At 31.4% G+C, this 71,720-nt stretch overlaps 7 protein-coding genes, 1 long non-coding RNA gene and 1 pseudogene across 10 annotated transcripts in view; 4 read left to right on the top strand and 5 right to left on the bottom strand.

Annotated features, from left to right (window-relative positions):
- LOC102669630 (uncharacterized) overlaps nt 1-4,275 on the bottom strand; it is a 4,964-nt gene extending 689 nt beyond the window's left edge. Inside the window, exons 1-2 of the long non-coding RNA XR_415581.4 lie at nt 3,968-4,275; nt 1-1,465 (exon numbers count right to left, since the gene is read on the bottom strand). The exon at nt 1-1,465 is cut by the window's left edge and continues 689 nt beyond it. This is a non-coding gene — a long non-coding RNA (uncharacterized lncRNA). The remainder of the gene's footprint in view (nt 1,466-3,967) is intronic.
- A 255-nt stretch (nt 4,276-4,530) lies between these two features.
- On the top strand, nt 4,531-7,765 carry LOC100792778 (signal recognition particle 54 kDa protein 2). The gene is made up of 8 exons (XM_003531674.4): nt 4,531-5,040; nt 5,114-5,267; nt 5,791-5,941; nt 6,023-6,171; nt 6,299-6,399; nt 6,535-6,692; nt 6,845-6,959; nt 7,078-7,765. The coding sequence occupies exons 1-8, from the start codon at nt 4,710-4,712 to the stop codon at nt 7,404-7,406; spliced, it is 1,488 nt and encodes a 495-aa protein (XP_003531722.1). The 5' UTR covers nt 4,531-4,709; the 3' UTR covers nt 7,407-7,765.
- Nucleotides 7,766-12,500: 4,735 nt separating this feature from the next.
- On the top strand, nt 12,501-14,860 carry LOC100792250 (mediator of RNA polymerase II transcription subunit 7-like). The gene is given in 5 exon segments (NM_001254327.2): nt 12,501-12,694; nt 12,781-12,850; nt 13,240-13,406; nt 13,522-13,595; nt 14,482-14,860. Coding segments are annotated over 5 exon segments (507 nt in total). The 5' UTR covers nt 12,501-12,559; the 3' UTR covers nt 14,543-14,860.
- A 1,095-nt stretch (nt 14,861-15,955) lies between these two features.
- LOC100800536 (chaperone protein DnaJ-like) lies at nt 15,956-21,783 on the bottom strand (annotated as a pseudogene).
- A 3,094-nt stretch (nt 21,784-24,877) lies between these two features.
- Nucleotides 24,878-28,256, bottom strand: LOC100791728 (uncharacterized). The gene is made up of 5 exons (XM_003531672.5): nt 27,805-28,256; nt 26,722-26,857; nt 26,243-26,466; nt 25,770-25,943; nt 24,878-25,209 (listed from the first exon to the last, which is right to left on the bottom strand). Exons 1-5 carry the CDS (start codon nt 27,964-27,966, stop codon nt 25,123-25,125), a joined length of 783 nt encoding a protein of 260 aa, XP_003531720.1. The 5' UTR covers nt 27,967-28,256; the 3' UTR covers nt 24,878-25,122.
- Nucleotides 28,257-42,418: 14,162 nt separating this feature from the next.
- LOC100791193 (PTI1-like tyrosine-protein kinase-like) lies at nt 42,419-46,441 on the bottom strand. Of its 2 annotated transcripts, none has more exons than XM_006584496.4 (4): nt 46,039-46,441; nt 45,539-45,686; nt 43,445-43,707; nt 42,419-43,366 (listed from the first exon to the last, which is right to left on the bottom strand). In XM_006584496.4, exons 1-4 carry the CDS (start codon nt 46,074-46,076, stop codon nt 42,724-42,726), a joined length of 1,092 nt encoding a protein of 363 aa, XP_006584559.1. In that variant the 5' UTR covers nt 46,077-46,441; the 3' UTR covers nt 42,419-42,723. The 2 variants fall into 2 exon arrangements, with proteins under 2 accessions (XP_006584559.1, NP_001242499.2); NM_001255570.2 differs by having other exon boundaries at nt 42,424-43,366; nt 45,539-45,683; nt 46,039-46,381.
- Nucleotides 46,442-56,980: 10,539 nt separating this feature from the next.
- On the top strand, nt 56,981-59,443 carry LOC100790665 (phosphatidylcholine:diacylglycerol cholinephosphotransferase 1). The gene is made up of 3 exons (XM_003531670.5): nt 56,981-57,639; nt 57,855-57,992; nt 58,674-59,443. Exons 1-3 carry the CDS (start codon nt 57,277-57,279, stop codon nt 58,974-58,976), a joined length of 804 nt encoding a protein of 267 aa, XP_003531718.1. The 5' UTR covers nt 56,981-57,276; the 3' UTR covers nt 58,977-59,443.
- A 366-nt stretch (nt 59,444-59,809) lies between these two features.
- On the bottom strand, nt 59,810-63,046 carry LOC100790141 (uncharacterized). 2 transcript variants are annotated; one of them, NM_001253964.2, is given in 8 exon segments: nt 59,810-60,172; nt 60,281-60,391; nt 60,845-60,957; nt 61,042-61,155; nt 61,541-61,619; nt 61,703-61,787; nt 62,026-62,149; nt 62,877-63,046. In NM_001253964.2, coding segments are annotated over 8 exon segments (834 nt in total). In that variant the 5' UTR covers nt 62,959-63,046; the 3' UTR covers nt 59,810-60,046.
- A 2,722-nt stretch (nt 63,047-65,768) lies between these two features.
- Nucleotides 65,769-67,880, top strand: FAD5.2 (delta-7 desaturase). The gene is made up of 5 exons (NM_001250539.2): nt 65,769-66,574; nt 66,669-66,809; nt 66,908-67,048; nt 67,207-67,313; nt 67,403-67,880. Exons 1-5 carry the CDS (start codon nt 66,005-66,007, stop codon nt 67,614-67,616), a joined length of 1,173 nt encoding a protein of 390 aa, NP_001237468.2. The 5' UTR covers nt 65,769-66,004; the 3' UTR covers nt 67,617-67,880.
- The last annotated feature ends 3,840 nt before the right edge of the window (nt 67,881-71,720 follow it).

Here is a 71,720-nt window from a genome sequence, read left to right as displayed (position 1 = left end):
TCATTTTATGCCTTGGATCCATAGCTACTAGCAATTGTCAAGATGAGACAGCTTCCTCTTCAATATTGGTCAAAGTTGTTGTGCAAAGGCAAAAACAAACTGCTAAGGAAAGGATCCTGGCTGAAGGCCGCATATGTCAACTCCACCTGAACTTTTGACACTTCAGCAAGAAATAAGTTTGAAGTTGGGCATGGTTGCACAGTCAAAATTTTAGCTGCATCATACAAATACTTCAAATATGTGCAGAGTGTCAACCCGCTTACAATCACCCATTGTTAGAGTCATTCTGTAATCAGGATAAATGGTATCAAGGCAAGTGAAGACTTCCTTTAATTCACAGGCAGCTACAAGTATATGATATGTTGTGTTCCATTTATACTGGTCATCAATTGAAAGGTCCACCATACTTGGTACTTGTAGATGTTGTTTCAGCTCTATAAACTTCCTTTTATGGGATTCGGAAGATTTAACATGCATTACAGTTTTGCGAACTTTGCTAATAGTTTCTCTTGTTGCCAATAGTGCATCTGCTGCAAAATGACTAAGAGCACGAGCATAACCATTCTGGTTTAACAACTGACTATTGAGGATGGCAGGGTTCTTAACAAAGAGAAGGCCTCTCAGATTTCCCATCACAGCCTCACTGAAAAAGATTTATCAAGCGCAAGGGTAAACAGCCAACCCTCCAAATGCCAATCAGATAGGCAGGTCACTAAAGTTTGATTTAAAGAGTTGTCAGAATGGGAAATGGTACTGTAACAACATTGAGAATAGGATGATGTAATTTCTGATCACTATCAATGAAGTGTCCTTGAACAAAAACATAGCCCATTGCCTGGTTGGAAGTCCACAAATCCAAAGGCTCACTTGGCCATGAATCCCATTAATAACATTCAACAGATTTCACTTTTTTCTGAGGTGCATAGCAACACAATCCGCTTCAACAGAATTTAGACAAAATGGATTGAACTGGGGTTGAAGCATCCACACAAAATCAATGAAACCCTGTTGTTTCACAATATGAAGTGGATAATCATGTAAGATTATCATTTTAGCGACATCATGGTTGCAATGCTCCTGATAAAATGAGATACCATTACCAGCAAACCCAGGTGTTGCTCTTGGCCCTTTCTTGAGTGGATTGGCAGTATCTAGAGAACCACCAGTTTTAGGATATGATCTTTGTTGGTTTTTCTCCCGAAGCACACGACAGATTCCCAAAGAAATGTGTCTTTTCAGATGGCTTGTGCCAGTTAATTTTGAGTCAGTTATATAAGAAAATGATTTTTTGCACTGTTTACAGTAGGCCCTGGTACATCCAGCTCCAACCGTTTCCACTGTGAAGTAGTCCCACACCATAGACTTCTTTCTCATCCACTTATTGGGTTGTGTTTCAGAATCAGATATCTCATCATTATTATCAGGGTTAGCACAAGCAACAAACTCCATGATAGCACGAGTAACCCTAGAAAACATAAAGAATGGAACATCAGAAGGGCAACAATATGTGGCTGACTCCATACATGAACAACGCAGGCTAAGAGTTATATTCTATTATTTTATACAAAACATAAATAACAATTGAGCAAGAGATAGAATTTAATATGCCACAAAACTTCAGCTGCTAAGGACAAACTCTGATAAACGATATATAAGTAAAAAGGAAATTATACTGCAAAACAAAGAACCCAGATCTCTAGGTTTGTTGGACAGTCTTGAGTTTCAGAGGAAGGTTCAACCGCATCATATAAAATGAAAATCAGCATGTGAAAGATCCACTCATACTGTCAAAGATAACACAGTTCATTACAGGAAAGATATCAAAACTTCCACCTCATTCATAGTAGTATTTCCTCCAGAGGCAAATCATCACATTTTGTTTGTTTCCTGTTTCTAGATTAAAATGAAAAACAAAGTTTTAAGCACAATGTTTCTAACCCTAAGCTATTTAACATACACACAAACTAATAATAACTAAAGGATTAGCGCACAACAATTTTGTACAAATACTTATCAATCTCGGACTCAAAGAGCGGCACATAGTGGGTAACTATGAAAATGCTATAGCAGGATAGCGGGAAATGGGATGGCTGTTATTTTAAATATTATAATAACTGAATTTTTATACTGCACGTACAAATACTTGAAAACAAAAACAAAATTAAAAAAGTTCATGATAAATAGTAAAGTCGCAGTTTACACACACTATCACCATCAATCTAGGAGTAATAAGAACATAGCAATGAAGTCAACAAATGAAAGATGATGATGAAATTAATAGAAAAAGAACACAACAAATTAGATAAAAATTAGCAGAATGTGAACTAGTAAGTGTAAAGGTAGAAAAAATAATGGAACAAAAAACAAAAAAAACAGCCCTGTACAGTGAGAAAGAACAAGGATCAAATTAAAGGTAACTTTTTTTGTGGAATGGTCAAGGACGAAGGATTTCAAATCCTACTATGCTTCTGAAGCACAAAATCCATTAAAACCCAGGAGAGAAATCACAACTTTACCGATAAAAAAACATAAATATGTTGTTTCAAGGGTAAAAATAGGTTTCTGAAGCCTATATCATGGCAGCGCTACTATAGCACATAAATGGCCACTATTTTTGACACCATTGCAACTGCAATGACCAATATTGAAAACCAATTCACAATTTGAATCTCATAGCACACCCGACTACTGTCTACTCCGCTACAGAATGCTATTGACTACTACAAAAAGTGTGCAAACAAAATCCTTTTTTCCATGGATCCTGTCAAAAAGCCAGTTAGCACACTATTACAACAATATTAAAAAAAAAATCCATTCACTATAGTTATAGTTATTAGAATCTTATGATTCATGACTCGAATCATATCATTATATGTGATTTAGCTAACCAGCATTTTGCATCATATAATGAATCTCAAATGTTGAATCTTATGATACATGGATGAATCAGTACTATTTTGTATCACCCAAATCAATGCCTGTTTCTTCTTTTTTTCCTACTTTTTTCAACAATTCTTGTTAAAAAAAAATTGAAAACTTATATAAGCAATAGAATGTATCCTAATTGATTATTCCACTACTTTATTCATCACCCACTCATTTAATGCATGCACTCTACTTGGTTATTCCATTGCCCTGTTCTAATTATTTTTCCAAAATAGAGGCTTGACACGCTCAATTATGACTTGCACTTTTGTTTGGTGAGACTTATGTTTAACCTATTTAGTCTATTTCTAGTTTAAAATTTACGTTGAGTATTATTTGTCATTTATATGATATATTTTAATTTATTTCTGTCTCCAAATCTTAAAATTCAGTCTTTGATTTACAATTCACAACTTAAAAGATATCATGGCGGTTTACAATTTGAATTTCAATTGGATAACTTTTTCGTCCATGCTTTAATTATCTATTTTAGCTTTAGAAGTAACTTCCACTTGCAAGATATACCCACGTAAAACCAGTGTTATCAATTGCAAGTTGCAGAAAATGGCAGAAAGCCAATAATCTGCTATATCATATAGTGGATAGCATTGTAGGCAAATAAAAGTCACACAGCAATTGAAGTATATTATATGTATAAAAAATTAAGTTGTATGCAAATATAAAACCTCTGAAGGGGGTGGATTGGCATTTGCATATAGAACTCTCCCTAAACATAGAGAAGACAATATCAAATTTAAGCAAACAATAAAACAAAACCACGATTTTTCTATTTATTTAGAGAAAACAGCAAATATCACGAAGTAAGCGCAAGGCAGCATTTCACTTTAATACAATTGTCAAGTCACTCATTTAACATCACAATGACAATGCATGGCGAAGACACAGACGATTAAAAACAGAGATATGAGTTGAAATAATAAACAGGGTTGTTTCTTATTGTTTGTCGTTCATTCGTTTAGAGATCAGACATAAACAACAACGCACAACAGTGAGTGAAACCAAAAACAGACAGAGAGAGAACCTTGAGAAAAAGGGTGACTCGTGAGAGGACGTGCCACTGCCACTGCCACTGCAACGGCGGCGAAAGAGAGAATCTGCGTTGTGAAGTGAAGTGAATGGAATGAGAATGGAGTGCTGAGATATATAGAGAGATAAACATATATATATATATATATAGAGAGAGAGAGAGAGAGAGAGAAGTCGGCAGCAAAAGCAAAGATGTTGGAAGCCGCAATGTGTCCGCGCGGCCGAAGGAACAATCAAATTCAAGGGTTCAAACTTGCAACTTCTAAACTGCTTCGCAATTTGTACTTCTTTCTAACCCTTCTTGGTACTTATAGGGTTCGCGGTATATGTATATATATCCAATAAAATAAATACTCCAAGGGTAATCCAATTTTGAAATAAATTTAAACAAACATGCAAAAAACTTTAATAAGTGATTTTTTTATTTTAAAAAAAAGTGTTTTTTCTTAACAAGAAAACTGAAACAAACGCACCCAAAATTCAGGAACTAAAATCATTAATTAAAAATATAAAATAAAAAAAAAGTACCAAAACTACATTAGCCTAATTTTACCTATAACATTAGATTAAATTTTTATTTTTATAATTATACTAATATCAAAACTCAAGGGTGGGCGTGTAAACGTGAAACGACGTGTATAGAGACCGGCGGCGAAGGTAAGGTGGTGCAAACAAGCAAAACCTAATTCTCGAAAATCAGATCGGCGATCGGAGGAAGAACCTGAAGCTGAGCGAAGATGGTTCTCGCGGAGTTAGGTGGTAGCATTTCGCGTGCTCTTCAGCAGATGAGCAATGCGACGATCATCGACGAGAAAGTCCTCAACGATTGCCTCAACGACATCACTCGCGCGCTTCTCCAATCCGATGTTCAATTCAAGCTCGTTCGCGACATGCAGACCAACATCAAGAGCATCGTCAACCTCGACGACCTTGCCGCAGGTCACAACAAGCGCAGGATCATCCAGCAGGCCGTCTTCAACGAGCTCTGCAAGATCCTCGATCCCGGAAAACCCTCTTTTACCCTCAAAAAGGGCAAACCCAGCGTCGTCATGTTCGTTGGCTTGCAAGGTTCGTATTATAATGTTATGCGTTTTTGCGCAAATGGAATGATGATTGAATGTCTGTGTTTTGTGTGTTTCAGGATCTGGTAAAACGACGACGTGTACAAAATACGCGTTTTATCATCAGAAGAAAGGTTGGAAGCCTGCTCTGGTGTGTGCGGATACGTTCAGAGCTGGTGCTTTTGATCAGTTGAAGCAAAATGCTACTAAAGCGAAGATCCCTTTCTATGGAAGGTACACGCTGGTTTCTTTTCTTGTTGGAGAATTTCAGAGCTGGTTGGATTTAACTGTAGACTTATTGTTCTGTTGTTGGACATGCTGCACATATGATATACCTGTTGAATGCTGATAGTAAAGTTAAGGTTGTATTTCTGTATAGATCATGCCTTGAATGTTTGTATTTTTTTATTATGTTTTGAAACTATTAGATGAATAGTATTCCAAGAGAACTGGTGATTATTTTTCGAGGCACAATTTGAAGATTTGCTTCTAGAAAAATGTTAATAGTTGCTAGATGTTGGAATTGCTTTGCAGTCTACAATTTTATGTTGGGTTAGAATTTGATAACTTATTATTTTGTAAAGAATTTGGCCTTCTGGTGAGTAAGGACTTCGAAATCTTGTTTTGGGATATTGTTTGGCTTCAAGTATGTATTAAGTGAGGAACAGAGTGCTTGCTTCTATGTCAATTGCACTTCATTGCCTATGATCTTTGTGCTCTAGTAATTTTTTGGTTGCCATGGCCAATTCTTCTGAAGCTATATGGAATCAGATCCTGTGAAAATTGCTGTGGAAGGGGTTGAACGATTCAAGCAAGAAAACTGTGATCTTATAATTGTTGACACTAGTGGGCGGCACAAACAGGAAGCTGCTCTTTTTGAAGAAATGCGCCAAGTTTCAGAAGCAACGGTATTTTCTGTGGATACTGTTTGTGTTAATTTCGGTTTCCAATAGTCAATTATCTCTAATATCTTCTGTTGCATTGTTCAGAAACCAGATCTTGTCATATTTGTTATGGATAGCAGTATCGGTCAGGCTGCTTTTGATCAGGCTCAAGCATTTAAACAGAGTGTTGCAGTTGGAGCTGTCATTGTCACTAAAATGGATGGCCACGCAAAGGGTGGTGGTGCTCTTAGTGCGTAAGTATGACCAGGATAATTGTATTGTATTTATAGGATTTCATATCAACTCGTGTAAATATGACGTATGTTGTGGTTTGAATCCTAATCTTATGATTTGTGAATCTAATTAATTTTGTATGTTCAGTGTAGCAGCAACAAAGAGTCCTGTCATATTCATTGGAACTGGAGAACACATGGACGAATTTGAAGTTTTTGACGTTAAACCATTTGTCAGTCGTCTATTAGGTGTGTGCTTTCTGCCTTTTTTCCTGACATGAGTGTTGGGTTATGCTTATGCAACACTTTTTTAAGTATAGGCTATTTATGTGTCAGTTCACTTAAATATTAATTCTTAGTCTTGGCCAATGACTTTTGATCTAGGCATGGGAGACTGGTCTGGGTTCATGGATAAAATTCATGAAGTTGTTCCTATGGATCAACAGCCTGAACTGCTTCAAAAGCTGTCAGAAGGAAACTTCACCTTGAGGATTATGTATGAGCAGTTTCAGAACATACTTAAAATGGGCCCCATCAGCCAGGTTACCTCCCTTATTATGTTTGATTGATTTTATTACTATACTCACAATTTTACATTTGTGCACTAAATAGATACTAATTGGCTGCTTGGTTAATGTGTAAAGAGAGGCTGCTCAATTTTTTTTTGAGACAATTTCTTCGTTGGCTTATGTAGGTCTTTTCTATGCTACCTGGATTTAGTGCTGAATTAATGCCAAAAGGTCGTGAAAAGGAAAGCCAGGCAAAAATTAAACGTTACATGACAATGATGGATTCGATGACAAACGAAGGCAAGCATTGAATTTTTGGCCTTTTTGAGAAGATAAACTTTTTTGTATATTAAATTCATTGTTCTTATTGAAATTGTGCACCTTCACCTGCTAACTTTTAATGGTTAATATGTTTCAGAGTTGGATAGTTCAAACCCAAAGCTCATTAATGAGTCCCGTATGATGCGAATAGCTCGAGGTTCTGGTCGTCCAGTTAGGGAAGTAATGGAAATGTTAGAAGAGTACAAACGTCTTGCAAAGATTTGGAGCAAAATGAAAGGGCTTAAAATACCAAAGAAGGGTGAAATGAGCGCCTTATCCCGAAATATGAATGCTCAGCACATGAGCAAAGTCCTCCCTCCACAGATGCTAAAGCAAATCGGAGGCATGGGTGGGTTACAAAGCTTGATGAAGCAGATGGGATCTGCTAAAGATATGATGGGAATGTTTGGTGGTGGTGATAATTAGATTGACTGTGGCATATGAGCTGAGGATTGTTTTTGATCGCCACTACAAACTCTAATACTTCAAATCACAAGAACTCATTGGTGTGCAATGTTCGCATTGAATTCAGATGTATTGTTTTATCAATCAATCTGCAGCAGCAGTCTCAATGGTTGGAATAGTTCATTTCAATTTTACCTTAACAACCTTTCTTCAGTAAAACTAAGCCCCCTTGTTTTCCTTTTTCTTGTATATTTTTAGTCTTTAGGTGAAGTCAAAGCAATTTTATTGCGAATTGGAAGTTCTTGTAGGAGTAACATTATAAATATGTTATATATTGCTCCTCTTTGAATATACTGAAAAAGGTGAAGTTAATTCTGACAGTTGGTTTGTGTTTGCAGTTCATGAGAGTGAAATGCGGTAATCACATTAGCCCCAACCAGACATTAACTAGGTCTAATATTACATTTTCCTGTAATTTAGTTATTATCTGGTTTGCATCTCCTCTTAATTGATACCCTACTTCCTCAAGCGATTATGGTTTTCGACTGTGAGGATACCTTGTCAGCAAAAAAAAAATAAAAAAATACAATGGTTTCCTCTCCTCCGGCCTCTTCCAATGTTGTTTTAATGCTTGAACTAACCTTAATCATATGATGGCTACTATCGTGTTTTGTTACTCAATGTGCACAACACAAATGGCTAGTAATTTGGATCCTTTAAGCATATGACACATGATTGATTGTTAGCTATGCAAATATGACAACAATGAATAGGACCATTATGTGTGGCAAAGCCTTTCTTATTCAATACAGCTGCATGCTTAAATGCAAACTTGAGATCTTTGGTTTGTTCTAGTTGATCCGCACTCAATTGGTTTAACTATGCAAATAACAACGCTTGTGGGTAGAAGAGTTGTCTTTTAATTGATAATTTATGTTTTTGGGAGATTAATCTCATGGCTTCTAGTTGCCTTTTAATTGATCATTTATTTTTTTTGGAGATTAATCTCATGGCTTCTAGCGGTAGAAATACTCCTAAATCTAATCTCATATCTAAAAAAAAGCTATTGAGATTTCTTGTGCATTTTTTCAACAACTTTCTTGAGCTACCTAGGTTAAAAGTAGATTTGGTATTTATATATTTAGAAAATTTTACTTACTATCGGTTTTAGTCATATGAAAATAATCTTGCAGGATACACATTAAAATATTTTTTAAAATTATACGAAAATAAATGAAATTTAATGATTATGTATTGACAGTATATAATAATTATTTTAGGCTGTTCCTATATAGTGTATTTTATGAAATAAACATTTAGATAATATATACATACGAAAATGATTTCTATAAGGGAAATTTAAACATGATATTCTATAGGGTCCTAAAAAATTAAATTATATTAATTTTAAATTGATTTATAGACTAATTCAATGATTAATTGATTACAGTTAAATTTTGTATAATTGGAAATATAATTAAAGTAATTAATTTTTATATAATTAAAGTAGTTAATTATTATATAATTAAATTAATTAATTGTTATAAATCATATTTTATAATTAAATTCAAATAATTAATTTTTAGATTAATTAGACTAATTCAATATTTTTTTGTCAATTTGTTCTCAATTCGACATTAATTTTTAAAAATTGCATTTCAATCACAGATTTTAAAAAACACACATTTAATGAATGCATTTAAATTAGGTCTAATCAGATTTTAAATTATATAATAATAATTTCTTCTATAAAAAATATTCTGAAAAGGTTATAAATTTTTTTTATAATAATTTGCTGAATAAAAAATCCACTTATTTTTATAATAAAATAATAACACTTTTTAAAATGAAGTTTAAAATAAAAAATATTTTAAAATACTTTGGGCTAAAATAGTATGAATTTGTGACTGTGAACAGACGAATATTTTAGGGGACAATCATTTGTGAATCAAATTCAATACCACAATAATTTTTTTAAAAAAATAATGGTTCTGATTTTTTTTATAAAAAAAATACCCCTTTTGTTGTTTCTCTATAAATTATCAAAAAGTTGAATTGTAAATAATTTCTTCTTGCCTACTAGCTTTTTTCATTGATATATTTTGGTTCGCTTCTACATCTTCTATGAACTGCTTATTATCTACTGGTTTTTCTTTCTTTCTTTCTTTCTTTATTTTAATTTTAGGGCTTCCCACTTTCTTTTTCTCATTTATGAACTTGCAGCGTGAGATTTTTTATGTAGATAAGAGAAAAGTTCTTATAACAGCAAAATATGATGAATTCGGAAAGAAATGAAGGGTGGGACATAAAAAAACTAATACACTAATTTTATTGGAGGTGAACAAGATGTTTAGGCATGGTAATGAGACAGGTTAAGGCTAGGTTTTGTTTACCTCACCCTGAACTTTCCATTTTTCTTCTCGTTCTCGCCCCCGAAATTGATGGGGGTGTATATTTACACCCATCCCCATCCCTAGGGGTTAGGTTTTTTTCGTTACGTCCTGTTCCCGACATTTTTATAAAATTTTATTAAAAAAATATAATTTTTCATAAAATAAAAAATATAATTTTAAATAAAACATAAAATCTAATCCAACACTAACATAAAATTCAATCTAATAGTTTCATTTTCAATGTGTTATATATATTAATTATTAGCCGGACGGGTTCGAGACGGATATTGAGAATTTCATCCTCGACCCCAAACCCGAATTTAGCTATCAGGACAATTTGATCCCGACTCCGATCAACTCAAATTTTCCCCGTCAAAATCAGAGCAAGTTCAGGATGGGTCCCATGGGTTCAGGCCCCGTTGTCATGCCTAAAGATGTTCTATGCCTAGCAATGTATTAGTCCCGTGAAGAACAATCTACACCATTAAGCTATGCTCAACAACACTCACCTCCGTAGTCATAATGGAGTATTTATAAGCTTAAATTTTATATAATTGAAGTAATTAAGTATAATTAATTAACTTAGTTAGCCTAAATAGCAATTAAATGATAATTAATTGTTAATCTTTGTATGTAATTTTCTATAATTAATTATTTTGAGTGCCAAAATGAATAAACAGTATTTGACAGTAATAAAAAAATATCTTTGAATAGGATTTTAATTTTAGGGGGTGTATTCAATTGAAATTTTAAAAATATTTTAAAATACTTTTTTATAAAATAAAATTGTGTGATATTCAATCAAAACTTTTAAATAAGATAAAAAAATCTTATAGTATTCAATCAAGATATTTAGAATTATTTTTTTAATATCAATAAAATTTGATGATATTCAATTAAGATTTTTTATAACTATCTTTCATTAAAAATCATACAGATTTTAATGGATTATTTTTTAGTATAATTTTTTATAGATTTTATAAGGGAAAAAATATAAATACCACACATATCAAATAATTCTACCTAAAACCTTGAGATTTTCCCGGACTTTCTTTCATTTCTATTTTTTTTTCCTACTATACAAATCATTGTTGATCCTTTTCAATTAAAATGTATGTCTGTGTAAAGCTATTGTTGGGTTTGACAAGCTTGGAATTGATATTGAAATGGAGTCAAAAAATTGAGTCGTGACCAGGATCCTGCATCAACAAAGGGTAGTCTTGGTTTTAAGAGTTTGGTCTTTGGGTGGTCTGTGGGCATAAAGGGGCACCTTTTTATTTTATTTTATTTTGTATGCATGGACATTGCCCAAGTTTATTTCCATAGTTTTGCATTACCAGGTTTAGAATGTTTTGTATCTTTGGTGGCCGTAGGCATGTCTTTTGCTCCTTTTTTTTATATCAACAAAACTTTCACTTACTAAAAAAACTCTTTGTAATTTCGAATATTTTTAAGAAAATTCATACAATCCTTTCAAATTCATAAAATTATTTTAAATCTTTTTTATTCTTACAATATAAATCTATTAAAATCCAAAATATAAAATATTAATCATAAAAGTATTTTTGAAAAAATCTGATAAACAATAACACTTCAATATAATCTTTTAAAATTTATAAGACTTTTTTACTTTAAAATAATATTTTAAAATTCTAATCCAATACACACTCTTTTAGTAATGTTTTTATTTTGATTATGTTTTATAGACAGGAGTATCGATATTTAGCTACCTAATGTGGAAAGGTATGAGTATTGAAATAAATATTACCCAAGCGCGTATGGATATATGTACAGGATTATTTTTTTTTTATGCTAGGAACAAAAAATGTGTGTATAGAAACATATACTATGATAATTTATCCCGATCTTATTTATCATTCTATATATATATATATATATGAACAACAATAATTAATAATTAAAAACGTTATACTTTATCATTCATGATTAAAATAAATAAAAAAATTAGTAATAAATTATTCTTAACACAATTTTTTAAAAATATTTATTTATTTGAAATATTTTATAATAATATTCATGAACAATATTTAACACGTGCATGGCACAGATTAGATACTCTAGTATCATATAAAATAGGGTTATTGAATAATGATGAAAGTAGGTCTCTCCTAATTAATTAATTTTTTTGTTAAAACAAATAAAATAAATTTCAATCAAACATGGAAAAAAAGTACGTAATTTATTCATTTGTAAGTTTGTTTCAAGATATTATCTTATATTTTTAAGAATCACAGACAAATATTATGACTAACATATAATAATACATTTTCTTATTTAATATTTTTTTAAAAATATTTAGTATTAAGGACAGATTTATCTATTTAAAAAAATCGGTATCATTTATTTGATCAAACTTAATTGATTTAAGCAATTTATATATTAAAAGAGTAATTAAGATAATAAATATATTCAAGTTGATTTTTTTAGTTTAAATATTCAATTGTTTATTTCTTAAAACATTGAATATATATTATAATGTAAAGATAAAATATTAATATAATAAAAATATTATTATTATCATTGAATAGTAATAAAATTATATACGGAGAAGAATGAATATAATGTGAAATATGTTTATTATATAACGATAAATATTTGATTTAATTGTATAAGAATATATTTAAAAAAATATTAGAAGTTGTAGTGATTTGTAAAAGAAGCCATAATTTGATTTGACACAGGAGGCACGTTGCTATGAGTTGCTCTTTCTCAATTTTGCAATTGCAAGTGAAGAAGCCCTAATTTTTTGCAGATCTGGAAATGGCGACGGCAACATACCCTCCACCGCCACCTTATTACAGGCTTTACAAAGATTACTTGCAAGACCCTAATTCTGCTCCCGACCCTCCACCACCTATTGAAGGCACTTATCTTTGTTTTGGAGCCAATTACACTGTATGAACCATTTTTATTCTTCTTCAAAAATAATTAGGGTTTCTTCTTCTTCGCTCTTATTAGCCTTTTTTCTTTTTTGTACATAGACTAGTGATGTTCTACCTACCTTGGAAGAACAAGGGGTGCGCCAGCTCTATTCTAAGGGCCCTAATGTTGGTAAGCTATTTTCATCTCTGCTTTAACCTTTCAATTCTCAGTCACATTTTCATCATTCTTTTGCAAATTTCAATAAGGCATAAACCCAGAACACAAACAAATCAATTACAACTTAGCATGCTTTGGTTTTTCAAATTTGGTATTGATGCCCTTACTTTGTAGGTTGGTATTGCATGTTGAACTACTGTTGTGATATTGTTCGTTGTAACTTGCATAAATTCTTATTTACATCCATGTCATAAAGTGAGTGATTTCTAAAAGGGTCCAGTGTTCATAATATATATTCACTTTTCATTATAAGTTGCTTTAGCATAACCATTACAAGATTCTTTAAAACAAATTTATCTTCCATCCTTTAGTGAAAGATTCTGATCTTGTATATTCTATAGATTTCAAGAAAGAGCTGAGGTCACTCAACGGAGAGTTGCAACTACATGTTTTGGAGCTTGCTGATATTCTTATTGAGAGGCCTTCACAGTATGCAAGAAGAGTAGAAGAAATTTCAACTGTATTCAAAAACTTACATCACCTTTTAAATTCATTGCGTCCTCATCAGGTATACTTTCTTCTATACAACTAACTATAAGGAGATATGCTTGCCTTTGACTGACAGGCTGTTGTTCTCTTTCCGTTGTGTGGGATTTTAATTGTATCTTGTATTTACCCTGCAGGCGAGAGCAACATTGATTCATATTTTGGAACTTCAGATACAGCGTCGTAAACAAGCAGTGGAAGACATAAAGAAGTATATTTTATATTTTACTTATTGTTTTCTTAATTGCATATGAACCCTAAGGAATCTATTGCTCTGGTACCAACTTACTGGAATGTCATTGTTCTATCAATTTGAGAGCCTTTAACAATTTAGTTGGTTTCTGGGGGTGGTAATTGCATCCATTTATCCACTAACCATCCAATTTGTACATGCATAAATTAAACCAATCTGTCCAATCGTAGGAATAGAACTTAATGGATTGGATCAACAATTATTATTGGATGGTTAATAAACTATAAGCCATATTTTTTAGACCAATGTGTCAAGATCATCAATGATGGTCATAAAGACCCGTTGCAGGTTTTTATGAAAACAATCCTCATAAGGAGAGAAATAATTAGATAGAGAAGTTTTGTTGATAAGTAGAAGAGTATAAAAAGTGAATGGATGGATTGATTTTAGGGAGAGAACCGATTCTGTTTATCACCAATATTCTGCCTTTGACAAGTTCTACATTAGAAGTAACTGAAATAGAATATATTTCATTATAAATTCAAAATTTACTGCTTCAATTTTTTAATCAATGAAGGATGCCCTATTAATAAATTGATTTCCTTTGATAACATATGTACACCTTACAAATAGCCCATAACTTCTGAGTTCTGACAGAGTTCTCCTTCCTAGGTTCATGTACTCATGCTCGCATACCTTAATAATTACGCCATACCTCTAGAATTGTATGTTCAATTGAATTTTATTTTAATGTACTTAGTAACATCATGTATCCCTTTTAAGTTTCATGCTTTCGGTTATGTAAACTTTACCTTCTTGAACCCATGGAAAATCTTCAAGGGACCAAAATGATGTTTAACTTGTTCTTGTCATTAGTCTTTTCTAACTTAGTCTCTATTTGCAGGAGGAGAGAAGAAGCCCGAAGGCTCCTTAACGAGTCCTTGGCAACACTTGATGGCCATTAGAGCATTCTCTATCTTGTATTCACAGCAAGAATCTACCGAGGAAATTAATTTTATTTGAAAAGTGAATTTTGTCCTCTAGATTTTAGCAAATGAAAAGATTAAAACAAGAAGTTGTGCGACTTCCTTGAAAATGGTCACTTGACATAACTGTCTCATGTTCTTGATGAAGGCTGTTTTGCAGCATGTGCAAAGATATTAGAAATAGAAGAATTGTGTTAAGAGTGTTGCTACTGTTCTTAGAAATATTTTTAGTAGTGTATAAAGTCTGAAGTCTGAACTATTAATGGATGGACCTGTCAGTCTGCATTATTATTATTATTATTATTATTATTATTATTATTATTATTATTATTATAGGATAGTGTTACGACGAGTATGCTTCTATTGAATATTATTTAAATACTACTATTATAGTACCTTCCTTTGTTTCAATAATAACATGTTGATGCTACTAGGGTTTCTTTATCTATTTTTTACTATCCATGACAATTTATTTTCAGCAACGAAATATTCATTAATTATTAGTGATAGTTATACATGTCAATTATTTATTATGACGAATAAAAACTGTTTTAAGTATTTAAAAACTTCATTAATAAAAAAATATTGTAACAACTTTTCATTCCAAAAACTAAATTGAGAATTTAAAAAAATCATGTATTGCTGTCATTAAATAAATTCATATAAATTAGTTCAAAGAGGTTGAGGTAGTTATCGATATTTCTCTATTATTAGGACTTTTTTCTTAAATATCATGCTAATACGAAGAAAATTGTCTATTCTAAAATGAAGAATGTTTTAAAATGATATGAAGTGTGGAGCTTTAATCTTTAATGAAATTGTCTCAAAAAATTAAAAAGATAAAATAGAATATATTTAAACAATTTCATACTTTATGGATATACATGAAAATTTTTCATGTAAACTATTAGCTTTTTACCCTAGTCTAATGGTTTGATCATTTGTTTCAGATTCGAGACAAAGCAGTCCCTGTACACATTCAATAATTAATTGTAACTACCTTGTAAGGAAGAAAAATATACTTTATATTCCAAAATGTACTCATAGTCATACTCACTTTACAACCAAATCCAATACCAAGAATGTGTAAAAATGACCATTATTATTTTTCATAATAAAACTTTTAATAATTTGATGTCCAAAAATATTAGTTGTCACATTAGTATTAGTATTATACTAACCCGTTCGAAGTAAATTATATACTGGCCTCTATGTGAAAACAAAACCAAGTATTACGTTAATTATAAAGAGTGTATAAATTTGGCATTTACATAAAAGGATTTATGACTCTAAATGACATGTTAGGATTCATTTGATAACAACTACGATAACTCCCCAAAATAGAGCTTAAATTTCTTACCAGATAAGTATTAGAGCTTTCGATACCTCGTGGATCTTCAAATAGGTAATTCTGTATAAATTGGCTTGCGCCAAAATTTACTTGTAAAACAATTGAAAGAATACGCATTACTTGTTTGATTTTTCTAACTAATGCTAACAAAGCAGTGAAAGCATTTATAAATACAAAGTCTGCAAAATATTACTTCCAGCTGCTACAAAAATTGTTGAAGCGCCTAGCCTCAATTATAAAAACTGCCTCCAGGAGACACTGGGCCACCTAATAAATCCATGGAACTAAAGGTTATCTTTCAGCGACTTGAAAGCTCCATTTGCTAGAGATCTGCATGTTCAGCATTTTTAGGGCTGAAACATTAATAAAGGGCACCAACAAGAGAGCCATAATCTCATCTCCGGTTAATCAACTAAATGCAAAAAAAAGTCTCTTGTGCAATACTAAGAAAAAACATTAGAATATGACCTATTCCCAAACCTAATCAGGGGAAGCATTATTAATCCTTTTAAGAGGTCACGTTCTACCAAAGATTCTTCAAGTCTATGCTACTAAACTAAAATGCTTTACATGTTTTTTATTATAGAGAGAGCACTGCAAAAATAAGTACAGACAGAATTAAAATTTTCAACTTACGAAAGATTGAGGGTACACAAATAAATCAATGAAAACAAAAATATCAAAATGTAACAAGAAACTAAATAAGAGACCATTATTACCCAGCAATGTCCTTCAATTTCTTCCACGCGTCATTTTGATCTTCTGGTTGTGCAGTAGGTTCTGCCACTGTTGCTACTGTACTTTCAACATTTTGAGTTGCAGGACCTTCAGTACTTCTTTCTGCAGAAAATAGACATCATGGTTTACAACTCAAATATATAAAATATACTCATTACCTTACAAAAAATTGTTTATTGCAACTTGAAACGCATAATGAAATGGCTTTCTTTCAAAAATTGAATGTGCTATTGTTGAAAAAGAAAAGCAAGCACAGATAATTAGCATTAATAAAGAAGCCACCAACTAGAAGAACGGGTTTTAAGATAAGATTTTGAATGGCTGCTTGTTGAGTTACGTAGCAAAGAAACTTCTTCAAGCAACTCACGTTCCATTGTACTGGAGACAAAATGCAGAGGCAAATTGATAATATCATATCAATTTTCATAGCAAATTGATAGCATCATATAATGAGGGAGGGAGCAAACAAAAAAAAAATTTAAAAGTCACCCATTACCTGATACGTTTTGGTATTGTAACTTTAACAGTAAACAAGTGGTCACCACGTATTGATGGTTTGTTTAATTTTGGTGCACCTTTCCTTGCTAGGATTAGGACATCTCCAGGGTTGGGTACCAGGAGGTATTTGAAGTTCAGAAATGCCTTTAACTGTCTTCACCTATTAGCGTACCAAAAATTAAATTGATTGATGGCATTAGGTAAATATTTCGGCATTGGCACTTAAAAATGGCTAAGAGAAAAGGAATCACGCAAATATCAAATCTTAAATTCAATAATACAAAAAGATAAACTCCCGTATAAGAAATATGGAAAGGGGCCCATTAGTGTCAAATGCACAAGAGGTAAATTTGCTTTACTTATAAAAAATATTATTATGAATATCTTTTAAAAAATGACTTCAAAAGATCAATTCTGAATTTTTAAAAATCAAGTGAATTTGGTTATATAAATATAAATTATAAACACTTATAGGTGTAACAAAGCCTTCACCAGCAAGATTTTTCAATGGCCAAAAGAAACAAAGAAGTTACTCCCCTGTATCACTGTTATTTATCATCATATTCATGACATAGTTTCCATCCCATGGTGGAAGGTATAACTAACCACTTTATGAGGGGACATTGTATAAAACACTATTTAAGGAAAGGCTCAAAACTGAATATTGGAGAATATGCAAGAACGAACAAAAATAAAGAAATCACATAGTATGACAGTCCTAATTCTACAATATTACGCATTTACGCATCCTTTTTATCATAAAGAAAAGACAAAAAAGACATGTCCTACTCTTAAGTTTAGAGAGTAAAACATATATAAGGTAATCATTCAATCTGAAAGCAACATATGATTACAATAGCAGGCTAGCAGCTTCAAAGATGATTACATGCCAAACATTTAAGCTGACGAAAAGTTCAGCCATATGGGTGTATGAACAGCATAAATCTTAAATTTTTCATTTCTGAAACCAAAAATTCTATTTGTAGTTTTGTACATTGTAAATAAGTGATGAAAAGAAATGTAGTCTTACAAGTTACAACTATAAAAAAAATCCAAACAAACAGACCACTACCCAAGCTACAAGCATAATACTGAATAAAACAATTTACCTTGACAACTGCCCCTAGTATGGCATCTAGATAACTGATTGATATTGTAGAGCGGAGATTAATGCCATCTCTTTGAATTCCGGATATCTCCTCCACATCAAGATAAACATAAAGATCTCCAGAAGGACCCCTGCTACAACAAGAAAATCAACAGCTGCTTCTAAATCATGTACTTGAGCAGCCTTGTAGTCTGAATTCCCATGCCCAAAATACAAATATATTAATCAGGTACTAAACCACAACTACAAAATTTTGAAAAAGATGAACAATAATTATGTCATCTGTTGGAATGAAACTTGAAATGGTACAGTGTGATTTCCTCCGATAACTCAATAACATTAATTATCCATTAAATAACAGAGATCCTATGAAATATTTTATTAATAATAATGAAAGACCAGATAGAAATGTAAATGTGGCATACCATCTTGGTCCAGCATCACCCTCTCCAGCAACTCGCAGTATACTGCCTGAGCTAACCCCAGGTGGAACTTTAACTTTAATGTTTTTCTTAATCTGTATTTGTTCTTCACCTCTGCAATTAGTGCAATATTCAGATATGACTTCATCATCCCCTCCACAGTTAGGACACACTGAAACCTAATAAGGAAAAAAATTAGAATAATACTCTCAAGCAGAGAAAAGATACAAGGTTTTAAGTAAATGACACAGAACTGCATATGCAATTTATGCAATAAATGAAATGCACAAAAATGATGGTGAAGTGAGGTGTGAAAATAATTAAGAAACGAGTCAATCATTCCCAAAAGTAATAACCCGAGGAAGTGCCAACACTCAACAATAACAAAAGGCGAGTCTGGCGACATGGATTAATTGATGTCATTGAGCTCAGTTTGGTTTGGTATCAATGAGTTTTACATTGGTAATTGGTTGCCAAGGGCCTAACACAACCCTTCTCCTTTACCCAGATTTAGGACCGCCTATGAAACTGCAGAGTTATTTTCTGGGGGACACTCTGAAACCATTGAGCTCTATAGAAATAAAAAGTTTCATTTAAAACATTCAGAGAGAAGGCTTGTGGTTTCTTCTAACGTTTGCATAGGTCTTCCTCTGCTACTTTCAAGTTTCAACAGGATAGATCTTCCATTTGATCCACTTATCTTGTCACTGGAAATTTTTTTTTTCCTGAAGACAATGATGCCGTGCATATGAGAAAGTGTCGACAATTCATACAAAGAACTAAAGTACCAAAAACAAAGCATATCAAATTTCTTACTACAACAAGTCATTTTACTTTTTTGTCTACACTATATGCATAGCATCTCATAAGTAATCACTTACTATAAATGTCAGTTTGTCAACAGAGGTTCCAATTAAGTTGTACAAACCTCTACAAAAAGCATTTATCATTGGAACTTAAACAAATTTTGAAAAGAAAAAAAAAGGAGTACATGAATTAATGAAAGTGGTATTAACTGAGCCAAATTCACTAAACTATATGACTATCTAATGACTTATTTTTCTTTTTGTTGGTGTGCGTGTGTTGGGAGGGGTGGTGGTGTGAAATTCTTTCATGGGAAGACAGGAACTACCAGACTGGCAGTAAATTACATCATAGAATTACACCCAAGATACAAGGTCTACATATCAGTTAGGAAACTTTTAAGCCTTGAAGGGTAATTGTTTCCATTTTTTCACATCTGTACATACAAAATTAAGAGTGATAGTATACAGAGCAATTAGAAAAATAACTGAAATCAACAGTGAGAACAACCCAAAAGGTGTTTGTTCAGTCCTCATCACCTGACCCCTCCCACCACATGTTGAACATATTCTCATCTTGGAGCCTATCTTTGCTCCAGTACCACTACAAACTTCGCAGATTTCCATGTCAAAAAGCTCAAATTCTCTCTGTTCCAAAAATTGCCTCAGTAAAATCCAAGGAGATATTATAGCTGTTGATATTCTAAAGAAATGTCAGCTCTAAATTTCAGTAAACTCATGAAAAGTCTGGAGGCTGTGAAATTGTCATTTGCGGAATTTAAGTCTTACATTCAGATCATATCATAATATCCATGAAATGATTGGATATAATTTTCAAATATTAAATTAAATATCATCAAAAGTTACTGGTAGTATCTATTTTACATAACTAAACATAGTAAAAAATACCCAACTAATCACACCACTCACCGGATGTCTTGACCTTTAGTAACAGTAGTACATTGTTCCCATGTTCCAAATTCAGTTGGATCCATGCCAGAGAACCCACCCATTCTCGACCCAAAAAATGTCTCAAATAAGTCTAATGGATTTGTCTGCAAGAACAGAGATATAAATTAACCTCAGATAAGCAGCAAAACAAGTGTAGATAGAGGGAAAGTGACAACTTCAAGTGGCATTCATTTGCCTCAGAAGAAGACTTGTGTGTATGGGCATTTTAACCACCGATTCAATTGACAAGCGATATATTTCATGCTTTGGAGTGCATATTTCTCACTGAAGCCTTGTTTGGATAAACTTCTCAATAAACACTTGTTGGAAAAGAAAATAAAAATATAAAATGAAATAAGCTTCTCTAATGAGTTAAAATTGGCTTATGGAGAATGCTTAATTCATTTAATTATTCTTGTAATATAAGTGCTTATTGAGAAGTTTATTTAAATAAAGCCTAAATTAACACATTAAACTAAAATAAAATGAAGTTATTACCGTATAGGCAGCTGATGCTCCCCCTACAGTACTCTTAACTCCAGCCTCGCCATATTGATCATACATTGCCCTCTTTTTATCATCTGATAGCACCTGACAGTGTTGCACTTTAGAATCCAAAAGCCGATATCATATCATAACTATAATTAAGAAAGAAAAAAAATTGAACAAAATAATTGAATTCTTAGCGAGTTCACTAATTGAGCATGTTTGGTTTCCGGTCCAACTTGTCGTGCACGAATTCCAAGATCAAATCTAGTGGGCCACTGCAAACTGACCGCAAAAGGAAGGGCGGGGATACTTTTGCAAACTTCGTCCATTCGCAATGGATACCCAAACATGCATGTAATCCGTTCAATTTATGCGACAAACACGAAACAAACTACACTATACTTGTGTCTTGTGAAGGCGTAACGTAATCTTATATATATTTGTTACCTCATAAGCAGTGCTAATCTGTTTGAACTTCTCAGTGGCTCCAGGTTCCTTGTTCACATCAGGATGATACTAAACGCAAAACAAAAAAACAATTTCCGAACAGTGATAGCATTAAAAAAGTTTGAAAAAGTTATACGTACCTGGCGAGCTAGTCGTCGATAAGAAGCTTTGATTTCCCTGGCGGAGGCAGATTTGGAGACTCCGAGAGTGCCGTAGTAATCGCCGGAAGCTGAAGCAACCAGTGTCGCAAAGCGCCGGCGGCTGCTGCTGCTGCTGATGGAAAAGAGAGGATAAGCGATGAAAACGAGGTTCTTGTTGTTAGAGCGAAGGTGGATCGCGTCAAAGTAGGAAGAAGAAGAAGAAGTTGGGAGTGGAAAAGGAAGAGCATGGAATTGGAGCGAAAGAATCGCCATTCAATCCAATCTTCTGTAAGATACAATGCGACGCCGTTTGACTCAAACTCTTTATTATAATTATTCCATTCCTTCTTTTCTATGTTCTGTTCTGAGGAAACACAAGAGGAAGAAGCAAGCGTGCGGTATGTGCCATGGTGCTACTTGAAATATTAGAATGCCCGTCTCGGTTCTAACAAGAAAAAAAAAAAAAGGAAATTCATACAAGGATAAATAATCACGGTAATTCCCTGACAAACACAAAAATAAAAAAATATAAAATTTAATCTTCAAAATCGTAAAAAGTGTAACAAATATATCTCACGATTAATAAAATAGCGTATCTTTAATTGACAAGGGACATATTTATAATATAATATTTTTTTTTTACTTTTCATCGTTGTCCCATTCCAATAGAATAAATAATTATTTTTATTCCTAAATGTGTAATTTGTTGATAAATGCGTTCCTAAAAGATAAAAATACAAAATTTAGTCTCCGAAAGTGTACAAAGTACAACAATATATTTGTCTGTTACCGTAAATAAAATAGTCAAGATTCGAAGAAATGATATATATAATATATTTATCTTTTATTTACAGTAGATTGTGACTAATTATTATGATTTGAAAAAATTGATAATGATTGATACATTGTTACAATATTTATTTATAGTAGATTGGAACTAATTATTATAATTTGCAAAAATTTGTAATGATTGGTACATTGTTACAATTTTTATTTTGGTAAACGGGTACAATATTTATTTTGGATAATTTCTATTGTGATAGACAAATTATGGTTGATAATGTTTTTAACGATAAAAAATAGAAAAAATTTACTCTAAAATTATATTTTACCCTTAAATGAAATAAAATTTCGGGACTAACAAATTAGTTAAATAGAAACATACTGATATTTAGATTTAATAAAAAATTATTGACATTTTCGTCCAATAATGATAACTTAATGACTGGCATTTAGGTTCATTAAAAAATTATTGACATTTACATCAAAAAATGGCATCTTGGTGAAATTTTCGTCCAATCTAGTCAGCATAGCCACCTTGACAATTATTTCGGCATCTTGGTGAAATTTTCATCCAATCTAGTCAGCATAGCCACCTTGACAATTATTTCATTGATTAATTCGTCCCTCTGTGTCACGTATGTTATTTTATTAACGGTGACGTACATAAGTTAACGATCGAATATATTTGTTACACTTTTTACACTTCTCATGACTAAATTTTGTATTTTCATCTTTCAAGAACACATTTGTCAATGAATTACACGTTTAGGACAAAAGTGATTATTTATCCTTTATATAATAATAAGATTTTATATTGTGATCTGATCACATATCATGATTAGATTCTTAATTATTTTAAAAATCAACAAACTTATCATACATAATGAATTATAATTAGTTGACTGTATAATTTTTTTATAATATTAATGCATACTTATTTTTCTCTAATGATATTTTTTAACAATATAATAATAGCACTAAACATGAGAAAAATTATGAAAAGTGAATAAACTTGGTAATGTGAGATTGAATCCGTTTATAAATGTTGATAGCTAGTTATTGATTAATAATAAGAGTTTAATTTTCATATATTATTAATGTAAAACATTTTATACTCTCAATTGATTAAAAATTATTTTAAATAATAATTTATTATAAAAGTCAATAATCTTACTAATTATATATAATAATTTATGATTGGACAATAATATGAAAAATATTTCCTATTAATATATGAGTTTGAATTACTTTAAGATAATTATTTGAAAGTGTAAAACTTTTTATTAATATATTTTAATAATAAAATCTACAAGAAATACATCTATTAATTAAAAAATACTAATTGAATAAATTAAATCATAGTATAATTAATAAACAATAGTATAACTTAACAGTAAAAATATGTTTGCACTAATGATAAAATAATTATGTTTCTTTCAAAACTCTTGAAATTAAATTTGAAATGAAAATAAATAATATCTTAGAAAAATTCTTCAAAATTAATATAATAATATAATATAATTAGTTTAAGGAAGAGTTCTTCACTTTTTCCAATTATTTTAAATAATTTCATTTTTATAATATTAATGATTGGTCTAAAGAAAAGAAAATTTGAAATTATGAAAAGAGGAATGCAATAAAACACGGCTTAAATAATTTTTTACTATCTAAACTACCATTTTTTTTTTATTTTAGGCCCCCCTTTTTTATGTTTGATTTTGTTGCTCACTCTTAGTAAGAATCCATTAAATAATGACGTATTAGACTAATGAAGTATAACATAGTTAAAATTCATAAATGGGATCAGGGTTTAATTTTCTTCATGTTAAAATTGAACATAAAAAATGTAAAATACTAAAATAAAAAAAATGTCCTACTTTACAGGTAATGAAAATTTATTTAAGCTTTCCTTTGAAAACAAATAAAATCATTTAAGTCATACAACAAAATCTTTTATAACACACTTTTATATTTGTTAAAATTTATTAACAACGGGATAAGGACTAGTTAAATAAAATAAAAAATATATAATAAAATGTGATAAAAAGAACATAACAGAAGTGTGTAATTCTTTTGTTAAAATTGTATAAAAGTTTTCTCAGATACAACCATGATTAAAAATACACATACAAGTAATTCATAACATGGTATTATACAATTCAATAATCAATCGACAAGAATTAATCATATCTTTTAAATTTTGATTTTGATGTTGCACTTATAATTTAACTTATTTCAAAAATAAATTTTATACTCATGATAGAATGTTTAAAAAAACAAAGATGATTATTTTTACTGAAAGAAAAGATGCTCATTTTTAACCAAGAAAAGATTATCAAACTACATCTAATATAGTGATTAGACACAAATGATTAATGTATTAAAATTATAGTGATTAGACACAAATGATTAATATATTAAAATTAAGGTCAAATGGTTCAAATATTACCCCGGTTTAATATTTTTTTCTAGGATAAATCAAAAGATTAAGAAAAAAAACTTAATCTAATATCTTGCAACAGATCAGGGCTAACCTTAAACATTGGCGAAATCTCGCTAGTGACTATAACTCGAAATCATAAAATTCCAAACGGGTAATTGAATTGAGTGACGATATATTCTGATACTGTCGGATACTATACTGTGTTGATAGGATAGAATATATAACCTGAAGTCCTGAACTATAAAAGCAGAAACCATGCTCTGACCAACAGAAGCTATAAAAGCAAACTACAACAACGCTTGACCTTTGTAAGAAAGAAAAACAACACGACATAATTAATCCAGCTGTTTGCTGCCTTTATTATTACATTCTACACATTCACCCCATTAGAAGACATCAGGTGGGAAGCGCCCAGGAAAGGGGTTGCTCTGTTGAGCCTGCTTCAAATGCATTGCCAAAGCATAGTTATTCACCTGTCAACAAATCAATGGATACACAAAATCATTAGCGTTTAGATTTTTCATCCCCACTAATCTGTTTGTCTGAATTTAATAGTGGACCAATTTTAATTTGTAAACTAATTTCGTATGTTAAGATGCAATAATTGAGTATTGGCCTTCTCCCTCTGTGTATGGCAAATGGAAGGAAAATGAGAGAAGATTGAGAATGGAAACTTCCAACACTCACTTGTAAACCTATAGATGTAGCAGATTACTAGATTGACTCTCAACCCAAAAGGGTGTGCAAGGTAATGATGCATTACCAGCTATCAGTATCCTAACAAAATGTACGTCGGGTTCAGGAATGACCACAATCTCCATGATTATCATTGTTAACAGTGACATCATGTCCTTCCCTTCTATTTCTTCGTATGAAGGGAGGAGACATAAAATTTAAGCAGATTATATTTAAATTTCCAATATTTTTTTTTTAAATTTATAAAACCAAATCATAAGAGATGATAATTATTATATCCTTAGCTTAATGGGTCAGCTGTTACTGTGAACAAAAAAGGGAGAAAGCTGATTCAGACCTCAAGAGTTTTAATCTGCTCCTGGTATTGAGACACCAATTGCTTCAAATGCTGCAACTCTTGGTTCTTAACCTCATAATCAGCAGATCGTTCATGCTGGATTCTAAAAGCATTTTTGAAAGAATTTTTCTCCTTAATCAACGCTTCAATTTGCTCTTTCAGCATCAAATTTTCCTGAATGAAAACATCTTACAACAATTAAGATACAAGCTCAACCAGGAAGAAACACTATACATTTATTCCTAATCATTATGTTCTAAGATATAACTCATAAGAATATCAATATACAAATGTGTAGAGAGATCAACTCTGCATCAAAAAGATCATGAACCACCCAAAACCCAAAAGGATTTATATTCTTGAGTTTATATTTCTTGTTGACCTTTTACCACTCAAAAGTTACTTCCACATAATGTTTATTTTCTTGTTTATTGGTTGATAACATAAATCTTGAATGGTTTTAGTATGAATACCTTCTGAAGCACATCAGTTGCCTCAGCCTTTGCTCTTTCACTGATTGATTTCTCTAGAACCTCCAGCATTCTGGCAGCACGTGCTCTAGCATCTTCAACACTAGTAGCAACCATCATTTCCCTGACAAAAAAATCAATCCATTCTGCTCCATCTGCCGGAAGGTGGTTGTTCAAAGCAGGCTGCTCCTCAGAAACAGAAGCATTTCCATCACCTTCCAAATTACCTGTAAAGTTTCAAAAAAGCATGTCGATTTCCCAGTAAGTTTCGTTACCAAAATCTGTTGACAATTTATTCAACTCCTATCCCTATTCTTCTTCACAGCCCGTCTGGGTCAGCATAGAAGAGCAGTGCACTGGTACTGTGCCATAATGCAATTAACTAACAGTTAAAATATCCTATCATAGAGATGTAAAAGCAGAATTTCCTCGTAATATTTTACTCTACTAAACATTCAATGGCACATGTCAGCCAACCATACCTGCATCCAGATTAATGACAACCTCCAATTCTTCAGCAATCCCATTTCTATCGGCAGTTCCCAAGCAAAGCTCATTAAGCCTCTTGATGGCAGCATCTATATCATTGCCACATTCTTGGAGAGCTCTCTCAAGAACCTGAAAGGCAAAATAGCAAACGATAAGATATATCAAGAAAGAGAGTCATCTATATCAATCATGCACCTTTCAAAGAACACCAATCTAAAACATCACAAATTGGACCGTATGGCCGAGCGCCGTAAAACCAACCATTTACTTTGACTGCTCACCCTATCACACTAACAGTTGAGATGCCCTAGGACCTCAAATAGTCAGTGGGCATTGGGCTTTGGGCCTTCAGGCCCAATATAATATTTATAAATCCTTCCCCGCATGCGTTTAAGGCACCATTGACCCCACCTGCCCCTCGCACGTGCCTAAGGCACCATTCACACCACTCTCCATAAAAGGGGAAACCGTTAAGAGGGAACCATTAGAAGACATACAATTGGGGATACTCCCGAAACTCACAAAGAAAGGAAAAAAAGGAAGTAAGTTAGACAAAATGAGAAGAAACTTGGACAAAAAGAAACAAAGTGACTTAGACAATTTTATTTTTTTTGTCAATAACCTCAAAACCAATCAATCCAATATCGATTAATTTGCTCCTTAATAGGTATGACCAGCTCGAGTAACCAATCAATCGAATATTGAATAATATGATTAATTGATTAATATGATTGTTAAACAAGCATGACCAGCCCAGGCGACACCAAGTCACGCAATGCATAGCTCTTGAGTTCATACTAAGCTTTAGGAATCTTTGGTGAGTGAATTCTCGAGCATGAACACAGATCAAAAGTGAAATTTCCTTCTCTAGACGAAAATCAAAATTTTAAAAAATTACATTCATTCATTAAATATTTTGCAGCTAGAAATAAAGAAAACACGTTAATTAATGACAGCAATCTAAGATTTCTAATCCTAAACCTTCAACTACCCAGTTTCAAACACGTAACTGAATTGAAATTGACATAATAATAAGTAAAAGTAAAAAAAAAAAAAAACATGAAAGGAATACACACCAAGTCGTCCATGTGGGGAAAGAGAGGGCGAAGTTGGTCGACGGGAGAGGGAGGAGGGAATCGAATCGGCGAAGAGGAACAACGGAGCCTCTTGGAGAGTGGCGGAGAAGGAGGAAGCTCTTCGAAGAAAGATCTCTTGCTTCCGCACACAGCAGCAGACATCGTTCTTCAACGCTAAACTACTACTACCAATTTTCCAATCGATCGCCTCCCTCCGATGCCAATTCAATCCCAACCAACGAGAAAACCCGGTTAAGGTTAGGGTTTCGGCACAACGAGAGTTATCGGAATCGAAAGGGGTTTTCGTGAGGGTTAGGTTCTGCGCTGTTCCTCGTGACAGAGGAAACGTGGGGAAACCTGAGGATTATTTATAATGTGTCACAAAGGAGTCTATTTATATGACTTTGAGAAGAATAATGGATAGAAAGGAAGAAAGTTTAAAAAGAAAGATAATGGCGAGTGTTTATTTTCGAAGGAGTAAATTATTTATAAATACGGTTTGATTCGCTAAGATGACATATAAATAAAATAATATGAGAAAAGTAGTTAAATTACGTGACAATTTTTTGTATTATAAATTGTCTTGTGATACAAGTAATTATTTGATGTGTTTATATATAAAACAAAATAATATAAATTTTACTATAAAACATTAGGTATATTTGCTATCTCTTAACGGTGTAACAAAAAGGAAAGACACCTTTATGGAAGAGGCCTGACCCCTAATGCCATCGAGCATAAGACCTGGTGGTGCGAGACCGCCACAAGATCATGACGATGGTTGCGACGGCACGACAACTCAATGTGTCCTCGTCGAAGTTGATTAAAAGAAAAAAAATATAGTGAGAAGGAGAAAGATGACGATGAAAATATTTAAATAAACTAACAATAAAAAGAAATAAATAATTAGCAAAAAAGGAATAGTAGCCGTCCATACGGTCCTACTGGCCGCCAAGGTGTCCACGCTAACGACCAAGACGACTCTCGCCGATGACCAATGTATGACATTTGGAGAAGAAAGTTTAGAAAAAGAGGCACATATAAAAAAAAAAAAAAAGGTGTGGGATAATGAAAAGTCATAAAATAGGAATAATATTATATTTTTACTTTTGTTAGACACTAAACAAAAAGTTGTAAAAGATTTAGTGAGTTACAAATTTTTGAGTATTTGTTCAGTCAATCATTTTTTATTTTTTATTGTCCCTAAGTCATTTTTTAAATCAAACGTTAGATAAATATTTTTGTGATGTCCGATATCTTATTTTTTAGTGAATCAAACACACCCATAATAGACAAATACAAATAAAAATTAAGGAAGATAATTACATTTACAAAAGATTATTCATAACACTCTTCCTTGAATTTCTATTATATGAAAATGTATCTCATTAAAACTTTACTAGGAAAATTTTTGGAATAAAACTCTAGTGAAGGAAACATAGTATAACATTCTTCGATACGTTATCACTTGTTTCATTAAAAACCATGACAAAAAAATCCAATGAGACAAAATCATGGCTAAGGAAAAAACAAGTACATAAGGTATTTATTTTTCTCTCTCATGCAAACAATTATGTTTAAGTATAAAATCCAATCTTATAAGTCAATTAGACTTGAGGGGGTTATACCCCTGTTTTTTAATCTATTTTTTTAACTATATATATTGTATAATATTTTAATAATAAATTAATTATTTTATTAAAGAGTTTAATTGTAGAAAATAATGATATTTAAGTATTATTTATAAGTTTTATTTTGGCTTTTACAGAATATTTCTTCCCTTTTATAGTATTTATGGCGAACATAATGGCATTTTATCTCTCTTTTAAGGCAAATATATTATTTTATTAATAAATATCTTTTTTTTATAATCTTCATTGTAGAAATAATTATTTTTTTCTTTTTTAAACAAAATATTTGAGTATTATTTATTTTATTTTATAATATATTTTAAAGATTATAAATATTTATATCTCCAATCAAATAATTTTACAATCTTTTCTTTTATATTGATTTGGTAATAATTGATTTGAGAAATTAAATGGTACTACTATTTAATATTAATCTTTATCTATAAGATAAGTTTATAAATACTACATAAGGACTATTTAATAACTTGAATTTTGAGACATACCAATATTTATTAATTTTTATTATTATTCTTCATTTTTTTTGTTTCACTCATCCCAATTTAGTTCTTCTAGACATTTTTTGTTTGTCTTTAATCTATTTCTAGCTTTGAATGTATGAGTCTATCTTTGAATTAATTTATGACTCTAAACATCATTGTATAAACTTTAGAAAAATACATTAAATATTAAGTTGTACCATACATTTATCCAAATTTACTTTAATAATTTTTTTGTAGCATAATTAATTGGGATTTTATTATAAAAAATTAATTAATTTATTTTTTTAGTATAAATTTATCTAAACTATATTTGGTCCCCACTAACTTTCCTTCTTGGGTCCGCCTCGGTTCATGTGAACAAACTTGTTGAACCTTTATATCATTATTTTTTTTAAGATCATGGGTAAAAAAGAACTTTGGTAAAATGTGTTTTATTCTGTATCATTTGATGGGTTATTCTTTCAACTGAGCAATACATGTAAGTTTTTACATGTGATCATCGATGCCATTTTTCTCATGTTTGGCTAAAATTTCTGCATGATTGGTTGGTGTGCCTATTTTGGCTTGTTTCACATATTGTCATGGAATTGTTGCATTGCCTCATGTAAACTTATGACATACCATTAAAAGAATTTGACAAATAACCTCAAATAATGAAGTACTTGCTTAAATGTCTTCATATTGGTGAAAAACTATATTTTAATAGTGAATAAGTGAGAAACGATATATCAAGTCGTGTCTATATGGTAAGATACATTAGTGTTTCAATAACACAAAGACATGGTACTTTATGTCTAATTTTTCCTCAATTGAGTCTTTCTATTTTGATCAATCATATATTTGTCTACAATCTTTTATAGACTTACTCATGATCATCATTATCATTATCATGTATTTCATAGAACGCTACATTATATGCAAATGTATTGTCAATGTTGACTTTATTTTGGTTCCATCATATTTCATCCATGACATAATATGACATCTCTTTATTTTCACTAATTTCAGGAATTTGAGTTCTTCTTGAACTAAAATATATAAATATGTCAGAGGAATCTTTCAGCATCCTCATAGTCTCAATTTGGCCATGTTACTTTTAACTTCTTTTCTTAATTGAGGTTTTCTTATATCTTTGAAACCAATGGGTATATCACACTTCATGCATATCTAAGACTCGTTTAACCATCTTATATTGTCCCACATGGACATGAAAATTTATTGGAGCATTAACCGTTGATACATATGATTTAGCCATTTTTTTTACTAAACTTTATAAATGAATTATCTTCTAAACTTCTGGTTCACATTCTTTTGTACGAGGATCAATATAATGATAATTCATTTAAACTAATCTCTTTTTTCCAATTGCTTATCATCTCTTCCTCATGTTGGAAAAATTAATTCAAAATAACAATATTGCAAAATACAATATTGCATTTCCTCAAGAAGACATTGATAGTTTTGATCTAATGAGTAATGGTACTGCAATCGATTTTAAATCTTTAATAATTGATTTTGCAAGTCTATTTTGTGTATGAACATATTCAGCAGGATACTCAATATAAATTTCAATATTCATACAATACTCATTAAAATCATGATCTAAACACACCAACATTATTAAGACAAATTTGTGAGTTAAAAATCTCGCAAACTCCTCGTTGCAAGTTGACAACAAAAAAACATGTGATCATCTAGTTGATGCATAAGTTTAAATCATACAATATTTAAATGATCCACATGATTGGTGTATTGATCCACAAATATCACCTTGTATCTGTTCTAAAAATGTAAGGAATTCATCCTCACTTTTTTTTTGTAATGGTCTTATTATTGACTTCTCTCGTGAACAAGTAGTACAAAATCATTGAAATGAAGATTCTTCTGATTCTTCAATGGGTGTTTACACTAATTTTTAACCACTTTTCGTATTATAATAAACCCATAATGGTCCAACCGGTCAAGCCAAATAACAAAGTTATATTATTTTGTAAACTTCTAGTTTACATTCATATGTTTTTCAATTGCATTAATAAATAGGTAGTACAATTTTAACATTGATGTCTTGTCTTATGTGAATCATTATACTATTAGGGAGACATTCAAAATATATCTCAAATTATTTCTTATTTTGCTTGATATTGCTCATTATAAAAGACACACCGCATACCATGTATACATATTTATAAACCAATACATTGTGAGCTACCATGTATACATTGATGTCTTAGCTTATATGAAATCAATCATGCACAATACACAACTTTAAAACAAATCCATATTTCTTTTAATATATAATTAATTATGTTCATGATAAACAAAACGAACCATGATAACTCACTAAATGCACTTGTAAATATAAAGATGACAACATACATATATAAAACTCAAAAATAATTTGAATCTTGATCACAATCAAAAGCACCATATTTTATACATTGGTCTATAAACAAATTCAATAAAACATTTCAAAAATACGTATATAAAATTAATATATACACATATACATTATTGGTTCCATGAATTTACAAATCTTCTAAACCAAATAATATGTTTTCTTACTTACAAAAACATGAATCAAATCATAACATGAGAATTAGCGTGAATATAAAATCATCCAAAAGCAATCAATATAAAACATTTAAATAATTATAAGTAATTAATGTTAATCGCATATATAACAATAATAACGAATAAATGTTATATAATAAAAATAAAGTATTCAAACATTTATTTTATAAAAACACATATGTATCATTCACTTAATGCCAATCAAATGATTCATATGATTTTTTATATAAATTTTATATCCATTTTTCATGAGTATATAAGAAATAAACTTTAAAAGATTTTTAAGTTATTTTTCTTTGATATTGCTATTACAATAACACACTAATGTATCAAAACAGCATAATCAAAATTTCTGAATAATATATTTCAAAATATATACACAATCTTTCAAATATTTAAATTTAGAATTAGAATTATTCAAAATTATAATCAAAATAACAATGATATAATTTTCCAAAATAAGCATCTAATGAATATTAGTAATTTCCTTAAATTAATATAAAATACACATTCCACGATATTGATATGGTCGCATTATAATAATAGATAATAATAAAATAAAAGGCAACATTTTCATATATAGACCTGAAAACTAATTATAAATAGTTAAAATAAGCCTATGAACATTGCAACACATCATATAAAAACATTGCTGTATGAATTTCTAATATGCTAATAAGCCAATTCAATCAAACAAATCAAACGATAAAAAAGTTCATATATATAAATTTGCATTATTAATTACTCTATCATGAAACCTTTTAAGTCAAAATTATTATAGTCTTGTGCCACAAAGGAAACGAATCAAAACTGCTCCACGTGCTTCCCCTGCGTTGGCTACCAACGATTCTTCATCTACCGAAAATTCTCCCTAAATAAAAAACCAAAAACCTCTGATTCAATATTATTATTGCTGATTTTCTTGCACAAGGGGTGGGGAGCGTCACTCTTTAATTTTTAAATTTTGGGATCTATTAATAATTTGTATTATCATCGTGTTTTTATGTGTATTAAGAGTTTTATGCATATTAAGATCTAAAAAAAAATAAGGAACGTTACATCTTCTTCCAATATATTTTAATACTCTTTCAATACAAACAACAGCAACAACGCCTTATCCCACTAGGTGGGGTCGACTACCGCCATAATGTTCTATCAAGTACCATACTTCTATCCAAATCATTAAGTTCGAGATCCTTTTTTATAACCTCTCTTATAGTCTTTTTGGGTCTTCCTCTGCCTCGAATTGTTTGCCTTCTCTCCATCTCACTACAGAGTCTACCGGTCTTCTCTCTACGTGTCCAACCCAACTAAGTCTATTTTCCACCATCTTCTCTACAATAGGCGCTACTCCAACCCTCTCTCTAATAGCTTCGTTTCTAATTTTATCCTGTCGAGTCTTACTACACATCCACCGCAACATCCTCATCTCCGCTACACCTACTTTATTCTCATGTTGGCTCTTGACCGCCCAACATTCTGTTCCGTACAAAATCGCCGGTCTTACCGCAGTCCGATAAAACTTTCCCTTTAGCTTGATCGGTACCTTTGCATCACATAACACCCCCGATGCTTTTCTCCATTTCATCCATCCTGCTTGAATGCGATGATTCACATCCCCTTCAATTTCTTCATCATCCTGTATTACAGACCCAAGATATTTAAACCGTGTGACTTGAGGGATAATATGGTCTCCTATTTTAATACTTTTTAAATATTTTATGAAAAAAATAAAATAAAATGAAAGATACATTTCATATATTAAAAAGATAAATTACTTAATATCTTTTATTTTTGACCGAATTACTTAATATCTTTTATTTAGGTTGAATTAATATCTGTGATTCTATAAAGTTTTTAATTAAGTCTTTATAGCAAAAAAAGAAAAACACTTTAAGAAGTCCTAATTAAATCCCTGAATTTAAAAAAACACTTTAATTAAGTTTTATAAAATTTTAAAGGTTAGTTTGTTTAGGCTTAAAATAAATCCTTTTGAAATAAGTGATTTATTTATAAGTGATTTTACAAAAGTATAATGTGTATTTATGTCTGGTTACAATTTTTTTTTAAAAAAATTTAATTAAAAGTGATTATTAACTTGTTTGGGTATGACAAGTGGAGAAGTATTTTTTATTCCAAAATTACATAAAAGATCTTATAAGCACTTACAAAATAAACATATTTGTTAAATAAAAATCCTAAAAATCACTTTTTTTTATACATGCATCATATGCCCATTTTTTTAAAATTAAAAGAGACATTCAAATATGAATAATAGATAAATAAAAACTCAAAATATTATATTTTTTATTAGCCTAACAACCATGTTATTACAATATTTTATTAATAAAATGTTTCCAAATTTTGGTGATTAGCATGTTTTTCCAAATTCCTTGCTCTGTGAGTACTGTCACAATGCATATCAAAGATATATTGTGTCATGCTCATATCATATGTGGTCTAATAAACAAGGGAGAATGAAAGCAAGGGGTATAACAAAAGAATTTGTTGTGAACATTTTCCTTAATAAAATTGAATATTGGATCTCATAAATCACAATTTGTTTGTGGTTCCCCTTCCCCATGTTTTAGAACACACATCAAACAGTCTGTGTGCAAAATCAAATATACTGCATAACAAAATGCAACAAAATGTGAAGCATAATGGAATGGCAAACAAAGTATCATACAAGAAAAAATACATGAATAAATAAATAAATAAAAGTCAGATCCACAAACACAAGTATGTTCGTAGTCATGGGCAGTTAGAAAAATAAACAGAGATCAAGTGAAAATGAGGAATAATCCAGAATCATATCATATTAACAAACAATTAAATTATCCATATTTTTGCAACTATTAAAATGTAGAAAGTAAGTTCATTAACATTTATAGAAGAAGCGATAGAAGTACTACAAGCAAAACAACGAAAATCAAATCAGCGTTGCTTACTTCTTTTTTTACTCGTTGAACTCAAAGTGTTGCTTCTTGTGTTTGCATCTCAAAGAAAGGTGCGTCACGAGGAGGGAGGCGATGCAAACGCGGTGACGATGAGGGAGGTGACACGACGACAATCTGTAGAGGTGCGTGATGAGGCGCGGTGGGAGGCGATCTCTCACAACATGGAAGGCGAAAATGAAGGTCACACGATAATAAAGGAGAAGAGGTAGGTCACGATCAGATTGTGTTTTGTTTAGGGGTAGTCCTGTCCAAAATTTTCATTAACACACCTCTGTGTGTTTTCCATCCTTGCTTCTGCACTAGCTTATATGGATAAGCTATCCTAAAAGCTATTTTTAGCTTATTTGCAGCTTCTGCTTTTTTAAATAAGTTTATACAAACATCTAAAATTTTATAACAAGCATTTTTCTATGAAATAAGTGATTTTTTCTATAAAAAAAAGCTTAACCAAACTCACACTTATTATCAAACCCCCAATCCCACAACTCAAGAAAAAAAAAATCCAATCCCACCTTTTGAAGTCCATAAAAAATACTAGAACTATTTCACTAATGACTTTATTTGATAAATAAATAAATAAAATTTTTATTATGTATAACTTAAATGGAATACCAACCTTGCACATATATTCATAACTGGCAAATTAAGTAGTATTAATATTATATAAACTGATAATATCAAAATTAGAATTAATAAATATATATTAGTATATTTATTGAATATTTAAATTGAAGTTGATAAATATGAATTAATAATACATATCAAGGATCAAAGTTACACATCAACTTGATTGTAAATGATTGAACTTTTTATATTGTGTAGTGGATCTTGAATAACACAAGTAAATTAATATAAAATTTATTGAAATACGATTTTAAATATTATTTATTTTAATATAATTCATTAAAGTGAGTGGTGACAATTGGTGACAATAACAATAAAAATAATGACAATGAGAATAATGACAATAACAATATCAAAAATGGATTCATGAAATAAACATGCTTCCTAAATGTAAAATAACAATATCAAAAATGGATTCATGAAATAAACATGCTTCCTAAATGTAAAATTACAATGTTTAATTAAACCCTAATTCTTCTTGTGCATATATAAGAAATAGAATACTATAGATAATCTCCACCAAGATGCCAAAGTCATTAACAATGGTCACGGGGTATATATTTCTATACTTTATGATTTCATTCTATAGTAAGTCCACATGGACCAATTAAGGGTTTAAATGTATGCAATGCAAGGTTCAAGAAATCGTAAGTTTGTACTTCCTTGTTTAGTCTAGGGGTGCGGGGACCCATGACCCATGGCTGGAAAGGAACCCAAAAATTAAAATAAAAACTATATATATATATATATATATATATATATATATATATATATATATATATTATTTTTATAAATAAATTAATATCATTATCTCTTATCATTACTTTTACTTTTAGTTGTTTTTTTTACTTATGTATTACATTCACAAATTTATGTTTAGAGAATTTTTAATTCATTTTGATAGCTCAACATGTGATAGACATATGATAATATATGTACTTGAAGTTCTAAAACTCAAATTACAAAGGAATTTACTTATATACAATAATTTAAAAATATCTTTATATTATAATTTAAATTATTTATCATAAATCTAAAATATAATTTATATGTTTAAAAATATTTATTTATTATGACTTATAATTATAATTATATAAAAATAAATATTTAACATTTTTAATGTACAAGTTAAAATACTAGTTGAAGCTAAAAGTTATTCACAAAAAAAAGTTGAAACTAAATATATTAATAAATAAAAAAAATACATGTAGGATTTAACTGAGACAATGGCATTTTGTTGATGATAGATTACATCATACAAATAAATTGAATAAAAAATGTAATATATTTTTTTTCAATTTTTGTTAAAATTATGTTATTCATTTAATGTAATAAAATATACTTTATTTAATTAAATTATGCATCTATTTTTTAATGTAATATATATTTATATTTTAAACTATTTATATCTAAGGGAGCTTTATTCATTTTTCTCCATGAGCCTATAAAATGTACAGACTAGTAATGCGTAAACTATGTACTCGTTAAGGGCAAATGCATCCTAAGCATTAACAGCAATGGAGTTGAAAGTACGGATGTCGTACCCTAGGGATTTAAATTACATAAACTAAATAATTTTGGGTTTTTATCTTGAGTTGAAAATTGTTTGTGATTGCGTTCAAGAAAATAAAAATAAAGACATACAACAATTTCTAGAAAAAAAAATGTATGAAGAGAAGTGACTCAAAATATGATTTTGCATGTACCGTTTTCCTCCTAATTCCTATTTTAATTAAGAATGATTAGTTATCAATTAATCGCCTAATATCTCTTATTATAATTATCAACCTATGGTTAAGGTATGAGAATACTCTTCCCCCTAAATCAATCATGCATTAGTCATTTGAGATTTAATTTAGGTTTAAGGATGAATAACAAAAGATTTGTAAAAAGGGAATTCTTGCCACCAGTTTGGTCATACAAGTTTTATGAACTTTATCATTCTATGTTAGTTAATAATGAGAACATGATCACAAAAACGTAATTAACTAATATTAGAGTGATAAATTCTAATATAGAAATAAAAGTGATAAGAAAATGCAATTAACTGAATAACATCGAAGAACTTTATTAAAAAAAGGAACTATAGTACATGGCATACTACATCACAATCCGAGTTCTAAGGGATTTAGCAAACCATAGTCATAGAATAACTAAACAAAATATAATATTGCATTAGAAATAAAAGAGATCGAAAATCCTTACAGATTTAGACCCCAATTGTTCCCGATGTAGTTCTTCTCTCAGAAGCTTTTGTTGTTCGTAAATAAAATAAAGTATAAGGTATCCAAAAGAGAGGTCCTCATTCCTTATTTATAATATTTTATGGAGACCTTCCTTCTAGCTTTCCCTAATTAAAGAATCAATTATCTTTCAATATTATCTATTAATTAGGATTTAAATATGACATATGATCCAAGTGGATCACGGGTGTACAAAATTATCCCATAACCTTTTTTTCTAGTGTTGGAGTGGCCTTCTTTTACTTCTTCGTTTTTGTCATAGAATATATACTCTTATGCTCACAACATTCACCTCTTCATTCTTAGGATTAGCTTCAGTTTGGGAAGGAAGTATGCCAAGAGTTCTTTGAGACATAAGAGTGACAAGGTTTGAACCTCTCATCACTCTTAGTTATGTGCTCCATCACTATGTCTTGCAAGGTTGGTCTCCTCTCCTCTTACTTAGGCCTTTGATATGAGGGCCTTTGTACATGTTCTGATTTTGATTTTGCAGGTGAGGAGGCATATACACATTCTGATTTTGACTCTGACCTTGCTTCTGATCTCTCTATTCTTTCCAAGAGAAGTTTAGGTGATCTTTCCACCCTTGGTTATTAGAGTAGGGGTCATAACCCATACTCTTTCCAACAACATAGTTCACTTATTCTAGGGCCTAGGTGTTTGGGCAATCTCCAACCACATGTCTTGTCTCCCCACACTCCTCACAAACAAGAGGTAAGGGTATGAGTGTCATTATCTGCATCTAAGCCTTCATCATAATCTCCATCTGCTTGGCCAACATATCCATCTTTTATTTAAGAGAAGAACCAGATGAATTAGCTTTCACTTGGTGAACCTTAGAGGATCTTCTGAGAATTCTTCTGTCACCCATGCCATTGTAAGCATTAGAGGCCATAGCCTCAATAATCTTTATTGATGCATCAATCAACTTATGCATGAGGTTTCCCTCGGTTGCAATATCCAAGCATGATTGGTTGTGTTGTGATAGTCCTCCATAAAAGATGTGGACTAGCATCTATGGTGGGTAGCGATGAAGAGGGCAACTTTTTTGTAGCCCCTTGAACCATTCCCAGGCTTCAGAAAATGACTCATGCTTAAATTGGGCAAAGTTCCCAATCTCTCGAATTAACTGATAATTGTTGTGCATAAGTATATTTTGTAATTAAGTCACATAGAAATTATTGGATTTCCCCTCTTTTATTGCTTTTTTTTTGTGCGAATCATTAGGATTTTGACATCTTCTGAGTTTTTGTCCAGTAGGCGCTTAAACTGGTAAATTTATACTATTTTGGTGGTGTATTTTTTTTGTAGAAACATAGAAGAAGGCATGAAAGAGAGTTGAAGGCCTGGAGACTCTCACTTAGCGTGACACGGTCGCTCAGTGGGCAGCCCTCACTTAGCGCAAAAAAGCCACCTGGGGAAGTTAGATGTCACATGAAGGCGCACTTAGCATGTAGCCACTTACTCTTCGCTTAGCACGAGGTCGCGAAAAATAGAACTGAACTGCGTTTTAAGTGAGGAAAAAGGAGGGAACATGGCATTCATTCTTCCCCACACTGAAGACAGACTAGGACACATCCAAGGAGAGAAAAGTCATCCAATGAGAGTCATTCCTTCCCTTCATCTCTATTTTCCCTTCATTCTTTTCCACCACCTTCACCCTTTTTGTAATTTTAAGCCTCTCATGACAATGAGAGACTAAACCATCCATTATTGGGAGCTTAACAAATAAACACTCTTGATGTAATGATTCTTATCATCTATTTAATGTTATTTCAATTTCATTGTCTCTTTTCTGTGCTTATTTTCATTGATTGTGGTTTGGTCATCCATATTCATGCTATGTTTTAGGGTTTAGGCATTGGAAAATGTTTATCTCTTAAGAATTGGAATAGAGCATTTAAATAATTCATCTCTAAGGATAGAATGATGTTATTTAGCCTATTTTATGCATCTCTGTTTATAATGCAATTTATCTAGTTTATCTCTTAAGGGATTAGGGGAGAAATTAGGTTCTTTTGTGTGAAAAATCATAACTAGAGTATACGAGCAGATGCAGGTGATAATTGTAATAATATTGAATAGAGAAAAATTATTAACATTGCATCAAGAGTAGTTTTGGTAGGCTAAGCCCCAACATATTCATATTTTGCATCAATCGTCGCTTCACCGTTTCGAGTGTTTGTTTTTCTCGCCTTGCACATGCTAGCTAATTAGTTTAATTTTATGTCGATTTACTTTTAATGTCACATGTTACCAATAGTTTAATCAACTCATCAATTGCTTGAAATTGGATATACACAAACTCCGAGTATAGTCAAAGTTTCTGTGGACTCGACACTCGGACTTCCATTTTAATTTACTGCTTGAACGAATTGGTGCACTTGCCAATGAGTTAACATTAGCTACGCAGACTTTGTTGTAGGGGAGAATTTCTTCAAGGATGCTAGTGAGCACCTATCCCAAGTGATAATGCTCCTACTCGACCAGCCACCGAGCCAATTTTTAGCCTTCCCCCCTAATGAGAATGGGAAGGCAGCCAATCTGATGTAGTCAGGAGCATTGTCAGGGCTCTTCACGTGTCTATGAGTCTTATGAACTTCCTTTAATGGACCACAAGGTCTTCCAACGGTAGGCCATGAAACTGTATCCTCTCAATCATGTTGATCAGCCTATGCCTTTGCTCACAGTGTTGGTCTCCCAGATTAGGGAGTTGTATGACTGTAGTGATTCCCACACAAGGGGTGAGGTAATCCTACAGGGTGGGCTCCTATTCTCCATTGACGACCATTTTCCTTCTCCTTGTTTCAACGTTATTCCTGTGATAGACTTTTTCGATTTCAGGGTCATACTCAGCAATTTCACCCCTCTGAGATCGAGTTAGCATAAACTATCTAACAAAAAAAATGATTAAAACAAACTGACAAAAAAAATGATAGAAAAAAATTAAAATTGTAATAAAAATTCAGAATATAAACAAAGATTAAATAGAACAAAATAGAAAGAGAAAAAAATAAAGATAGTAAAAATAAAATATATGAACAAAAATTATTTAATTGATACAAATTAAAATTATCTAGGAACTCCACAACCAACAATAGTAAACTAGAAAGTTCAGATATTGTACCCTATAGACTAGCTAGAGACTAGTTATGTTCCCAAATAATTTAAATGGCATAAACTAAATAATTTTGGTTTTTTATCTTGAGTTGGAGATTGTTTGTGTTTGAGTTCAAGAAAATAAAAATAAAGACAAATAATAGTTCCAAAAAAAGATATGTATGTAGAGAAGTCACTCAAATTATAATTTCGCATGTACCATTTTTCTCCTAATTCCTATTTTAATTAAGAACTCTCAGTTATTAATTAATCGCCTAATACCTCTTATTTTAATTATCATCTTACGGTTAAGGTTTGAGAATATTCTTCCCCCTAAAAAGAGGAACTAGAGTACATAGGTATAGCTACATCACAATTCGAGTTATAAGGGGTTTAGCCAACCATAATCATAGAACAACTAAACAAAATACAATATTGCATTAGAAATAAAAGAGATAAAAAAACCCTTACAATTTAAACCGCAATTGTTCCGGGTGTAGCTCTCCTCTCAAAAGAACTTCTTGTTTATAACTAAAATAAAGCATAAGGTATTCAAAAGAGAGGTCCTAATTTCTTATTTATAATATTTTGCAGAGACTTTCCTTCTATCTTTCCTTAATTAAAGAATCAATTTTCTCTTAACCTTTTTTATTAATTAAAATTTAATTCTGACATGTGATCCAAGTGGACCACAGACATATAAAATTACACGATTGTATCAAATTAACACGACCTTGGTCATTTGATTGTCTCCAAAAATCTAAGATTTTTAATTCTTTTCTATATAAAACCTCTCAAGCATTTGTCTTTCACAAAATGAGTTTTGTCAAATAAAATATATCAAAATGCATAAATATATCATGAAAACTCACATTAAAATATAATCAATTATGAATTTATCAAGTAGGCTTGAGTGTGTTGTCACCCATCCTATGTTAAAATAATCCTAATAGAGCTATCACTTGTGAATAGAGTGAAGTAGAAGCTTTTAGAAGAAAATAATAGAAGAAATATTTTATAATTTCTAATATGGCATAGTTCGCCAAAACTTAATAGCAATAGCATAGTAACAGGGGTCATGCACAATGCAAATATCAAGTTGGTAACCACAACACAAGGGGAATAAAACACTACACAAAGGGACAACCCCAAACACTCATACAATCACGCGCAGCAGTAAACATACCCATGTTAATCTAACAAATGGGCACCCAGTGAAAACAAAAACCCTTCACAACCTATATTTAACCCCTCAAGCTCATAGTTTTATCTTTTTGGTATCATTCATAGTTTAAGTATACTCTTTCAAGGGACGTTCTAATTCTTTTTCTTCTGATATATAGTCTAAACTGTCTTCTTCAGCCACTGATGTCTCATCATTGCTTTCTACAGCTAGAAGGCTTCTGAGCATTTCACTGTTCTCTATGTGATAAAATTTATCTTTAGATTCTCCCTTCAGTAGCTCTACCACGTCAAGCATGGTCGGTCTCTTCTCAGGTAGATCCTGAGCACACATAAGTGCAACTAAAACAACTCTTTTAAGCTCTCCCTCCACATAGTTCCCATTCAGTCTTGGATCAGCAATTTCACTAAATTTCTTCTCACAAACCAAAGGCAATGCCCAATCAACTATCGATCGCCTCACCGTCGAATTAAGCTTTTCAATTGGTCTCTTGCCACTGGCAAGTTCTAGAAGGAGAATGCCAAAACTGTAGACATCACAACTCTCATTTGCTTTTCCTAACATGGCATATTCTGGTGCAAGGTAGCCCAGGGTACCCTTAACTTTTGTAGTCACATGCGTTGCCCCGTCAGGGATCAACTTAGCAAACCCGAAATCAGCAACACGAGCACGGAAATCAGAATCCAGCAACACGTTGCTTGCTTTAATATCCCTGTGGATGATATGCGGTGTTGCTTGGTGATGAAGATACCTGAAAGTAATAAGATATATGGACAATGTAATGATAGTGGAAGAATTTCACAAGAAAAGTCAAATTACTAGTACTCACACAATTCCTTCAGCAGAACCAATTGCAATATTCATACGCCGATTCCAATCAAGAAGGCATTCGAATGAGTGATGTCCATGAAGATGAGAGTGGAGGCTCAAATTTTGCATATATTCGTATACAATTAACCGTTCCTGTCCTTCAGCACAGTAGCCACGGAGACTGAGAAGATTCTTGTGTCGTATTCTTGCCAATATTTCAAGTTCAACGGTAAATTCCGTCTCTGCTATGTTGCTCCAAACTTTCAATCTTTTCACTGCAATCTGAATGGCAAGATTTTTTAAACAATAAAATGGTTGGTTATACAGCCATGCTATTTGTCTGCCATGAACATATTTCGGTAGATTCAATTCTCAAACGCTAGATAAAATGTTTTTTTTATTCATAGGAATCGAAGATGGCAGGGAGGAGTTTTTAATATCCACACACCTTGCTCAACCAACTCAGGTAGACCCCTTTGGTTAGATAAAATGTTTTGAATAGAGGATTTTGGCTTTTTTCAGCATTAGCTCAAGACTTTTGATCACATTCTTTAAAAATCACATCACAAGGTCAAATCAAATCCTACAAGTCTTGAGAACAATCCATTAAGGAACATAAATCAAACTCACTCTCTTCTATAATATACAGTCAATGGCTATTTTCGTTCAATCTAATGCTATTGCTAGGACTAGAAATGAATATTAAAAATTCTTATCAAATGGAAGGTATCATATTACTTAGGTTCACTCACAATCATGATAAGAAAACTGCTGTGCTTATATTGAAAGATTGCCGCAACAGAAAATAGAAACCACTGGAGGAGGGGTTCAGTATCTGCTTCCCTCTCATTCAACCCCAATTTGATTGAAAGAATAATATTCTTGGACATGGATCTCTCACTAGTCAATTCTTATACAGCATCAATGAAAGACTTGTCATTACTAATTGTCAAGTAAGACTTAGAACGATATAGGAAATTCTGTAAGATGTTTCAAACTATCAATGCGGACCCCACGAAGCCATTAAGAATGTAAAATGGCCATAATAACTGATGAAGAGAAATGGATTTTATACAATCTTTTACCAGTGTCATTCACAAATGATACGGCTAATGAACTCTACTCTGTTCCAAAATGTATATGCCAGCCACAAATTCATTGTGCTGAATTACTAATTCTTTGTAGTTTATATGTTGTGAGAAACATATTCACATTATTAATAGTGATTGCTTCCTTGGATACATAGATTATCCAGGTACTAAACACTTACAATATGAAAGAAGGCAAAATGAGCAGATATTACTTCATTAAAGTAGATAAAAGGAAATGATAGTGTGATGAACGTAATGCTTTGATGGCACGGATATCAAATCAATTTCAATCTTCTGAGTCTAAGCAAGGATGGAAACTGGAAAGGGTATAACAAGGAATGGGAATAATCATGTGACTGTACTAGATCTGTCTATGTATGTCTTAATTGAATAGAACATATGTATGAGAAAACTCATTCATATAGTTCCCCATTTTCAAAAATATGAAGTTTCGGTGAAAATAAGAGACGATCCAAATATGTTACTAAGTAAAAGGTAAATACTCATTTTGGTGTTCCAAAAGATGAAAAATTTAATTTTAGTGATGAATGTGCAAAAAGTGTAATGTATTCGTCTTGTTGTTAAATTTGTGAGACCATTTTGTCATTAAATTTAAATTTAGTTCCGAATATGCAAAAACTGCAACATATTAGTCTTCTGGTTAAATTTGTGAGATCATTTTATCATTAAATTGTAATGTTTAAGAATTAATTTGATAATATTTTATATTTTTTGAGGATCAATTTGACGATAATTTATATTTTTCGAGTATCAATTTAACATTAAATTACAAAATTTAAGAATCAATTTGTCATTAAAATATTAAAATATCTGTCAGATCAATTTATCACATTTTTTTACATTGAAAGATTAAATTCAAATTTTTCATCGTGAATGTAACACTAGATCACCCCACCACGGCTAAAATGAGGAAGAATAACCATGGAAGACACAGAATGCAGCTGATTTGACAAGATGCGTAACAGTGAGAATAAGTAAATAAATAAAAATTATAGTCGTACTTGCGATCCATCCCAAAGTTGGCCCCAGTACGCACTGCCGAAGCTCCCTTCTCCAAGCTTGTTATCATAGTTGAAATTATTTGTGGCAGAGTGTAATTCCTTCAAAGAAAACACCCGCCATGTTGGTAGTTCTTTCCCTCGCCTTCTGCTGCATGTATTCAGTAAAAAAATAAATGAAAAGTATAATCGAGTTTGAGACCAAAGTTTGAATATAAAAAAATGGTCTTTTAGAACTCTGCAAGTACAGGATCAATCAATGAAACATACACCTTGGTATGCTCACAACAGTTAATCATGCATAATGCTCAAAACTTCTCCCTCAATTTTGCCTGTAGAGTTGTACCTAACAAACTTAACTAACCCTTAATGGATCCTTCTTACTACGCAAAAATTAAGCACTCAAACTTGAAGTCATACAACACAAACATCTAATCCAACAAAACAAAAACAATAGAGTAAAAAAAAAAAGTTAACAAAAGATTCATGAGTTATTGTCATACCGAGTGGAAACTTTTCCGCAACAAAACCAAAAAGCCATAACCTTTCCACCAATCAGCCCTACCTTGTCCTTTGTCTCTACCTTGCCAATCAAACCCAGAAAAAGGTGAACAAAATCAAAACTTGAAGCCCACCCACCAAACCAAACAGGTGTTGTTGTTGTTCTTTTAAACTGGGAGTTGTTTCCTTTGGATATGGTTTGAAACAGGTGTTGTTGTAGCTTGTTTCAGCGTGAAGGCAAATAAATGAACATGTGTGGCAACAAAGATAAGAGGGATGAGGAAATGGGAAGTGAAAGCATGATGACGATGATGCAAAAAGTGATGTTAAGTTAAGAAAGTGGTAACAGGTAACACAGCTTTCTGTGCTGTTTAATGGAAGTTAAAGGCTTGTTACTCCTCTCCGTCCTTGTCATGCTGAACTCCAGTTGTTGCCATATTTATTGTTTTTTAATTTTTAAATAAAACACAACATGCATGGCCCCCATTTTTTTTTTAAATTTTAATTGTGTTTTGGGGGGAAATTAATTGACTAATCAATGCCAGTTTATGAGTTGTTGCTGTTCTAGATTGTAACGCTTCTTAGGATAATAAATGAAAAAAAAGGAAGAAATAAAAAAGAGGAAAAAATAAGTTTGTTTTTTAAATAAATAAAAATAAAAAATATAGAGAAATTTTTCTTTATTTATTTTAATAAGTAAAAATAGAAAATAAAAAAATTAGAAAAAAAGATTTTATAATGATTAAAATATAAATTTAACTTATTAAATAGTGAAATTCATCAAAAATACAAAACTCAAGATTTCCACTTTTTGAAATTTAAAACTTCAAATTTCATAAAAAAAAAATCTAGGTTTTGAATATTTAAAATCATTTTTACATCTTAAATGCATCATAAATTTCAAAATAGATGACTGGAAAATGAGAATTTTTTTTTACTTTAAAATAACAAATAGAAGATTTAATTATAACAATATAAAAAAGTAAAGATAAAATTTGAGTTGAAAACGAATTAACATTTGAATCTTTATTAAAAAAACACAGCCTTATTCAATATTTAATCTAACCTTCTACAAAAGGATACAGGTGTGGTTCATAAAAAACCCTTCTACAAAAGGACACTTACGAAAAAATAGTTAAAAAATCATTGAAATATCAAGATCACAATATAGAGGGAGAGACTTATATTAGTGCAATTACTGACAAAATAAATGAATTTAATTAGGATTGGAGAGAAGTCATGTTACATATAATGGGCATCAAGCATTAATCCTGTGGTCATTTTATATATTTTTTTATTCATTCATGTTTTTTTTCTATTATTCATTGTGGTTATCTGTAATATATAATAAGTTATTTTTTTTTTAGTTTGAGTTTCAATCCCAAGGTATAAAAAAGAGAAGAAAAGAAAAGAGAAAATATGATTTTCCTCCTATCGATATCTTTGGAAACTTGAAAACTCTTTGAAGAATACATTCTTTTCTTTCTACCGAAAACGGAATAAATTATTCTTATCACATTACGTGCTGATGTGATTTTTTTAAAATATAATACTTAATTTTGGAAGAATTTTGTTTTTGGTCTGTACAAAATTGAGAACTTTCTAATTAGAAATCTATCCAAGCTATTACTCATGCATTTTTTTTTCTGGATTTAATCGACTGTGGATTCCTTGCTTTATCTTACTTTACAAATTTGCTACTATAGTTTTTATTTATAGCCTTTGAGATGTATGGCCCAATCATTTTGTTACTTAATAGTTAATACATGTATTAAATGAACACTTAAATTGTTTAGTTGTAGATAGAGAGAGAGGGTAGTTAAAGCAAATTAAATCAATTGAGGGCTACCAAGGTTTGGTCCAGCAAGAAGAAACCCGAACCTGCATGCGAAGCGATATTCTGTTTTTCTTTTGCTCTCTTCTGTTTTGTGCAATTTTGCATGCTTGTTTTTAGTTGTTTTTAACTCCTAAAATTCACACTTCATCTTGTGTTTTATTGTGTCTTAGGAATATTTTTTTTAAAAAATATTATCCTGTTACAAATAAAGTAAATTACTTATCATTATTATGTCAACAACTTCGTAATAATATTATTATTAGAAAAAAATTACTTATCAAATTTGTGTGCTATGCAAGATCCTATATTTTTTTTTGTATAATTTACACAAGATCATTAGCATATGAAAATAAACTCTTGTTTAACTTTTGTGTATAAAGGGAATTGTACATATTAAAAAGATTTAAATACATTTTTTGTTTATATAATTTAATATTTTTTATTTTACTGTGATTTGTTTTGTTTTTTTCCTTAAAGTACTTCAAATGATATTTTTTTCATTGTTCAAAGCTTTTTTTTACTGTATAAAGCACTATTTAGAATATTTTAGGATAAAAAATAAAATAATATATTTTACAAGAACTAAAAAAAATTATAAGAAAATGAAGACCAAAAATATATTTGAGCGGATTAAAATTTCTTCTTTTTTATTATCTCTGCACCCCTAACTTCAGGATCTATATATAATTCTACATGCTCTGGATATCATTGCCAGCTAAAGAAGATGAAAATCTTAGGCTGTGGATAACCAGATTTTCAGAGGAGGGTATTTCGGTATTTCCATGTTTAGAATATTAGCCACCTGTTGCTGATCAGTTGAACTACTAAAAAAGCCTCTGAAAAAGTCATATCTAATCCTAAAATGGAGTTTCAACCTTCAACTAGTTTTCCCATGATCAGATTTTGACATTCTATAATGATTAATGACAAAGACACACTAACACCTGGTGCAGATTGCTCAGCATTCAGCAATATTTGGTTTTTTATGCTTTACACTGCCACATTACACATTAACACACTTGTTTAAGAAGTTAAAAAAACTAATTAGAAGTTCTACACAGGACACACTTACAAACTTTCAAGTCCTTAATTATAGGATAAATCACATGAGGGAAAACTACAAAAGTGCACTTGGAAATCTTTTATTTTCCACCCTCGATTTCTTTTGGCCTATGACATGGGGGATAACAGAATAACCGTTATTTCCTTTGAAGATAAAATTCAAACATATGCCGACATTTTTTCTTAGAAGATGGACAACTGAAATTTGAATGATAATTACAGTGTATTAAATTGACAACATTAAGTTGGACTAACACATTAAGGTGATCTGCACCAGACAATAAAATGTGATCTTATAGCTCATAACATGTGTTTTGGCCTATGGGATGTGTATATTTTTTTTTTTATCTCCAAGAATCAAAGAAAAGCATCGAGAATTTATAATATTTCACATATCATATCCCACCATTAAAGTTAGACTTTCTTAATTTTGGAATAGGTACATTGTTCTAATAGAAGTGCGGGGTCAGCTATTGTTTGCTAGTTCATACGACTCACTGACCTATTCTGACCATGGTGGCAATTTCCAAACTTTGGTTTTGTTTTTCTGCAGCATCAATAAAAAAACATTAGTCACTGATTACTTGAGCATTCATTTCCATCACACATGACTAAAGCAAATAAATCAAACCAAAGAGGGTGAGATGCATCAATTCTTCCGTACTTTGCTTTTATGGACTCAACTTAGGCTCAATCTACCTCACTTAACTTTATAATTCATACCAAGAAGCTAATCGAAGATAACAACCAGTGTTAAAGTTGTACAAATAAGTTCTTGAACCCAAGATAACCGCCTATAAAGGGTTTTGGACCCGTGACATTGACGTTAGTAACACTACATATATTTGAAACGTCACTACCAACTATCAACAATTATTGGTTTGAGTGGTAATGATTTCCTTAAGCAAGAATCTTGAATTTAACTCTTGTAGATAGAAAAAAAAATTGGGAGAAAAGAATCTCATTAAAGATGACCAGATTTTCTTAGGAAGATTAATTATCTATAAAATATTTGAAATGCCACTGTTACAAATATACACATTTATTATAATATCTTTTAAGTGGAGTTCTTTGTTAAGTTAGTCATCAGAATCTCTGCAGGTAGCCACACCATTTTTTTTGCAAATTGAAATTGTAGAGTTCAGGTCAAGTTAATCTCATATCAAGAACAGATACTTATTCAACAGTCTGGGCCACCAGACAACTAAGTCCGAATCATCATATGCCACACTTCATACCAAACATTTGCTTAATCTCCCTCAACTCAATTCAAGTTAACCACATCTTTTGAGTCTTTGCATGTTCATAAATGTCTTTTTTTTTAACGGGAAAGTAATTGGGTGATGGAAATGTTCAACTAAAGCCATAATCAGAATGTCTTCAACAAGAAATTACCAAGATGACTCATCATGTGTCCATAGTTCCAACCAATTTTTGCATGACATGTATTCAAATTTTTAATTACAGAGAACTAACAGGACTCGTGGTCTTTCTAGACTATCTAATAGTTTCTCTTCCTCAACACAGGTTGAATGATTGTGGGCCTAACTGTCTAAGGTGATTCTGCTGATATCTTCCAACGGTGTGTCAGAAATAGGTGCATGATTTTCAAATCAATAGCGCTCATAACTTCCCCGTGACACAAATAAGAGATGTTTAGATGACTTGGTGTATCTACCTGCCTGGTTGGCATGTTTTTCACTTTTTTAGTGATTTAAAGATGTTAAAACGTAATCCCCACCTTAGTGGTGAGTTAGGGTAACGTGATTTCGATTTTGCTATTTGTAAATAACCACTCCCCTGGATCCAAAAGTAAAGCTTGCACTGTACTAACCGAACCTTAACCAGTTCGACCTAATGATGGAACTAGGAACCCACACCATCCTAGTGCTACAAATTTCCACTGACCCAAATAATTATAATATTATTAAAAGTTTAAAACATTTTTTTTTGTTCTCAGCAAGCATTGTTGGTGTGTGTTTGGTTTTACTTTAGGAAATTGATTATGAGTACAAGATTAATTTTAGATCAATTTTTATATGTTTGATTTCACTCTAGAAAATATTTTAAATTTGATTATGAGTTAAAAATAACTTTGATAGTTTAGATAAGATAAAAAAATTCAATATAAATCACGTCACTTATCAATTTTGTAAAATCAATTTTATCAATCCTCCTCGTATAATGAAGCAGACAGGTCCTGTTTTTTTTGTTGGATTCTCTTTTCTTTATTATGTACAGATAAAATATTATGAAATAAGTCTAAACTGTCTTCAACGGACTTCTGAAAATTTATCTTTAGATTCTCCCTTCAGTAGCTCTACCACATCAAGCATGGTTTGTCTCTTCCCAGATAGAACCTGAGCACATACAAGTGCAACTAATTAACGCAACTCTTCTAAGCTCTTCCTCCACATAGTTACCATTTAGTCTTGGATCAGCAAGTTCACTGAATTTCTTCTTACAAACCAATGGCAACGCCCAATCAACTATTGATTGCTTCACCGTGGAACTAAGCTTTACAACCGGTCTTCTGCCACTGGCAAGTTCTAGAAGGAAAATACCGAAACTGTAGACATCATCATATTTTGAATGGAAAATTTCTAGAAACAATAAAATGGTTATACGGGTATGCTATTTATCTGTCATCGGTAGCTTCAATTCTCAAGCACTAGATAAAATGTTTTGAATAGAGGTGTTTGCAGCATGAGCCCCCCTGAAACATCTGAGATCATATTCTTTAGAAATCATATCTCAAGGTCAAATCAAATCCTATAAGTCTAAAGAACAATTCGTTAAGTAGCATAAATCAAACCCTGTATTCTGTAATACACTATACAGCTAAAAACTGTTTTAGTTCAATGCTATTACTAGGAACTATACTAGATATTAAAAATTCTTATCAACAGTAAGGCATACAAATTACTTAGGCTCACTGAAAAATCATGATAAGAAAACTGGTATACTCATATTGAAGGATTTTTGCAACAGAAGATCGAAGTAACTGTTTTGATACAGATCCCTCAAAAGCTGATTCGGTGATGCGTAATACTTTAATCATTTAAAATGGCATGGATGTCAAATCAATTTTAATCTTGAAAGTCTTGGCAAGGATGGAAACCAGAATAAGATTTATATCAAGTATCCATTGAGTGAAAAGATAAAATAGAAGCATAATTGAGGCCAAAGTTTGAATATAAAAAATGATTTTACCATCCATTGTGTCCAGTGGCATTTTTTGTTCTTTTTAAGAAATGATTTGCCATCTCTTGAGTCAAATCTTCTTATACCAACCACAAATGAGACCACTAATAAACATATTTTGGAATATGTGAGATGGCAACTAAGCCGTGCCCTTGACAAATTTATAACAACCAATTTATTAGCTAGGCTCAAGCATGTGGTATTGATGAAATCAAGTGAGTGTCTTTCTTGAAGACCATAGACACACTGATATCAGTGATATGCCTCTTTTCAAAGGACCCACGGTCCAACCAAAGTATGGGTTTAGTTGCATTAAAGTAAATTGGAAAAATTATACATGGCATAATAGATAACATTAAAACTAACTATAAAAACTTGTACAAAACTAAATTAAAACAAATAGATATGTTTGTTTTCAAGAATGATAATTGCCAAAAATACTTAACTAAGACACGTGTGAATTTATGTAATTATCTCGTCTTTTCTTTGATTTAAGACTTTTTTATGCCTTTTTGATGTAAATTGTTAAGTTGTAGTTTGTTCTCTTATTATTTTTCTAGATTGCATATGTTTATTGATGAAGTATTTTGTAGGATATTGAATTGGATTGAATTATATTTTTGGAGCAAGGTTTAATGAAAACTTGAAGTGAAAATTTAAGCTCAAATGTGCTTTAGTTCGGATTAGAGGGCCCAAATTGAAGTTTCTTTTTAGAGAAGATGAAAAAGCAAGTTGCAGAAGAAAATTAACTTTAACAAAACAACTTTTGACTTAAGTTGAATTTGGATAGAGGTGAAGAACTGCATAACTGTAGTATCTATTTAAGCTCGAAGTTTCTGGCTTGAACAGACACTCACTTAAGTACAGATTTTTTGGGTTTATATAAATAGATTCTCTCGTTTATTTTGTGGGACACTTCCTCATTGTGTAAAAATACCTTATTTACTAAAGTTCTTCTCCAACTCTCTTCTTTCATTGTTCTTCTATCTTTTTTGCTTTTGGATGCTATTCATGGAGATGGATAGCTAAACCCTTTGTTGTTGGAGTTAAATTGTATCTGAGCCTTATGCTCTCATGTGTTTCTTTTGAAATAGTGTTATATATTCATCTTGTTCTTTAATGTTAGATTCTTATTTTTATGCTTCATGCTTGTTATGGATTGGTCACTCATAACTTGATTCTTAGATCAGATTGTTATTGGAAAATACTTTATTTATCTTGAACTGTGATAAAATGCCCATTAAACCATGAAACTAAGAATAGGATGGGGGGTAATAGTTATCTGTGGCTCATTGAACTTAAAGCAAGTTTCTTTGTTAAATGTGCAAGAGATCGACATTTAATGGAGGAACTTAGGTCTTTTTACCTAAAGAACTAAAGATTAAAATATCATTTTTGAATTGTGACTGATATTAACGTTGGATTACAAGTTGAATACCATGTTTTAATGTAAAAAGAGTTTGGTTCGGTAATATCTAACATTGACAACCTTTGTCATCTAAAATTCATATCGTTTTATTGTGTGTTTATCGAAAATCCAAAAAATATCATAATTTGTAGCTTTATTTTTGCTATATCTTTATTGTTGAATGTTATGCTCAAATCATCATTGTTTATTTGTTAGTTTAGATAGTAAAAACTTGTGATATTAACTAAGTATTGTGTAAGTCTTCGTGGGAACGATAACTCTTATTTATCGAATACTACTTGACGACTTAAGAAACTCAATGCCATTATTCTTAAACAACTTCTTGGAGTTAGGCTTTCTTTTCACACTATTATGGATACAAAAATTATGGGAAAAAATGGATTCAATTGTCAACTACTCTTATCGGAAATAGAATTGACCACGGATTTGAGCAATAACACATGATTTCATAAAATCATACGATTTTCCCGATCTAAATAAAGTAGGTTTTCCATGAAGAAGATTTGGCTAAGCATGTTCTATTTGATATGGGTAGGAGAAGAACCCAACTCAATTTTCGTAAAAAATAGAGAAATCAGAACCAAGTCAAGATGATACGGAACAACTCCTCCTCTTGTGCCAAAGATCTTACCATTTCTGAAGTAATTGGAGTTATATCTATTTTTTCATTTCAATTCAAGAGTTCTTATGAATTTTCATGCCCCTTCAAGATCTTGGTACGCTTGCCAACGACTCAATAAGGACTTACTCTTCATCTGACAAATAAGGATCTCCTTCATATTCTAACCAAATGAATAACTCTTGTCATGTTAAAATCACTCACAAAACTGATCAGCCTTGTGTTGAAGGAATAAGCATCCATATCCTCCGAACAATATAACTATCATCTCCAAATGATTGTAAACGAATTTCACTATAGGAAATTTGTGTGAACATGCTTAAAATATATATAACCTGAGGAAACAGTCTTCGGAGATAGATGAGTCAAACCACAAATTACATGAAATTAGTCGGAGACATGTCCCTAGCATATAATCATATAAAAGAAGTTGTTGCTGCCATGGTGGAAAGACTCTCCGAAGTAAATTACTCCAACACCCATTTTATTATTTTTTAATAGAATTAGCACAACATGCGTGAAATGATTAGAGTCTTTCCACCCATGTTAGAGTAATTTATCATATGTTAATTTGTACCCTTTTATATAAATTGTCATGACAAAAACAATGGGAAAATGAGATAGTCAAAAGCTAAGAGCATTAGACTATATAAACCCAATACAAAATGCGGTACACAGAACATGCATAAGTTAATTTACAAAATAAATGGCAAGAACATTGATAATTTGGGTCAAAATTTGTAGCCTGAATTGTTATCCACATAGCTAGGCACATAATATAAGTTATAACTATGAGCTATTGGGCAAGACGCTATCTTAATTCTTATGCAAACAAAGAGAAACTGCATGTCACCCACGTGCTTGACGCCACTCCTTTTCGTCTTCTTTTTATGACGCATGTGAGGTTCAGAATTTTTCTGTCTTCATATATATTTAGAGCTTGTTGCCTTCATCCTGTTCAAAGAATGGAAATGGTAGTTAGTGGTTGACATCATTTGCGATTTACTCATGAAACTTAATTGCCTTTTTATGTATCATATATTGAATTTTTTATAATCTATGCCATTGTATGTTTGGGAGAGTAGATTAGAAAGAAAAAGTCTTCACAGTGAGATGTTTAATAAAAGGGATTTTAAGATATTTGTTAGTAATTAATCCAAACAGACACTGAAAGTGGAGTGCAACTAATTTTCACTCCAGTCTCCACCTCATAAATTTCGTCCACTCCTAGTGTGAGTAGAATGTATTTAAAGTTTAAAGCCAAAAACGGTAATATATAACATTTTTCATCACCAACCAAAAAAGTAATGTATGTTGCTATATTCTTTTTTTGAAAAAAAAAACTTTTTCTATTTTTATCTTTTGAGGTTATTTTTGCAATACTACAAGAAAGGGGACCAATTTCTGAAATTTGAATCCTAATCTTGGTCCAACCATATAATATAGATGATACTTTAATTATTTCCTCACTAACTAGCATTGCTTTTCTACTTAGTGAAATTTACTCTGAGGTGCTGCTATATAATTCTAGGTGAAAGGCACCATTGCATTTTGTTCATTGTAACACTTACTCATGTTTGCTTGCATGTTGCCTTTTGACTCATGAATTGTCTTCCAATTCCAAACTACACTGCTACATATGTATTATTATTTACAAATTATCAAAAGGATAACCAACTTATCCTTTGATTTTTTTTCCTTGTGTGATGGTCATGTTTACCGTTTTTCCTTGAGGGTCATAGACTTGGCATTCTTTGCTGAAGAGCTAGGTTCATATCTTTCGGCTAGGTAGTTTTTGTTGCGTGAATTTTTTCAATGCATGGCTCACTTTGTTTGTCTGGATTATAAGAACATGCATGCTTTCTAATTGAGATGTCTTGTTGACAAGCTCATTGTGGTTGGGGTTTAACTAACTTGTAGGCACACACATGGTAGAAAGGTGACTGATTTGTCATTGTCCCAATAGATGACGTTGATTTGCTATGAGCATCTAATGTTTTTCACAGTTAAATAATATTTGGTAATTATCCAAAAAAAATTCATCTTTACTCATTTTCAATTTTATTTTTTTAGTTTTATTAATTCAGCATCCTGCAATAGAGATTTTGATTTCGAGATCTGACAATTATTAACCATTTTTGTTTTTTCTTATATAGCAAATTGCGCTATCCTCGCAAGCTCCATTTTTTATTACAAAATATGCAGTTTTATCAAATTTTGTAAAATAATTTTAACAATTTTTTAAAATCAAGATATTATTACTTGTGAATCAAAATGATCGGTGAGATTACTTTAGATAATCAGCTAAAAAATCAAACTCAACTAATTATCTATCAACTTTGATGAATTTAATTGGTTCATACACAAATGAATATATACTCTTATGTAAGAATAATATAATATTTATTGAAAATAAATAATGTAATCATATATCCCAAATAATTGTAATTTTTAGTTGTCTAATATTGAATTGAGAATAATTTAAAATCATAATGAACATATTTTATGAGAAAAATATCTTTTATAAAAATAAAAAATTAAATTTAAACGATACAGTCATACATGAATGATTAAAAAATATAATGTTAAAAAATCACATAATTTTTTAAATAATCAAATTATAATAAATTTTAAATATTTATATTTAATTATACAATCTAAATTTCATCATCTCATTTTTATATAATATACATTCCTATCATGATATGTCTCCTCTATCATAGGTCAGAATGTTACGACAACTTTAACCTTTTTCCCATAACTTGCTCAGTGCCAAAATGCACAGCTCATAACACACCTCATCCAAGCAAGTCTCAGCATCTTCCCTGTGCGGCTGTGCGTGTAAATAACCATAGAGAATCACAATCACACCCACATCACATGCATGCAAGCAAGACCAATTACCACTTTCCATTATTTTTATTCTTAAAAAAATGACCAAAAAAGAAAATTGCGTAATCCTAGAAACGTAAAACCAACCTCAACCTAACCTAGGAAACTCCGTCACCACTTTCCCTCTCCCATTTTTATATCATTCGCCACACACATCATATGTCTTCCGCACTGACAAAAAACGATATCCAACGGTCATGAATGGCGGCGCTGAGGCCTCCCTCAATCACAGGCGCAAACACCAAACAGCTCCCGCCGACGGCGCTAAAGGCGTTAAGGTAGCAAACGGAGCCATGGGGAAGCCGTCCTCTTCCAAGCACTCCTGCGGCGCGTCGTTCATGAAATGGACCGTGGCTGACGCTGTCCACGTGGTGACGCACCATTGGATGCCGTGCTTGTTCGCATTGGGGCTTCTCTTCTTCATGGCCGTGGAGTACACGCTTCTCATGGTGCCGCCGTCGTCGCCGCCCTTCGACCTTGGCTTCATCGCCACACGCTCCCTCCACGCGCTCCTCGAGTCGTCGCCGAATCTCAACACGCTCTTCGCCGGGCTCAATACGGTACGTCGTTTACACTCTCTCCAGATCTGAATCTTCAGATCTGAACGAGTCCGGGTATTTTTTTTTTCTTATTTCAGATTTCGTTGTGGGTAATTGCGGAATCGAATTTGTTTGAAGGAAATGCAAATGGGTTGGTCTCAAAATCTGATATTTTTACTGCGTTTTTTAGGTTTTAGCATTATTCACTTTGCATTAATGGGTTTTGACATGGGTAGGTGTTTGTGGGGATGCAAACGAGTTATATCTTATGGACGTGGCTGATTGAAGGACGCCCCAGAGCCACAATTTCAGCATTGTTCATGTTCACATGCCGTGGGATTTTAGGCTACTCCACCCAGCTCCCATTGCCTCAGGTGAGATTCATCAACCAAACTTTGAATCTTTGAATTTTTCATTATTTTAACTTCTTTCTTTTTTTGGGAAAATAGTCTACCTACCCAGGATTTTTTTATACCTTCATTCAATGACTTTTCAAAGTTTTCAATTTTTTTGATAGAATAACGTTGTAATTTTTTTTAGATTAAACTATTCACTTGCTCTCCATGTTTATTCTCTTTTAAGTTTTGGTCCTATACCAACAGAAAAAAAAACTCTAAATTTTAGTCTGTACGCAAATTTTTATAGCAATTTTATACGAAGAGAACCATATCTAGTGATAGCAACATAAACCAAAACTTCACTAATATACATGTGTTGGGGACTAAAATCTCTAATTTTCTGATATATGAACTAAAACTTAAAATAAAAACAAATTTAAAGGTAAGTGAATAGATTAATCTTTTGAATAAGTAATCATTTTGTCCTTATCTCTAGGTTTTAGTTTTTATAGAAGTAATTTTTTTATGTTTTAGTCTTTGTTATGAGTTTTCTGACAGTGTAAAATTGTCAAAAAGTAAAAGATATAAGAGGATTAAGACATAACATAATTGTTGGAGATTAACATCTAGGAGCAAATGATTAATTAAACCTTAAACCTTAACCTTTTTACACAGTGTATAGAAATTAAACTTTTTTGTTTGTTTGATGTTGAACAGGGGTTTTTGGGCTCGGGTGTGGACTTCCCTGTTGGGAACGTGTCTTTTTTCTTGTTTTTTTCTGGGCACGTTGCAGGGTCAGTGATTGCTTCATTGGACATGAGGAGGATGCAGAGGTGGGAACTGGCTTGGACTTTTGATGTGCTCAATGTTTTGCAAGCTGTGAGGTTGCTGGGTACAAGAGGCCATTACACTATTGATTTGGCCGTAGGGGTTGGTGCTGGAATTCTCTTTGATTCTTTAGCTGGCAAGTACGAAGATAGCAAAAGGAATGGTGCTCTCAAACACAATTTGATTGCGTGAACAATGTGGATATAGCTAAAAAAATTAACAAACCATCATGGAAAAGTACACATGGAGGTGTAAAAGTAAAAGAGTGAGAGGGCAAGGGTTTGAATCGTAAAAAAAATAAGGTCAAAGAGTGATACATCATATTATTAGGATTTAGGACAAGTCTTAAATCTTAATTACCGCGTAATTTTAAATTTGATTTATTTCACTACTTTTTGTAACCTGTTATTATAGTATAGAGTTTTTTTTCCCTACTAGTGGAGTCTGAGTTGGAATTCACTTGCCAATTGCTATGATCCCATGATTGATTGCTCTAGGTGGGTGTTGTTCCCACTTTGTGGACGACAGTGTGTTAAAGGAGGTTGATTTTAACATCAAATTTTAAGATTTTACTTTTAGTTGATTCATAGTCATTGGAGAACTTTGATTGTATTAAATTTTGATTTGATTTTAATTTGAATACAGTGGTTATTGACTTATTTCTGAATGCAAGTTTCCTTTTCTTCGCCCCCCTCCCAAAGACAAATCGGATGGACAAATACGAAAATTCCACTATAAAAAAATCTGAAACATATGAGCTGGTTAAGAAAATTCCTTCCCATGAATGAAATCGCATTAGAGCTCATTAATCGGTGACACTTTACCATGAAACTGAATGCATTTTTGTTATCAAAGTACTATGTACTAGTAGTAAATTGTAGTTTTGGTAATATTATTAGGGCGTTGGGGGTTAGATTCAACTTTATACAAAATTAATTCTAATTCCATGTTGAAAGTCAAAACAACAAATATTAGTTATTTCTATTTTTTCAGTTTTTTAACATGATTTTGAGGATCAGAATCAATTCCAGTAACTATTCAAACTCATTATATGTATACTTTTCTCAAATTAATTACACTTTCAGCTGGACTAAGAGAAAGAAGAACCTGTTTCAATAATAGTAACAGATTAAAGAGATAAATAAGGTAACAAGACCAGCAATTTCCTATGTCCAATGTAAAGAGTGGACTTTACAATATACACTATGTACTTAAAACCAACATAAGTATGATCGAAATGAATATTTATGTAAAGTATAATGCTATTCTTCAGACTCAGAATCCAATTCAATAGTACACGTTCCATCATCTACATTGGCTAGCGGGTTGTATAGGTGAGAACTAGGATCTGTGCATCCTACAACAAAATTCAGATCGCAGCGATCACCCTGCGAAGATGTTTTCATTCATAATTAAGAAACTGAAAGTGTTCCAAGGAGAAAAACAGTGATTATTTAAAAGAGTAAAGACATTGAAGAATGGAAGAATATACTCACCCCTTCTTTTGACAAATTACCAATCATAGCACATTTGGTTATAACTTTATTTGTGTCTGGAAATATTGCTTGCTCGCATGCTCCTTCTTTACTCAGTTCCTCCGCCAAGCCCTACCACAGAATAGTACACCCAATTCAGGGTCATGTTAACTAATGCTCTGAATGATTCCATTGTTGTACATTTAGTTTCTTTAATAGTGTCAAAATTCATGTACTAAATTCTCACAAGCTCAAATATAGTTGTCTTGTAATCTTGTCATATAAAAACAATAGATAGGAGGACTCATTCTTCACTACTCGACTAATGTTTTCTTTTGGGGCTACTTTATTATAGTTTTGCCAACAACCTCCTTTTAGAATGAAAAAAATTAGTAATCTTAAAATCAAATCTGAAACTATCAAACATATATGGACCTTTAATTCACAGATCTGTAAGTGTTTATCTTTGCCTTTATCTTATTTCCTCAAAAGAAAGATTGAGAGTTTGATTATAAAGCTAGGATGACCTGTGCATTAAGCTAGAGTCACTTGATTCAGAGAGAAATAGTGTGGCTAGCTATTTACCTTATTAAAGAAGTCAATTGGCTTGTTCTGTAATGCCTTGGGAACTTGAAATTGTAGTCTATATGGACCATCCCAGTCTACTCCATTTGTAAATGAAAAGATCAAGTTCAAAGCTGCACAAAAAAGAGACGTTAGCAAGAAAAACACTGAATCATTTTGTGAACAAAATATATTAAGAAACAAGAGTACCAAATTACCATGCTTAGGAATGCATATCTGAATGGAATATATTGGGGCATCAGCTTTGCCTCGATATTTTCTAAGCATAGCCCTTGGCTCACCACCACACATAATTGGCTGATTAAAACCTCCTGAATGGATGAAATTTTACTAGCCAGTTGGAAAAAAAGATGACCAGCGAAACGAATAAGTATGACATATTAACCACCACAATCTAAGAAAGAAGTATAGTCAGATTATTCATTACAACAATTAGTTATTAGGCAAAATTACATTATTTCAAACATATAGCTGATCAATGCCAATTGAAACTTCTTTTATAGCAGAATAGGCCTCAGGAAGTATGATGGAACCTTTCCTGAGACTCAACGAAAATTTCAATAATATTTTTGTAACATAGTTTCCATTGGTTCTTGACGCAGTTTATGTCTGTTTATAATGAATCCAAATATTCTGCCTTACAAATGATATGGAAAATGACATTTTTGGGCAACCAAGTGACATTGCAAAAATTACCATTAAAAGCAATTCCAAATTCTTCATTAGGGACAAGTTGAGTTGCAGCTGGATTATAGAAAAGTTTTAGCTTTTCTCCCTGCCAAAATTTGTAAATTTTTTTACTAAAAGGTAATTGATTAAGTAACAAGCTAGGAGTTAACTCAATACTTTTATACTTACTGAAGAAGGAGGGAGGCCATTCATGGTTTTCCAATAGACAGCAGCCCTCCCTATTTCAAACTTAGCCCATGATGGAAGCTTGTACCTGTAAACAATGATTGTAGATAATGGTATTGTAATAATGTTATCCAAAATTAACTTTTATTCTGGAGAAACAAAAAATTCTTAAAGCACAAACACTACAACTTCAATACCATCCCCATCACCTATTCATTATTTAATTTCCATGCTCTTTTTTCCCATTGCAGGTGACACTATCATTGTGAAGTGAAGGAAAGACAAAAGTAGATCATGGAAAAGGTATTAAGACGGGGAATTTGTACTCTTGAATTTCCTCAGTTGTTGTTGTTGTTGCAACAGCAGCAGCACTGATGTGTTTGCTAAATTTCACATGCTTTTTCTTCACAAGGTAACTTCTTGGTGACGAAACATTGAGAAAAGGACTAACTGCATGAGAAATTATAAGTGTTACATTTGAAAGAGCATATACTAATCTAACTCTTTTGATATGCAAGATAGTTCAGACTCATTTTCTCTGATCAATATTGGTCCTTTGTAGTTACTTATAAGATTCAATTGGATGATACTATACCATACCGATATTGTTAAGATGGAAAATCGACATTCACATTAAGATCCAGGAAGGGAAATGCTTATGCAGAAACCTAATCGAAAAAAAATTAAATATTTTCTAAGAGACTATAAATTATTAAAGGATTCTGTAATATGAAACTCTTATCAAATTTGAATGAATGATTATAACAACCCAGCAGCTACTTGTTATCCAATAATTGAGAAATAATTTAAGGAAAGAATATTAAAAAGTCAGATCAGATAATAAGGTTGTTGGCGAGTATTTGTTAGAATTTATAAGTGAGAACATAACATGTTTTAGCTTTATTAAAGTTCTGATGCAATGTCAATATAATGATAATTTATTCTGATTCCCACTTTGGTGGAGGAACTTTCTTCTAGTACTCTTAACAGAACAATAGCCGCAGCCAAGAAAGATATAATTATATAAAAGTACCCATAATAATAATAATAATAAACTATGCATATTTATATGACATGGTTCTTTGCAGCAAATCCTAAAGTTAACATAACATATTATTGTAGACAAAGATGCAATAAAAATTAAATAAACGTGTATTAGATAAAAAGAGAGACTGACCAAGCGTGTTTGAAATGGTAGGAGACACAGGCAAGCATGATTGCGTGGAAGATGCAAAGATTGACGCATTCGTTGCAGCCATGAATCACACTATTTTGGTGACTCCTTGCTATTGGATTGGAATAAGGTAAGGTGCTGAAAAGAGAAGAGCCGTAGTGAATAGTGATATCTAACAACTGATGAACATGTCCAAATTTATAATAGCCAAGAGATAACATGAGATAAATGATATTTTTCAGTGTGCGTACGTGTCAGAAAGTGTGAAGTGGCAAATGGCAAGACACATCAATATAATAACACTTCGAAGCCAAGATTTTTATGAAGATAATAACACCTCTCAGTCAAGATTTTTAAGAGGATAATAACACCTCTCGAACCCAAGATTTTTATTTTTAAGAAGATAATAGTATTAGTCAACTTTGGTAGTGGTTTTTGAAACACAAAAAACAAGTAAATGCTAATAAACGCTTTTAGAAAATTCTCATTCAAAAGGAAAATTATTTATTATTTCAAAAACAGAAAATATTTAATATTTATTATTTTGAGTATTTAATTTTTTTTTATAAAATGTTATCAAAACACTCATTAAATATTCTCTATAATACTTAAAAACAAAAAATAAACTACCTGCACACCAAAAGGTGTATTCCTTTTCTCCTATTTGTAAGAAATAGAGTTATTTTAGATGTATTAATTATTATTTTTTATTTTTAATTTATTGTGAAATCTATTAATTTCACCCACTCATTCTTATATCACAAAGTTGCTCCAAAATTTGCATGGTTCCAAGATGAAGATGAAGAATCTAATCAATCTCTCTCTCTATCTATCTATATATAAATGATGTACTTTTGCACTATGTGACCAAATGCTAAGTTCTCCAGATTTAATATACCTAGATTTTATATTTATTGAATTCTTTCTGATTTTATGGCTTTCAAGTTCTTTTTTCATCATTGGAATTTCTAGTGATATCATTGCATGCCTTTCAGCCTTTCTAAAACTTCTATATTGTTAATTCCTGTAATTGCTACCTTTTTGTTTTGTTTGTCTGGTGCTGCAGTGAATTTCATCAAATGGTTTCTCTAGTCTAAAACTAGCAGAGTTAGTCTTATTGATCTTGCTGGACAGAACTAGTAAAAGAAGCTAGCTAAGGAACATAATTTTTTAAATTAGTTTATTTTCTATAGATGAGAGTGGTACATATTATCATGAATTCCTTGATGATTGTCTAAATGAAAATGAAAAAAGCTATATCCTGGATGGAAGTGTTGGAATTGTGTAATTTTGTCCCATTGCATTCAGGCATAATTACCAATAGGTCTGTAGATATGATAATGGCCTTTTTACTCATTATTTGGTCATTTCAGGTTCTCAAACACTTGCTTAGATTAATTGTTTTTGCCAAACTAGGAGGTATTACTTTCATTGTGAAATGTTTTTGTCATTTTAGGGATGTGTTTGACTTCTACTATCCTTTTTGTGCTCCTGCTCCTGCCATGTACAAAATTGTTAATATCACTTGTTGATGATTTCTCTCGGGCAAGAACACTTACATCGGAAAGCTGAGGTTAATCTCATATCTCTCTGCTTCTCGTACTATAAATTTCTCCTGTTGACTTGATAGGTAAGCATTAAGTACTTATAATGGTAATTAGTGTTTGTAAAAATTAATTCAGATCAGATTGTGAAGAAATGTATATTTTTAAATATATTAATTACTAGTAATTTTTTAAATAAATTTAGTTTATTGTGAAGCCACATTCATTGACTTATTAGTAATATTAATATTAGTATATTAATAAATTAAGACATATTTATTAGTGAGAAAAAATATTTCTTGAATGAATTTCAATGGTGTTATTTTTTGGTAAATATGTACAAGATATTCTTACAATTAAATTTATATGAGAACTAAAAATTGCATATTCGTAAAACTATATAAACTAAAATGAATTCAATTCTTATTATTATGTTTGGATATTTGAAGGGTCGGGTATGAAGGTACTTGTATTTGCTAAAATTTATTGGTAAGTATCCGACCTTATGCTTATTCAGTAAGTAATTACTCTATTCATCATGATAATTTTTATAAGTATCCATTAGATTCAATACACATTATCATCCCTAGATATCATATATTTTGACAGATGTATATTTATTATGTATTATTTTTTTTTATCAAATTAGTATTTGAACTTTGAAGGAATACCAAATGTTTGAGTAATACCTTAAGTAAGGTGTTAAATTTTAAATCGGATAAATAGTGAAATTTATTTATAAAAGTATAATTTTGTGATAAATTGATTTCTAAAAGATGAAAAATATAAGTTTAATCTTTAAATATGTAAAAAATATAATAAATTAGTCTTTTCATTATATTTGTGAGATAATTTTATTATTAAATTATATTTTTTTAAGATCAGTTTGATATTAAATTACAAAGTTTTATGACCAATTATCATTAAATTATCATAAAAACTTGTGGTATTTGTTTCATATTCAATTCAGAGAATAAGTTTAAATTAGGTTATTTTTCAAAAATCAATTGCTTCACACTTTTATGAAAGGATTTGATTATTTAGCCTTTTAAATTTTTTAATCTCGTGGGTGTAAAAAAAATTGTTGACGATTGGGACGAAAGAGGATAGTCAAGTTCCTCGAAAGAAATTGATTAATGAATACTCCACACCTTGTAATCCAAAAATATTTGAATTTAATTTACTGAAACCTATACAAGTTATCATCTTCCACAAACTAACAGGAAGAACGAAATGTTCTATTTTCCAGGATCCAAATTGAAGTTGGGAGATTATCTTTAAAATTTGTAATACTGAAAACAAGGGGGTTTAATCTGGACCTTATTAGGCGAATCCCTGCAGCCAATGTGATTCATAGGGCAACACATACAGGGGACATCGCCTTATCCTCTCTATTCCCATTTACTTTTAACTCCACCCCACATTTTTTTTTCTCTTCTTCACCGTCCACACCACAAGTGCTTTGTTTGTTTAGTTGGTCACTTGCACATCACAATCAACTTCACCACATAAAAACCCAAACCCAAACCCAAACCCAACAAAACACAACACAACACAACACAACACAAACCATTCAATTTCTCCTTCATGGCTCTCCTCACATCCCAACCTAAAAACCCCATTCTCCATCGCTTCACCACCCTTCACTGCCCTCTTCCACGCTTACATAGAACCGTTCTTGGTCTTGGCTCCTTCTCTCACAACAGTGCTCTCTCCACTAAAAAACTTAACTTTAACCCAACGCAAACCAAAATTTCCCTTCAAAACAACCCCTTTACCTATAATTTGGCAGTGACAGCCAAAGCCAATGCCAATGCTGCATTTGGAGAAGGTTTCAAGGAGGAAGGGGCATCGAGACACAGAAAGATTTTGTTGTCAGAGGTTGAGGTGAAGAGAGAGAGGAGAGTTTTCTTTGGCAGAAAATGGAACTCTTTGGATTTTGGCACTGCTGGAATTGTGTTGGCAATGCATCTCCTTTGCGTCTTTGCTCCATTCCATTTCAATTGGCCAGCTTTTTGGGTGGCTGTGGCTCTCTATATTGTCACTGGCCTTTTTGGTATCACTCTTTCTTTCCATAGGAACCTTTCTCACAGGAGTTTCAAGCTTCCCAAATGGCTTGAATACTTCTTTGCCTATTGTGGGGTCCTGGCTCTTCAGGTCAATTTTGTTTCTTCAAAACAAAACTTTCTCAGTCTTCTTTTTCTGTCTCTTTCTTCAATTATTCTTCATGCATTGGTTTTTGGTGATGCAGGGGAATCCGATTGATTGGGTGAGCACACATAGGTACCATCACCAGTTTTGTGATTCTGAGAGAGACCCTCATAGCCCAACTGAAGGATTCTGGTTCAGTCATATGAGTTGGCTATTTGATACCAATTCTGTCCTAGAAAGGGTATGTATGATAATATGAAATACATCTTCTGAAGAAGCAAACAACAACCTTAAATTAATGAATTTGCAAATTTATTGTGGGATGTTATATATGTGCAGTGTGGAGAGGCAAACAATGTTGGTGATTTGGAGAAACAATCCTTCTATAGATTTCTCCGAAGCACTTACCTTGCCCACCCTTTTGCTTTGGGAGCCCTTTTATATGCCGCAGGAGGATTTCCTTTCCTTGTTTGGGGAATGGTACCAAAATTTTCTTTCATTTTACTTTTAAAAGATGTTTGTTGTTCTTTTGCTTAATTGAGTCATTGGTTAGGTAAAACTCATAACAGAACAGAGAAAATTAAAGTCCAATTTGGAAGGCTATTCCAAGTTACACTTTTTTTTTTTTATAAACACAGGGAGTGAGGATTGTTTGGGTTTATCACATAACCTGGTTTGTAAACTCAGCTTGCCATGTCTGGGGGAATCAAGCATGGAACACCAGGGACTTGTCCAGAAATAATTGGTATTTTTTTTTTTTACCTTAAACATTTCATAGTTGGTAATTGGTTTGAGTTTTTATATATACATTATAATCCATTGAAAATATCTTAGGTGGGTGGCGTTGCTTGCATTTGGTGAGGGTTGGCACAATAACCACCATGCTTTTGAGTACTCAGCTAGACATGGACTTGAGTGGTGGCAAATAGACATGACTTGGTACGTTGTGAGATTTCTCCAAGCTATTGGGTTGGCCACTGACGTCAAGTTACCCACAGAGAGTCAGAAGCAGAAAATGGCATTCAATAGTGATTCAATTGCCACATGAAACACAATAAATGATAAAAAAAAAAATGAAAATAAAAAGGATTTTAGAGGTACTCGTTGATGGCACAAAAGTTTTGGTAGGGAAATTGTTCTTTTTTGGGTCTTACTTTCAGCCATCATCGATGCTGGATTTGACCATGTATATGGGACTAGAAAATAATGTTACTATATATTGACACACAAGAATATTTAATTATTATCCTTGCATCTTCCTTTAGTTATTATCTTATTATACTGTGATTGAAAGTCAGTCATTGAGCTTCAATGAGAATCAATTTTAAAATTTCGTACATACTATCTAAACTCTCTTAGGATCTGTTCGGTAGAATAGAATAAAAAAAATTGAGATGTAAGTTTTTACTGTTCATTTTTTTTTATCCAGATAGGCAGAACATATATTTGAATGGAAAAGTTTTAGACTATCTTTGTGATAAACAATTTTACTAAGCTTCCTTGTTCATACGAAGGCAATTGGCTCCACAGCACTCCCACTTGGGGGAACGCTGTATGCTTTCTCCAAAAGTTGGTAGATTTTCAATGTATAATAATAACGCAAACTTGTGGTTCTGAAGCCAAATTCATAATTTCAATGGAGACTACTAAGTGTGTGTTTCTTTCTCGTGTTTACACGAATTTTGGAGCATGTAAACCGAAAAGTAATACTAATTCTCAACGCATTTGCAAACACAAATGTGAAACGTTTTGTTGTATTGGTCCCACCACATTTCTAGGCAGTGGCATTTGAAATTTTCAATCAAACATTGAGCACTAGAATCACATGTTATAATTATAATTCTTTACTGGAATATTGGTGAGTACAGCATTCTGCCTAAGTGCCTAGTATTTGTGCATTTGATGCTTATTACTCTGTAGATGTTTGAGTGCATGTTTGGTTCTGTTGTAAAACTAAGTTTGAAGCAAAAGTCATTTTGCAAATTGATTTACTTTTGTGTTTATTTTGTTTTTATTTTTTGAATTTACATTGAAATGCATCTCAGTATAGAATTTATAGAATTTTTAACTGTAAATTGAACATACACTAAATACAATCAATAGTCTTGGCATGGAAATACGCCCCTTTTGATTAATACTTTCACACATATTAAAATGTATATGAGATTTATTTATTTAAGCTGAAATGTGAACTTGTTGAAAACTTATACGCTATAGATTTATCATGAAATGATGGGAAACCATATTTTGCGCGCTTCTACAGTAGTTTTAATGCACCGTCCATGTTATTGGGTATTTTTCTTTGGCTTCACCGACCAGTTAAATATGCATGAATTGTTGATTTATCATGTGTTACACAGTGCACGAGCAAGGTCTTCATGGTGGATCTAAAAGAACAAACACTTCAGTCGTTAAGAATTAACATTCTCCACGCTTGGAAAATATCCTTGGGGAGAAAGAGAGAATTTCTCTTAAAAGTTTGTTTTCTTATTTTAAGGAAAAGTGTAATTTCTTTTCTCCTTGTTTCTGTGCAGTGGTTTTTTCTATTTAACGTAAATATTGTTACTCGTGCTTTTTCTTTTATCTAGAATTATTCACTTTAAAATATTGCAAATTAATCTATAAACTCTAATTTTAGAAATGCTCTACTTTAATCTATAATAAATGTAACTCTAAATTAATCAAAAACGCCAACCGTGGGGCTCGTACTCACGACCACAAAGCTAAGAGCTTTGCCCTCTACCAACTGAGTTAGACAGGCAATATAATATTTGGACAATATAATGTTATGTATTTCTTGTAACTCATGTGCATCAAAACTTAGAAATGGGCTTCACGTATATAGTGAAAAAATTTACACAATAAAAAGCAGTATCCAGAAGAGAATGTTATCAATGCGTTGCTAATATATTTCATATATCAACATCAAAATTTGATCTAAGTTTGATTTTACATGTGTCTTTTCTTCTTCTTCGTTTTTTTTTCAAAGATGAGCCTTGCTAAGGCAAGGTGTTAGTCCTCAACTTATTCCACTTCGAGCACCTCCCTCAGGCAGCGAAGCCTTTTCGAAAACCAACAAGGATCAATGTAATGAATTTAGGATTAATATTCAAAGAATTTATTCAACCTCAATATAACTTATGCATTCTAATTAAATTCCTCGAGCATTCATTCTTTAGAGTGAATTTTTGCCAGTTTACTATCTTTCAATGTGGCTTCTATATCAAACTAAATACATTATATTTTGTCATTTTTTTAAAATCAAATATTATTATTTAAATTTAATCAATCTCAATTTATTTAGTTATTAATATTAAAAAAATTTAACATATGAATTTAAAGTCTATATATTAAAATTTTTTAAACATCGTATCAACTTAATAAGTAGTTTACACAATTTATTTTTATAATTTACTGCTTAATTTTAAATATCTTTTCTATTAAAAAACACATAATAAAATAAAATTCTCACTTTTTACAATGAAAACGTCTTCTATTATAACAAATACACACAACATAAATATTTAGAAATGATTGTACAATCTGAACTTATAAATATATATACATGAAAACATTGTTAGTTTGTTCATTATTTTCTTTCATCTCACTGCCACTGGTTGTTCTCTGTCTCTTGGGCTTAGAGCTTAAGTCAAAGAAAATTAAATTGGACTTGTTCATGCGAGCTTTTGGGGGGAAGGATTACCCATTCGGTTTGTCAGATCTCTAGCAGGCCTATTAAGTAGTGAACGTGACGGGCTTTTGCTATATCATGAAAAGTACTTTTACAACTTTCCTAAGACTTAATTATATTTTTAATTCTTTAAATAAAAATTTATAGAATTAATTAGAAGGATCATTCAATTGATTTACTTTTATTACACTCTGCCACTCATCTTTTTTTGGTATTACTTTTAGAATAAATTACAATGATCATATCCGTGTAATTTGTTTTTATTACATTAGGCACTGTTGTTTTTTTTTTAACCCAACACAAAAAATCCTAATTGTTGATTTTTTGTTTCACACCAATACTCTTTGATATATTTTTTTTTTCTGTGGAAGTCATCCTTTGATATTTTAGATGTGAGAAATATTAGTTTGAGATTGTTGCATGAGGAACAAATGGTTTTTAATGAATTTTATTTGCTTAAATTGTCTTTATTTTTATTTTTTTAACTTTGCAATTGCTTCATATTGAAATGATTGTCAAGAAGTGTATGTATAAAATGGTTTATATTAAATTTCAACAAGGTGAATCAAAATTTAAAGTTCAATTAAGCAAAACAAAAATTACATATAATTGAGTATTAAAATGGTTGCCAACAAAATTTTTCTTGTCACTATTTAAAGATTATTTTCTTTTGGTTTTATTTTTTCTTTCATAAATGAATGTCTTTTTATTATTATTAAATTTACTAACAGAAGTTTCATGGAGTTAACTGAGGTTTAAAGTAATACCAAAAAGGAAAAAAATAAGAGAGTATAATAAAAATAAATCACTAAGAGTAATCATTGTAATTAACTCAAAAAAAATAAAAAGGTGGTTAGTGAAATAAAAAAAAAACAATAAAAATATTTTTTGTAAGATAAAAAAATAGAGGTGTCTAGTGTAATAAAAAGTGGATAGTGATTATAATTTACTCAAATTTATATTTGTTAGTCCTTCTACCAGAAAATGTAAGTTTTTTATTTGAGGAGAGAGACTAGCTCTCAAAATTAATATATATAATAGTAAAAATAAATTATTAGAACAATAAATTTATGATTATCTATTAGTTTTTTATAGTAGTATCTATTAGTTACTAATAAGTATTAGTTAAACAATAAGATTTGTTATAAAGAAATATAATCTAATAAAAATAAATCGAGTTATGCATTTTGTCCACTAGAATTTAGTCTCTTAAGGACTTAATGCTATTAATATTAATCTATGCAAGGTAACGTTTATTAGTTTTGATTTATTTTCATCCTTAATTAAATAATGATGATTTTGTAATAATTTAAATCGTGATTACAAAATTATTGAAATGATTATTTTTATAACTTTTAAGGATATGATGTATAATTAATCTCCTCAAAAAGTATAGTTTCTCGTGGTGTAATCAAATAACAATTCTATCATAAAATAGACTGCGAATTCTTTAAAATTTCC

The sequence above is a fragment of the Glycine max genome, chromosome 8, assembly GCF_000004515.6.
Source record: "Glycine max cultivar Williams 82 chromosome 8, Glycine_max_v4.0, whole genome shotgun sequence".
NCBI classification, from domain to species: Eukaryota; Viridiplantae; Streptophyta; class Magnoliopsida; order Fabales; family Fabaceae; genus Glycine; species Glycine max.
The sequence above is the reverse complement of the archived record's forward strand: the minus strand, read 5'-3'. Positions and strand labels throughout refer to the sequence as shown.

Excerpts from the sequence above, each read along its gene's own strand:
- LOC100791728 (XM_003531672.5), bottom strand. The coding sequence starts at position 27,966 with ATGTCTGCTGCTGTGTGCGGAAGCAAGAGATCTTTCTTCGAAGAGCTT. Across the intron at positions 26,467-26,721 it reads TGTCATTAATCTGGATGCAG|GTAATTTGGAAGGTGATGGA; the intron begins GTATGGTTGGCT and ends GAAACTTTACAG. Across the intron at positions 25,210-25,769 it reads AGCAGATTAAAACTCTTGAG|GTGAATAACTATGCTTTGGC; the intron begins GTCTGAATCAGC and ends ATTTGTTGACAG.
- LOC100792778 (XM_003531674.4), top strand. The coding sequence starts at position 4,710 with ATGGTTCTCGCGGAGTTAGGTGGTAGCATTTCGCGTGCTCTTCAGCAG. Across the intron at positions 6,172-6,298 it reads GGTGGTGGTGCTCTTAGTGC|TGTAGCAGCAACAAAGAGTC; the intron begins GTAAGTATGACC and ends TTGTATGTTCAG. Across the intron at positions 6,693-6,844 it reads AAATGGGCCCCATCAGCCAG|GTCTTTTCTATGCTACCTGG; the intron begins GTTACCTCCCTT and ends TGGCTTATGTAG.
- LOC100790141 (XM_014778350.3), bottom strand. Across the intron at positions 60,958-61,041 it reads GATATGCATTCCTAAGCATG|CTTTGAACTTGATCTTTTCA; the intron begins GTAATTTGGTAC and ends TTTTTTGTGCAG. Across the intron at positions 60,392-60,844 it reads CAATTGACTTCTTTAATAAG|GGCTTGGCGGAGGAACTGAG; the intron begins GTAAATAGCTAG and ends ATTCTGTGGTAG.
- LOC100791193 (XM_006584496.4), bottom strand. The coding sequence starts at position 46,076 with ATGGCTTTTTGGTTTTGTTGCGGAAAAGTTTCCACTCG. Across the intron at positions 43,708-45,538 it reads AACTTTGGGATGGATCGCAA|ATTGCAGTGAAAAGATTGAA; the intron begins GTACGACTATAA and ends CTTGCCATTCAG. Across the intron at positions 43,367-43,444 it reads GGTTCTGCTGAAGGAATTGT|GTATCTTCATCACCAAGCAA; the intron begins GTGAGTACTAGT and ends TATTACTTTCAG.
- FAD5.2 (NM_001250539.2), top strand. The coding sequence starts at position 66,005 with ATGGCTCTCCTCACATCCCAACCTAAAAACCCCATTCTCCATCGCTTC. Across the intron at positions 66,575-66,668 it reads GTGGGGTCCTGGCTCTTCAG|GGGAATCCGATTGATTGGGT; the intron begins GTCAATTTTGTT and ends TTGGTGATGCAG. Across the intron at positions 67,049-67,206 it reads CTTTCCTTGTTTGGGGAATG|GGAGTGAGGATTGTTTGGGT; the intron begins GTACCAAAATTT and ends TTATAAACACAG.
- LOC100790665 (XM_003531670.5), top strand. The coding sequence starts at position 57,277 with ATGAATGGCGGCGCTGAGGCCTCCCTCAATCACAGGCGCAAACACCAA. Across the intron at positions 57,640-57,854 it reads TCTTCGCCGGGCTCAATACG|GTGTTTGTGGGGATGCAAAC; the intron begins GTACGTCGTTTA and ends TGACATGGGTAG. Across the intron at positions 57,993-58,673 it reads CCCAGCTCCCATTGCCTCAG|GGGTTTTTGGGCTCGGGTGT; the intron begins GTGAGATTCATC and ends GATGTTGAACAG.